At 35.3% G+C, this 63338-nt stretch overlaps 1 protein-coding gene across 1 annotated transcript; it reads right to left on the minus strand.

Annotated features, from left to right (window-relative positions):
- Positions 1-21807: 21807 nt before the first annotated feature.
- Positions 21808-60676, minus strand: LOC104156520 (protocadherin-11 X-linked-like). The gene is made up of 3 exons (XM_009705914.1): positions 60097-60676; positions 29021-31507; positions 21808-22638 (listed from the first exon to the last, which is right to left on the minus strand). Exons 1-3 carry the CDS (start codon positions 60634-60636, stop codon positions 22633-22635), a joined length of 3033 nt encoding a protein of 1010 aa, XP_009704216.1. The 5' UTR covers positions 60637-60676; the 3' UTR covers positions 21808-22632.
- Positions 60677-63338: the final 2662 nt, after the last annotated feature.

Below are 63338 nucleotides of genomic sequence, written 5' to 3' on the forward strand. Positions count from 1 at the left end.
TCATGCTATCAGGAGTTGATGAACTTCATTAAATAAAAACAAAGATGAAGGTAAATCTATCCAGCTGCCACAGTGTACATCTTATAAATACGTGGACTGTGTCTATTCATCTTTATTTCATAAGCAGGTAGAGAAAGACAGAATTTAGAGAACATCACTCAGCTGAGATTGAACCCTTTAGATTTATCTTAGTTATGAAAATTTGACAGATACTTGCAATTATTGTCAGAGTGTAAGACAGGAAATGCAAGTGATGGACCTCTGTGAATGAAGACTCAGACTTTTATCTGGCATCTTTCAGAGTCGAATGGCCAAATTTTGCATTACTGCTTCACGTGCATTTCTATTATCTGTGGGAATATGAAATATTTAGAAAGTGGGAAAGCAAACAGATTCAGAGTCGGTTCTTTTTCATTGCTATTTCATTCTAAATAATGGTGGACTTCAACAAATACCAAGCCTAAACATTTGTGGGGCAAAAATAAGTTCCACTCAATACATTCAACAGGATTTGAGCATGATTTACTATTATCACGTCTCAAAATTCTGTCTCCTTTTTTTTGAAATGGAGTTTATCATAGGTTCTTCAAGCCGTAAAATTAAAACTTATCCTTACTTTCTTTGTCAGATTTTTTTTTTTCCCCTACTCTGTTCAGCAAAGAAGCCCCAGCTGCCTCTGCCTGGTATAAAAGGCTGTTACATAGCAAATACCTTTCACAGTTCCTTGGACTTTGTTTTCAAATTAGAATTAAGTATCATATTCAAATTTTTTATACTTCAGCTATATTTTACATACCAAATAACTTGCTACATTTGTGTTTTTACACATTTGTCTACAGTTTAAAGAAAGAAAATCGTTTTTAATGCCCACAAGTTGTCAAATCAGCATTTGTTTTCTTTTTAATTACTTTCATTACCGCAACAGGAATGAAGAATCCTGGCATACAACCACATGAAGTAGTACGTAAGCTTGGAGTATGTCAGAAGAGTATCAGAAATATTTGTGGAAACTGCTTTTGCATTTTACTAAACTTAGGCTACTCAATTGCCTAAATGTATAAAATACTGAATTGGATTTATTTCTTATGGCTCTCTATTTTGACTGACATAAAAGGAAAACTATACCAGAGAAATTCCTTATCATGAGTATGAATGAGAGTTAAGAGAATTAGAAGAATTAAGAGGCTTCTAGCCAGATAGCAAAAAGTTGGTACATTTGATCCTGTTAGAAAGGCGAGAGGAATGCATATAATTAACCATTACTGAACTCATTAATGTTATAATCTTTTAAAGCTTAAAAATTTCAGAAAATATCTATTTGATTGGAATCTTACATTGACCAATGAAACCGAGCAAAGTGTTTAACAAAAGCCTCTTCCTGATGATAAATTAGAGTAATCGTGAAATGAAGGTACCCTTTTAAAAGTAATTTCATTGCTAAAAAAAGTTGTTACCATTGAGCAGTTAATTTGCATGAGAAATTCCAGCTCTAAGGACAAAAACTAACAACATGACATAACAACAAGAACAAAATAACACAGATGAGATGACAATACTCTTCCATGTTATTGTGAGATAAATTAGGCCTAGTCAGCAATGTGCCTCAGCATATGGCTGACCTCACCTAGCTTTCATTGTGGTTAAACTAATATGCCCTTTTACTGTGCTTTTAGCTCCAGACAGCTTCTGTGTATAAGTTAATTCAAGCAAGAAACATTTAGCAACAAAGAGAAGGCCTCTGATTTGGCTTCTAGAAGGTTGTGTCAAAGGGCTTGCACTCGGAAACAGTTTCACATTCTCTAGCTTACCCTTTCTCAGGATTCATTTGTATGGCATTTAAGGATAGTACAATTTTAAACAGGCTCTTTCTAGTCCAATCCAGGTTAGCCTAATCACTATTCAAACAAAACTTTAAAGAATACAGAACTGCAGGATTCTCCAAGTTCTTGCTTTGTAGACACTTAGACGCGGAGTGCTATAATATGGAAATGAGGGATTACAGATCTGTCAGAAGCAGAATGTAAGCGAAGCAGCGTCCACTGTAACGGAAACCTTCAAACTTTGTAAACTTCATTTATCTCGCTGGGTGGAACTTCAGGAAGTATGTAACAACAACAGGTAAGGGCAATAAGGTTGTTTGTACAACAAGTTAACACCTAGTCCAAATCTCCTAAGAAGGATTTTAATACGTTTTTTCATGCTCTTTTCTTCCAGAGAGGGGTAAAGCTGAATATAATGAATTACCAGTAGAGCTCTACGAACAAGAAGTTAAATCAGTCATATTTCCAAAGCTTATAACCTTTTCTTTCCAGGGAGATAAAGTCTGTTTTGAATGTCTGTACCAGAAAACACCCTGCAGAAAGATGTCTTGCCCATTCTCCAGTGACCATTACTTCTTCCAAGTAAACCAAAACAGAGATCCTCAGTGAAATCTGTCATCTACTGGAGCATCATTTACACTATACAGTTGATTAAGATGATTCTCTTTAGGCATAGTGAATGGGTACGTATCTAATCCAGTCTCAGATCCTTTCTAGGTTTTGCTCTTAGTTTCCCTATAATTGTTAATGGGTCCCATCTGCTGGTAAAACTCTCCTACTAAATACCAACACTCATCAACCAATGTTCCTCTCTTTAAGAGGTTCCATCACATGCTGCTAGGCTGGGTTTACAGGGTTGTATTAACCATTGTACAACATAAAAAAAAAAATATCCTTAAAAGAAAATTTTAAAGATGTTTTACTTGGGGAGATTTTTTTTTTTTTAAAAATGAGATTCCTACACAGTACACACTGAGTTCTCTGGAGTGGTTCATTATACTAATTTTGTTAAAAGGGTAATTTTTTTTAAACTGTGAATTGTTGAAGGACAATTAAAGAAAATTGTTTCAACTTAATAAAATCTTTTTGCTGGCCACCTAAGAATACTCAGTTTTCTGCAGTGATATAGTTCCTTTAAATAATAGATAACAAGTAAGGTTAGTCCCTATTACATGGAACAAGTGGTCAGTAATTCGCAATAGTAATTACTCTGAAATTTTTTTTCAAAACGTTTGCAGTGTCATTGATATGGAAATATAGCTAATGGACATTGAAGACTTAAGCCAGAACATCTGTTCTAAATGTAGTCAGCCTAATACCAATGGTTTCCAAATGGTGAGTTCCTATGTCATCTGAACTAAGAAAATCTTTGAATGTTTTTATGAGACTGTAGGGATTCACACTATTCTAAATAAACTGTCCCTAGGTTCTACTGTGAATAGGTTGGTCAACCTTCATGATAAAAAAATTTTTTTCACAAAATTTTTGGATGAGACTGAACAGATAGTGCTACAAGTGAATGTTGCCTTATGTTTGCCTACACCATTGCACATAAACAGATTAACTGGCCAGTACAAGTTTCTTCCTGCATCCCACTGTCCAGTTCAAGCACGACCTTACATTTAGGCCTCCAAAGTGAAAAGAGACACAGGACAGTGTACAGCAACATACTATTTCAGGAATACAACACAGAAGTTCTCTTTAAAAACAGATCAAGAAATCTCATATTTAAAACTCTCTCATCACCCACAGTACCTAAATCTTGCTCTCACATTTTTCCAGTATATATAATAACGGGCAATGTCTTGAGTGAATCCTTGCTCTTTTTGTTTGCTTGAGCAACATTTTATTTTAGTTAAATTTAAGATTTCCCACAAAGCGTTCATTAGATCCTATCTGTCCTTTCTTGGGATGACTGGTGACGGTGACCAACAGAATTTAGCAACACACTAATCATCTGTCTTTATCATTCAAATGTATATACTCTGTAATATCCACTGTGGAAGTGGAAGACAACTTTTTTTTTTCCTTCCACTGCTTCCTAGTAACCTCCCTTTCATGAAAAGGGTGTTCATATCATCATTCCTATGCTGACAATTCCCTCCCTCTCCAGGTAGCAAGATAATTGATCCACTACACTCTACTTGGATCAATCCACTGTCCTAGTCCTATCAAACTAGAAAGCTCTTATTTAAACTTAGATTTATCCAGTCCTAATTTACCCTGTCGGTAAGAAAGAAACCCCAGTAAATAGATGTGAATAGCAATGCATTAACAAAGAGAAGCCTTGATTTTAATGGCTCTGAGCATAGGCCTTCTTTACTCTTGAGTGTTGAAATTCTCCTAATTATTTAAACTTCTTTTTCCTGCAGACATCAGTAAACATCAGTGAAATAAATGTGTACACACACATCTCTCCAATGACTCAAAATCAAAGTAATTTCTGCTTCAAATTTGAGAATGAAACTACAGTTTAATTTAATACAATGCTAAGTTCATCTTAATGTAATGCTTCTTTATACAGACACACAGAGAATTATCTGATTTGATATAATGTCATAAATGGTATAATTCTCAGTGTACGCCATACCAGTTTGGCATGTGGCTAAAGATGGATCTCTAAACTGCAGAGAACACTGAAAAATTACGTACTTTAAAATAAATCAATATGATATTAGATAAAAGAGTGACAGTAATGGTGTCATCTGTAACTCCAACCATTTCAATGACACTTGCATTCACAGTTAACCTCTCCATTTCATACTGGCTATCTCCATAATGATAACCTGGAATGAAAACCAGATAAATGGAGTTTTGTAAAGCTTTCTGCGTTGATCTTACTCTGGTTCCCCAGAAGTCAATGGTTATGCTTCTGTACTGAAAGTGGAGTTAGCCTGCATAGATTTGAAAAGCCCATCTTAAGCATGTACAGAAGTAAGAACTTCTGCAGAATAGGAATGACCTCATACTCTACCAGTGACGCTCAGCAGCTTCAGCTCCTGAGCAAATACAGTCTCCTCGGAATTCACTGTAAATTATGAGTACTCATTCACTACGACGATCAAGTTCCAGTGCTTTGAGTCACCAGAAGTAGGTAATAGAGTGAGCTAAAAGCAGATAATGACCCTTGATCCAGAACTTCAACAACTTACTAAATACTTCTATTACTGTATCCACTTTTTGCAGTACTTAAGATCATGCAAAGATGCTTGGTTTCATATAAAACTCCAAACAAATAATTTCCTATAAAGCAACAGAAACCTTTTGCCACTGAACAAAGAAATAAAATTTAAGATGTCAAAGTACAGTGAAGGACAGGTGATTCTAAAATTTTAACCTACAAAATTTTGTAGCTAAAATTAATACAGCAAAATAGGATGGAAGAAACCACGAGCAAAGACTACCACACTGATTTCAAGGCATGTGAAGAAACACACACAAAAAACAATCTAGAGAAGGGCACTGGGGGGAAAAAAAGAGATATCCCTGTAACTATCTAATAATGAAAGAAAACTGGACATAATGAAAATGAACCTCCATTAATACAATTTTCCAAAAGAGCTTTTCTTTTTTTGTATTATATTTCAACTCATACATCAAAGTGAGTGAGAACTCAACTGACCAGTTTGTTGCTAAACAGCTGCAGATTGCTTCTGAATGAAGAAAATTGTGTGGGACTGCATTACATTTTTAAAGGTTAGCAAGACACCTGATGCTCCGATATTGTTTGTTCTCATTTCATAGGGCTTTTTCTTTTGAGGTTTCATCCTCTTGTAGTTTTCTTACAGTGCAAAACTGTGAACAAATATAATGTGATACGATGTACAGTATTGCAAAGATGGCTTTATAGAATATAATTCTACTTCTTCATTATTATATTTCTTTCTTGGCCTTTTATTCATACAATAAAAGCATGTTATTTCTCCAAACTAGAAGAAAGCAAATGAGATGAAGCATCAAATAATAACTGTACCTTTGATTTTCCATTAAAATAAATTCAAGATGTGGCCTTGAAGAAATAAAAATTAGTCAGACAGTAACCAGTAACAATAGAAGTTCTTTTTTAAGGTTTACCAAAATGCAGCCATCAGAAGTAATTTTTTGGTCAAATTATCTTAATAGAAACTAGATTAATGTATAGTTTGGGCTTTTTTTTTCCCTTCTCCTTAAATCTTGCATGTGAATAACCAGACTACTCAGTAAAGTTGAGGTTTGAAGTCTCTCCAGTCTGAAAACATATCACAGTGTAAGAGCGGCTTCACCATACCACAATATCACATGTAAATTCTGACATGATGGGACCTGCACTTATGCTGAAAATATAGTTCAGCTGTCAGATGATAATTAGACTTCGAAATCCTTCTGGATATCACAATAAATGTGTTAGTTAATATCACATGGGGTGGCAGTTTATGAGATTTGGGATGTTTATCTCTGGCAACAGTAAAAGAGCAATGAACTATTTTGATAAAAGGCAGAATTGTATTACAATTGAATTTAATTTCAGTTTTCCACATTATAAGGTTCTTTTCACCCTGCACAGTACTCCTTCCAAAGGAAGGATAAAGCAAAAACTGCTTAACACACATCAAAATTCCTGGACTTTACCAAAAGCTGTGCAAAAAACCAAGTTTCTTCTGCTTCAAAAATTTCTGTGACATTTTAGGAGTTTCTAGATTTAATTTGGATAAAATCCTCCCCCTCAAAGTGTCCACTTCCCATCCTCCTATCACCCTACTTCCAACTTTGGCTCCTACACTTTTGCATGAAGATGTAACTGTGCTTCTCCATCTTCCAAAGGCTTCTGGAATACAATGTTCTCCATTTATGACCCATCACAGAATTATTATACCGACAAATTATTATTCTTCGTCTAGTTTTTCCAAAAGCAGCCCTGGTGACATAATCCAAAAGGAATTTGAACTCTTTAAAACCATTAACTCAATTTAGGCTTTGATAGTAGTAGTTATATGGCAAAATAGCTAGTGTTTTCTGAAAACAAGTTCTCTGTTGGACTGCTCCCAAAATGTTTTGCTGCAATAGCAGTATAGGAGTACAGCTCAAGAAGACGCTGACTTCTCTTACAACATGACACGAACTTTATCTTGGAATGATGTGCTACCAAAGAGACTTTCTAAACTGACCAATGCCTTGTTGACTGAGCTCAATAGTGTCTACTGTCAGAATGTAAAATGAACGGCATTTTCTCCAAAGGTTAGATGCTATCGTAGGAAACAAAAACATGCATGTTGACACCTGTGAACTTTGCAAACAAGAAAGTGATTACACTATCCACACTGCCTGAAGACAACATTTCTCATCAGGCATGGTTTTTGGATTACTAGAATGTACCAAGATCTACCGCAGGTTGCCTACTGGCAATATGGAGTCATGTGCTGACATACTAAATACATGTTCTCCAAAATCCTTGTTCGTTCTTTGTTTGTAAATATACTGGTAATAAATTATATGCCCAAATAAACAAACAGAATGAATGCACTTGAATCTTTATCAGCTTATGGCAAAGAGTAAAGGAGGTGAATCAGACTGATGGAAATATACATAGAAAAATGATGCAAATAAGAGAAATTACTTCGAATGTAAGAAATATGATTATTATAACATAGTATGTAAAATGTTTATTCTACAAAAATAAGGAAAAATATCTGAGAACCTCATTTCTCTTTACATAGTAAAATTTACTAATATTTCCAACAAATTCTAACAACATACATGGAATAAGAATCCTAACATTAGAGTCATCAGAGGTGAAAATACCTGAGTACAATACTTCTACTCACCTTGAAAACTCCTCTCTGCGTTATTTACCATTTAATTACCTCAGCTCTTTCTAAGAGCATGTATGTCTATAGTACTGAAGGTTGTATCTTCAAAATGTTCTCAGCTTTGTGAGCCCTAGCTTTTAAAATTATTTTTGTATTAATTTCAGAAATCATCTTACTCAGCTTTAGCTATCTAAAATCTCAGTGTTCATATAGTTTCCTCCTACAATACATAGAGGAAAGATAGTTACAGAGATTAACTCATTCCAGCTTATGCTAGGTATTTGAGATAGCTACAGCAGATGATTCTCTAGATGTGTCTCTCTTCCTTCACCTCCTGCAGAAGAAATTAGTTCCAACCTAAATCCTTCATAAAACAGCATTTCTGCTACATTTATAGTCATTCAAAACAGAAACTATTATCGTTTGGAAGAAATCACTATGAGATTCTGATGTCTGTCTTCAACATCAAGCATTACATAATACAAAGTGAATACTAAGGCTGTAAGCACTTTGCTTATTCTCACTCCCCAAGCTTGCGCTTCAGCCCACTCACCGTTTAACTATCTAGGCCTGATGCAACATATTTATTGATCCAGTATGTCAGCCAATCTGTTCTAAATTTGCAAAAGAGAGTTAAGTAACCCAAAGATAGCAAAAAGAAAAATAAAATATTACCTCATCTGTTTTCAGCATTTCTCCTACTAAAATATGTACCAAATGTTCACTTGTATCAGTCTAAGAGATTTAGTATGATCATTGCCTCAGTGAGATCATACCTACACCTGAATATGGCCCATATACTTTACATAAACACCATAGTGTACAACCAATGCAGCTGGGAATTAGAACTCTGTCTTTCATTAAGAAAACTCCAGTCATCCTCAAGAACATTCCAAATGACAGGGCTATGAAACTGAGTTTTCTTTGATTTTTCTCTGTCATATACTTAGTAAAGAAGTGGTTTTCCATTTCCACCATGTGGTTTTGGATATTCTCTCAAAATTTTATTACAATATGTCCTATTGCTTCACCTTTCCTTCCCACTAACCTCTTCCAGTTACAGCTGGTGCAGTGCTGACCTGTAAGGTTTTGCAGTTTGCATTTGTCTCTAATTCAATCTTTATTGGTTGATCCAGCTGTAACCATTTAAGCTGGATCAACCAGTCTCTCCCTTTCAAAAACAAAATTGCTGTTAAGCTTTTCTGACCTTTTTTCTTTTTGTTCCAGTCTCCAGCCATAGTATGGCTAAGGCAAAAACAGTTACAACAAAGAAAATCCACACAAAGCCTACAACCACACACAAGTCGTGGAACAGAAAGTGCATAAGACAACCTTCCACAATCCCTGTGGAAGATTACAATACATTCACTTGTGAATTCCCATCACATCACATTTTTTTGACCAGTAGTGGAACATCCTGTTCTAACTCCTCACTCCCAGTCCTGAATACCACCCTTAACAAAGTCAGTATCAGATGCGCTGTACTGCCAGACAAAACCAGGAATAAACAGAAACCAACTAAACAATTAACAACAGAATAATAACCCTCCTTGATCATCAAAAAAAAAACTGATGACAGTCATGAACTATTATATGAAATTAGCATATGGCAACTTTTGCTTCACTGTACCCAATCTGATTTCTTCACTCATGGAACCTCATGCTTCTGAGGTGTACAAATTAAAAGTGACTAGTCAGATACTTTTTACTCTGGCAATAATTCCCAATAAATAATTACATTGAAACCTGTCCAACTACTACACAACTCCTTTGGAATAACAGGTTATACAGATTTACCCATAAGGTTGTGACATCCATTGGTAAATTCTGATTTATTAATAGAATATTCTGTATTTGAATATGAAAGAACTGAGGCTAATTTTTAAATTATTTTTTGGATCAGATGAGAAGTGACTACATTTAAGGTTCACATTTCAGCACACAGAGTACTAAACTAAATACCTCCATTATATATAGATCTACATTCTTGACTCGCAGTCTTTAAACCTGTCTGACGGAAAATAAAGAATAAGTGGCATTTTTCATCAGGATTTTATCTTGATAAAAAGTCCTTTTTGCAGATATATTTGATATTCATTATGTTCCTGTAACAGCCTCTGCATCTCAAATGTTATCAAACCCTGGCAGAATCTTTTCATCTTAATAACACAAAAGTAGACTTTGTGTTCTCAACCATATTTTGTTCAGATTACCAATAGGAAAGATTTGATTGACATAGGGAAAGGAAAAACAGTTATAATTAAATCTGAGGATTTTTATTTGGGCTGGTTTCACAAGGAGAAAAGGTTATCTATCTGTTATGTCATGCATCAGACTTTTTCTGGCCATTAGTTTCTATATAGACCATTGGACTATTATTTTCAGGATTAAGTGTAGGTAGCCTCCAAGTTCTGCATTTGTGGCTTTGATGAATACCTTCAGTTGATCAAGCAGCCAGATTCTGTCTTTCACTTCATTTTCAAAGGGGTCAACACTGAACAAGTTATTCATCCCCCCAAAATAAAACTGACACGTGTTTGACATCACTTCAACCATCCACAAGGGATTTCAGGTATATGTATAGTGTCCAGTAAAAAGAAAAAAATATTTCATAGGCTACTGCATAAGATATTCTGTACTTGGGAAAAACCCTCAAGCATAAAAGCAAAAAAAATTGTTTACATTTGCAACTATTCAAGGTGTCATGTCAGAGTTACCTTCTAGGTTATCTCTATGCTTCAAAATCTTCTTGACCTTTCAAACAAACTTTTATTGAGACATATTTGCAAGCAAGAACTACATCCTTTCCCATGTTTGTGAAAGTTTTCTTCAAGGGAATTTCACTTCACCTCTTCTCCTGATCCATGTAGTAACTCCACTCAGAGGAGTGGATTACATGATTACATGAGCCATCAGTTATGTGTAAATACCAGGATTTGCAGAACTTGATAAATTATGTCACATGTTACTTAATTTCTCTACCTATGACTATGAAATTCAGTAAATACTGCAAAGTTCAGTAGTCATAGTAGGTGGTCACTATCCAGTGGACAGTATACCTAGGAGTTATTTTCCCTGCACAGGTTTCACAAATAGAGTTTTCATTTAATTTATGAGAAAGTCTTGAAATTAACTGAGTCATGTCGATAGTATATTTCTTACCACAATGTAAAGAGTCGACTCAATTTCTCTTTTTTGGCTTTTGCACTTTTGCATTTTGAAATTTTTACTCGAGAGACTAAATTCTGGTTGTGACAACTATCTCTTCATGGAATATACTTTCAGAGACCTGTACACTGTTGCTTATTTGCTTCACTTTTCTATGCAGGTAAATGGGAAAAAATAAGTCATTACAGAGTATAAATACCTTACGAATATACAGCTAGAAACTAAGTCAATATTGAGCTAGGCTACACATTTTTCTACTGAGATAAAGCCTGCTAAACAATCCTAGTTGTCCTCTGAAGAAAATCTCCTTTGAGGATCTCCAGATACTATGAAGTGCTGTGCAGATTTCTCCATTCCTCCACCTCCATCCATGCTATGACCTTCTTTTCATCTGGTATGGAAGATATTGTAAGGAGACCATGCTGGACTAACATAGCCAAGGAAATATAAAAAGAATATAAAAACAACTTTCAATTTACTCCTTCCCTTGCTTTTCCCTGACCAGCTCCTCAATAGATTTGGGTGTTGAGAGTCATTTAGCCCTGAGTTTTAGCATTTTGTCTTTCTTTCATTTTAGATATATGGTTGTAGTTCACAAATGCAGTTTTATGAATGAAATTCAATTTGAATCATATTTAAATGGAAAATGTAACAAAACATATCCTGTAAGTATTGGTGGGAAATCTATTTCAGGGTTTTTGAGGAAAATATCGTACTCTTTCATCAGAAATTTTCAACACTAGTTCTGGAGTTTTAATGAAAAGAAATAAGAGAAAATAGCATATTATAAAGAAACAAGCATTTTTGCTTAATCTAAGTGACAAGAGATGTCTGAAAAACATTGAGTTAGAGACAGGAATTCAACTGCAGAAGCATAAAAAATTATCTACAGTCACAAAAAAGGCACCAACAATGTGAATTATACCCTGCAAAAGATCATAAAATAATATTTGGTTTAGTCAGCTTTGCATTTTTTCCTATTTAAATATAAATTAAATACATCTAATATAAGTCTAAAATTTAATACTTTCCTTCCCTTTCAAAATATAAATATGCTTAATCCTAAAGGGACTTTATATGACATAGGGAAGAGTCTTAACATAGAACACACTAAGTTTCTTTGGAGCATTCTCTACTATGCTGCTGAGAAAGAACAAATCCTTAAAACTTTTGGTGTGTAGAAATGGATTGTGCATGCTGATTCTGTTTGTGGTACATGCACAGAGTTCGCTCAAGTAGTGAAGCTCCAAAGGGGCTTTGTTTTTACCATGATAAAATTTTAGATTCTCCCATCTATCTCAAGAAGAACGATGTTCTTCATGAGTAAGATTATTGCAATTCATTTTGTGAAATTCCACAGTTATCATATCCTCATGTGAATTTAATAAAGCTTAGCCTTAGCTGCTCTTGAACAGCAGCCAAGCACTTGATTTGTTCTATTTCATTTTATTCATTTATATGCATCTTGCTACCATCTGGAATCATAAAAACAAACAGTTCAAGCAGTTAATGTGTTAAAAAAGGGGCAATGAAATAATGAAATATTCTCTTCCAAGCCCCCCCCCCAGCTCCCCACTCCATTTACTCTGTTTCTTTCATATCCATTTCAGAACCTGTGTTGCCATTTCCTAATTCCAAAAAGACTTTCTGTAAGAGGATTGTCAGGACAGATGTTGGAAACCCTTACAACAACTGAGCACGTGCTGTCTTATCCATGTTCAGTGTTTCAAAGCCAAAATACTTTAGCTAATAAATTATGCTTGGTAGCTGAAAGCAAACAGATAATTGCACCATTGTATATCTTCGTATACAAAAAACATCAAAAGGATATTTTTGTCTCCAATTACATTTTCCTTTTTTAATTGCTATTGACAGAATTAGTCTGCTTTCAATCTCCAACCTTGATGATAAGTTTTGAAAAGGTTTGATTCACTCATTACTTTGTGAATGAAACAATCACGACTTTGTCAACTTATCAGTGTTTTCACAAGTAGAACTAGATGGAATCCAAATGAAAACTCACAACGTACTTATAAAATAAATACATATGTTGAAGAGCCATACAAGTGAGCAGAAAACAGTGTTCTTTTGGGCTTTACCCTGAAAATGCATATGAATAGATATACTTAAAACATTTACAACTATAAGTAAACTGAATTCATTTGGATATTTATGCATATAAGTAGTGGATCCATAAAAACAATTAAGATTCTGATTTCCATTGAGACACCTACATATACTTGAGGATCCAGAAATACTAAACATTTCTACTGACATAGGAATGTATTAATTTCAGAGAATTCTGAGAGGATCCCAGAGTATTCTCAGAGGATCCCAGAAACAGGCTGAATAGCAAAAAGTACTTTCTTGTAAGTATTGACATGGCAAAGAGTCAAATTCTCCCAAATACGCTTGGTTTTCAGTGTTAGTTTAAGATTCCTTTGTGCGAATATTCACAGACTCCGTATCAGCAATAACATGGAGTGACACAAAAGAAACAGTGTGATGATGCTATATACTACTGTACACATTAAAACAGAAAGAGTCTAAAAGACATGAAGACTGCAAAAGACATGAAGACATGTTTGGCAAAGCATGTGAGACAGCTGAAGGTGGTTCAATATCTAGAAGTGAGGAGGAAGATAGAGACACAGAACAAATGAGACTGAGTAAGAACTTATCCTGCAGCTTCCTCACACGAAGCAGTTCAGTTTTCTCATTCAAAATGAAACAATTTTCAAGATAGGAAGGAAGGAATGAAGAAAGAAAGATCACCTGAACATGTGAGGGCCTCACTAGAGCTGACTGAAAATTTTCACCTTATCCCATCATGACTTTTTCAACTGGCAAGTCAGGGAACAAGTTTCTTGTTTGAGAGCTCACAATACAATCAGTCTAAGTACAATTGAGCATATATGCTGTCTGGGATAAAGTGTCCAAGAAATAAAGAGGTATGACTGAAAGAATACGAATGACTGATCTGCTTTAGTGACTTCTGTTCAAAACAGACTTTGCTGGATTTTCTCTAAGGCCCCAGAAAAGGTTTCACAGGTATTTAAATACTTCATATCAATCTGTAAAGTATATACATGCTCTTTCAATAGAAATTAAACATAACAAGGGAAATTCCAATTAAGACAAGGAAAAAAATTTCAACATGGGCATAACCAAATAGGAACTAGTGTTTCAGAAAGGTTTTGGAATCTCCACCCTTAGAGATACTCAGAAGTTGACTAAACAAGGTTCAGAGCAAACTGATCTAAATTACCCTTGTTTTGAGCACTGTGATTGGACTAGGTGACTTCCACAGGTCCCTCAACCTCAATTACTCTATGATTCCATGACCTGCAATCTTTAAGAACTCCATACATATAGATATACAAATAGATATATATTCTGTGACCCACCAACATATCCTAAATAGTTATATTGTCAGAGGAGATTTATACATTTGATAATAATTCCTTTGGTTATTATAACACTGTTTTTATCAAATACCAAACTGACACAATGTCAAGTGCAAGAACTTATGTATGTCTGGACTGTTAAACAAAAAACACACCATAGTTTCAATATATTAATATACAAATAGGAAAACATATAAATAAGACAATCCTAAACCCTCTATTAGAGACCAGAAAACAAGAATCTCAGGGTGTTAGACCATAAAAGTATTCTTTTAAACCATGAAAGAACAAAGATAATACTGATGAACAGCATATGAAGTAACTTGAGTTAGGAAGCTGGCCAAGGGAATAACACACAGAAGTGGTCTTACAATGAAGCTGATGAAGAAAGGGAATTGGATCAGCAAAGATCACTTATCAGGTATTCCTTCACAACTTTGGCCATACAATGGCCAAAAATGTTACTACTTTCTTAAAAAGTATTCATCACATACTTAGAATTTATTATATTTGAGCTATTAAGTTTGAAGGAATCCTCAAGCCTAATGTTTTCAAAATGACTAGGTTTGATGATTGCTCCATATGTAAGTAAACACCAATCTGGTTATCCATGTTTTTCAGTCAGTCACAATGTCATTTCACCAGATAAAAATAAAGATCTACTTTGGGCAATTAAAAATTGCATTCAGTCATGTTTCTAAACAGCAAGAAATATCTCAGAATAGTTCCTTATAGAGAAAATCAGAATTTGAAAAGTATTAGAAAATTACCTTGTGTCTATATCTATGTATAAGCTTCAACAGCCCTATAATGTATAAGAGTTAAAAAGGTAAATATTTAGACTGAAAAATAAAGATCCACATAGAAGCTATTATCTTACTTCAATATGTCTAATGGGATATACTTCTGAAAAGTATTACATATCTGTATTTGGAAGAGTAGCTTACTGATATTTTGAGGGAGGAAAAAAGGATTTTCCTGTAGGATTTTTGGTAAATCCATTGTTCCCACTCAGTTCTAAAAAATATTATAGATCAAGCTGACTCAGCATGGACTGTAGAACAGCGAACACAACAATGCTGATCACTGCTGCTAATAACAGTATCAGACGTACCTTTACAAGTGGCAGCAGCTCTTAGTTGCAGCTCTCACCAAGTTCTGAGTTTAATACGAGCTGGGAAACATTTCTCCTATAAATTGTAGTGGTTTTGACTTCTAACTTTGAAATCAATAGCAATCAAAATCTCAGTAGGCCATAGAAGTTACTGCCTCCTTTCTGCTAAGCTTGAGAACATAATCCAATGTTTTCCTCCTCTCTTGAAGTTTTGCTTACAAATATACTTATTCAAAACAGAAAATCACTTTCCCAGCTTCAGTTTGATTCATTGGTATGTTTGCTACAGATAGTTTCAGGTTAACACCCCCAAAACCAGATGCTTTTGAAAACAGAAGATAGAAGATAGAAAATGCTTATGCTTTCACAGTGCATAATTCTAAATATCTATACCTATATGTTTATGCAATTATAATAACAGGGTACTTGCAAGCAAAAGTACTTGCTTTTTTATTTTTTAAACGTATTTCAAGAAATAAAATGCAACAATGCTAGAAAACAGTTTATTGTTATACAAAACCTATAATTTTACCTTAGGTAAGTTTAAAAATAGAAAAAAGGCAAATCATACTGTAAACTTCTTGTACCATCCCTAAGAATTGAAATAGCTTCATCCAGTTAAAATAGCAATGAAAACTGTACCATATGTACCATTTTCAAAGTCTAAGATGCACTTCTTTTTTACTTCCGATTCAAAATGCATTAGTTTTCAAAGGGAGGGAAACAAAACTTCTAACAATCAATAAAAATCAGTTAACAATACAATTAAGACATCTTACCTTAAATTGTGATAAACCTGATACGAATGAGACTTTTTAACTCAGATCTGAACACATATCCATGTGTTCATATGCATTCAAAGTTAACAGGCAACATTCTGCTACTTTTATTCATAATAAAAAATCCACACTAATCCAAATGATAAAGTCTGTCAAAAGTGACTCAAAACTACATCTGCAAAGATCTCTGATGTGGCACTTCAGATTTTGATAGAGCTATCTCACCACAATAAAAATTATACACTAACAAGATCTTCCTTTTCTCTCATCCCTTCCTATCCCTAATACCGCCCGCGTCCTGCACATGATCATGACCTTGTCTATGCAGACCCTGGCAACTTTGGTTGATAATTGTAAAATATGTACAGCACTGAATAGCTGAGGTACAGGTATTTTTCATTTAACTGGAGGGCAAGAATGAATATTACTGTTGTACTCTATTAGTTTCTTTCAAATACTTTAAGATGGTTTCTTGTATCTTAGCAATTAAGACTGTATAAGTCACCTTACCAACAAACTGATTTGATAATATAGAATAATTTGAGTGTTCATTCCTCCTCAAAAATAAATCCACCGTACCAAACGTAAGCCAAAATATCCTCTTAACTTCAATCAGACCTGCTAGCACAACTGCACCAGTGGCATGCTCCCAAATAGATGGAAATTTTGGTATACCATATAATGACATAACATAATTCTCTAAAATTAACAAAATACTCAGCTTTATTCTTATTTTACAAGCAGCTATTTTATAAATTCCACTTCCGCCAACAAATATTGAGCTGTTATTTTGTATTTAATTGCAATTAATTAATATTTTTAAATGTAAAATATTTAAATTGCCATTTAATACAAAATAACAGTTATAGAGCTTGTGACACTATTGGGTGAGAACAAGAGAATTTTTTTCTGTCCCTGAATTGCTTCTCCCCATAAAGTATGTCTAAGTCATGGAAAGTATGTGTTTTCCTGAATATTTCCAATTACTCAAATACCCTAAAAGTTCAAAGGAAAGGAGGTTCCAAATTCCATTCACCTGTTTGAAGTACTTCTGTCCGTGGGTCATTTGCGAAACACATGTGCACTCATGTCTCGATAAGACCAGAATTTGTCCCCTGTTGTTTTCTTTGAAATAGAAATGGAAGTGAAGGGGAAGGGAAAGGAGAGAGAGAGAGGGGCAGAAAGACAGACAGAATCAGCCCATCGATGGTTTAGATACAGATCTAGGAAAAGTATATTTGTGGGGGAAAGTCTATGATTGAAGTCTTTCAGATCCGTATTAGTATCAGCATGTCTGTATGCCTGCAACTTGTTTGCTATTGATGCACAGAGATAAAAGGGACGTTTTTGTACCACCTAGACAAGAAAAAGGAGGAAATTCTTTTGAGGAAAGGTCTTAGATTCAAATTTCATGTCAGCCTCTGGTGATCATATCAAGAACAAAGTCAAACAACATCACAGCCCAGAAGGAAACAGAGAACATAAGCAGAGGGCAGTTCATCCACCTGACAGCCATGGACATCTCTTAGCACAGAAAGGATGAAAACTACGCTGAGAAAACACACTGAAATTCAGCTCAAAACTCTTGGCTGCAATTCAGCGATGAGAAATCAAACCTCATATCTTTGACATTATCATTCAGTTTTTATTGGAAATAAGTTGTTTGAGCTTTAATGAACACCTTCCATGGAAACAAAAAACATACTAAATACAAATGAATAAAATCTATTTAAAAGATTGCAGAAAGTCAGTAGTACCCCTGAAAAGTTCCTGATAACACACTTAATATCCATCTGTATGGATATAAATAAGTAACAATTTGATTTACATGTGTCTATGAAATAAGCAGAGGCTCACAATTTGGAGGAAATACAGAAATGTCATTTTCATGACATTTTCAGTGGCAAGATTTAAGAGAATGAGCCTGTATAATAGAAAAAAAAGTATTTTAGAATAGTGAGAGTCAGTGTTGGAATTAGTAAAAGTGAAATAGAAAAAGAAATGAAATTCAAAACCATACTTATCATATTGTATCCTAACCTCTAAATTATCAAGAGTCATTTTCTAATATAGTTAGAACCCACTACATTCTCAGAAGGGAAGAAAAACCTTTGCAAATCTCAATATAACGTAGTAAAGTGAAAACCTTAGCGTTTGTCTGTCTTTCATAGTACATTGTGTACTGCGATAGGCACGTATCTAGAGTTATATTCTATGTAACATACACTGCCTATAAACTTTGCTAATTGAACATACGACAAATGTGTCAATACACCCTTATGCTCTTTCTTTACAAACACATGCACACAAATTACATACATACACAGATATATATATATGCATTATCTCTCTCTCTCTCTAGCTCTAAGTATTGTATAAACACTCACACATACATGTAAACATCATTAGAAGACGTGTAACTCTTGGAATTACTGCTTAGATCAGATTTTTTTTAAGAAAATGTAGACAAAGGTATGAGGTTTTGAAAGAAGCATATTTCTTTAGATAGGTTACTAGTAAGCTTTACGGTATTTTACATGTCGTAAAGTTATTTTAATAACTATAGATCCTAATCACTGTAAAAATATCAGTATATGTATAGATTTGATGGTGTGCACGCATTAAGCAAACAGACCAGAGGTGTATTTAAAAACAGTGCTTCTCCAGAAGGTATACAAATATAATTGTCAAACAAAATTTATTTTAGAAATAGATAAATAAGATATAAAAGGAACAGTGCTCGGTAATTCAATATGAAAGAAAAAATATCTATTAAAAATATTTGTTAAAAAGATTTTACAAATAATAGTTAAGCCAGGATATACCATAAATATATGTTTTATGGTAAAATGGGAAATTACTGAAAATGTGTAAAAAAAAAACCCCACAGCATTACAGTTTATGTTAAAAAAAAAAATTCTATTTACATCACAAAACAGCTTTGTTCCTGACAGCACCCTACTGCCCTTCAGCAGTCCACCACTCGACTACATGCTGCAGATTGTGTGCCTAGCTTTTCCTTGGAGTGACTCACTTGATATCACGGCATGTTTGAGATCGAGTGGCATTGAGCTTTGGTAGACATATATCCATATGAAATCCGGGCATTAAGAATGTGACACAGGATGCAGAACAGCAAATCTGAGAGCCATCTTCGGCTGCTGGCATTGTAGGGCTAAAAGCAGCAATGTGATTAATTTGGTCTGTAAAACTGGCAACAAATAAAGAACTGTTCTTTTTGTCAAGCCACACATAGCACTGTAAATAAATCCAGACCCTAGGACTTTAACTATAGGCACGGACCTGTCTGCACTGGTGACAGGGGTGGCAATGTGCACCAGATAAAAGGATGAATCTCTTGAGAAGTTTACTGGGATGATAGTGAGTAATAATAATTACAGTCTACTGTACAATAAAATAACTTAGAAAGTATGATTGATATTCCAAAGAAAATATAATCAGTTTTCAATTTCAAAAGCAACATTTGGGCAACTCTGATTTTTGCTCTTAATTTACTGCTGTCCGAAGGTGAAAACACTTGAGAAACAGAGGTGGTTTTGACACATGTACACCTAGCTTTGACTCAGGATGCTAATACTCATTTCAAAAACCCTCCAAAACTAAATATAGAATTTTTTGACTGGCATCTACTTAGACTTCACATCACTGAGAAGTGTAAAAGTTGATATTTGGCACCCATACATATTTGGTCAGTCCACATTAGGCTTTCATGAACCCATTTAACCATCAGAAGGAAATGAGCTCTCTGAACAAGTCTTACGCCAGTCTCCAAAAGAATTACTTTTTTTAAAGTGATACTTCAACATAAAAAAAAAATCAAAACAGAGGGAACACACGAAACTGAACCACTTCAGAGATTGCTGGTTTTTCCCTTAGTGCATTTGTAGGGTTACTATATCCAGCTGTCCTGACTCATGAGAGCACTATGAGAGATTTGGACCAATTATGAAACCACTCAATGCACCTTTTATTTCATACATTTAACTTTTTAAAAGATTAAAATCATTCTAGATTCTTTTATAATTATTTATTGATAGACTAGAATTATATGATCAGTGAAATACTAGGGGAAAGGCAGACCTTCAGCTAGGTTAAAAGCAAAATAACTAGGAATCTTATGAAAAATATTTTTCTCTGCAAGTATATAACTGGCACATTTAAATTAGAAAGGTACTTGTCAAAGGTTCTCTTCGTACCCAGTGCAAGAAAGCAGGCACTTCTACAAGGCGTGCAGTCCTAAAATCAAAATAACCTGCTACAGTATATCTATGCCTTTTCACTACCAAAGAAAAAAAATCTCAGGGCAACTATATGTCCACTTGAGATGACTAAATTACATACTTGAGGTTAGATTACATTAACCTGGTCCAGTATCTCAACTCAGTATTCCCCCATTCAAAAAAAAGTTTCAATGTAAGCACTGAAATTATTTGGTGCTTTTCTTAATCAAACATTAATTTTATGTATATGAGTTTCTCATCAAGGAAATCCAAACCTAATTATCGTAAGAATAGAAACCCAAAGATTCAAAAAATGAAGAAAAATCAGATACTGAAAGTCTGTGAAATCTTACTATCTTCCTGACAAACAACTCTACTAGGTCAAAAGGTTATCACTCTTAACAACTATCTTTCAGTGCTTCCCATCACCCACATACGAAGCACCTAAGCAAACAACTGTAACTGTAATAGGCAGGACGAATCTTTGTTACACTAAACAATACTTCTTGAATAAATTCCTTTTTTTGTGGCACTGAGTCAGTAAATATCATTACTGTACATCTAACCACTGAAAGTGTTGGGTTTTTAGTTTGAAGCATAAATGCTGCAAGGGTATGATAAATAGGAATAGTAACACTGTCTTACAGATACATAAACTTCCCAAGAAAATTATTTCATTAGTGGAAATGAAAAATTTTCTGTAACAGTCACAGTCATAATTATGTAATACAATATGCTAAATTACAATACGTACTCCATTATTAATAGAATTTATTTTACAGATCAAATAGCCAAATACACATTTTTAAAGGAGCCAGATAGCACATGTGGAGGAAACTATAGGCAACAGTCATGGTAGACATTCTGCAGTCCAAGAACTGAGGCAACGTGATTATTAAGTACAAGTCTATAAATATCTTTACATCAAACATACAGTAATGTGTAAGAATTCCATGTTGTAGTTTAATTCATGAATCATTAATAACTTTTTCTTTAAAAGAAAGTTATATATACTGTATACATCCCAGTTAAAAGCAGTGTCTGTATTTCATTTTATTCTAGCAAACTAATATTACATGTCTTCATATAAGTGCAGAAAACAGGGTTCTTTATACTCCTTTGCTTCCTAAGAGATTTTGCATTTTATATGAAATTCTAATAGTATAGATGATACATATTAAGCATTACTCCCTAAAATGTGAGGCAATATACAAGAACTTGCAACCAACTTGCAAATGAAGCTATGATATTCAAATTTTATTTTTTAAATGAGCCGTGCTAAATAGTAGATTACAATGTAAAAAAAAAAATCTAAATTAAAAAAAAACCCTTCATTACATAGAGAAATAATTTGGAAAAAAATCAACAGTAGGTCATTTTTTCCCCATGTGCTGGTTAGCAGTGAAGAAATAAGTATGCTATTTCCTATTTTATCACACTGAAAACCAAGTCACTGGATTTATGACTTTTTTTTAAATGAAAGTACTTCAAAAGTTTAAATGTATGGCACCTGTTACACAGACATTATCTAGACTTCAGCAAGCAAAATGTAAATTAAATTTTATTTTTAAAAGTTAAGTGAAAACTTTCCAGTTATTTAAACGATCATTTATTACAAAATGTTGTGGATAAGAAAGCAAGAAGTACTCATTTTTCACTACTACTATTGTGCCTATAAAATGAGAAAGCAGTGATTTGATCAATTCTATTTATGATCCATAGCAGCAATATCATCATTAAAAATATTATGGAATAGATATAAATAACACTTAATTCTTAACATGTATAATGGTACTGTAAGTGACAACGATTCATTGTTTTTCTTTTAAATGCAGGGAGTATAAAGAACTTTACATTCTCTTTGTAATGTATGAATAAAATTTATTGCTCCCTTTTAATATATTTATAGAAACAAAATTTCTAATTTTTTCAACTAAAATAAATACGGAAAAAATCTGGGACAAGAAGATGATTACAAGCAAAATAGATTTACCATAATCACCAACTGTGAAGAAGGATGGGTCACATTACTTTTTTCTTAGCAAAACTACGTTATAGAACACTATAGCACAATGTACTAAAATTTCTTTGTCTTTTCTTTTTAAAAAAATTCTTGCCCTTGATACCTTTCAGTAGGGCAGCTTGAACAGTTCATCGTCACTTCCAAACCCCTCTGGAGATCAGACGATAATTTTCTTCGGCAATCAGAGACAGGACAAAGGGCTTTCTCGTGCTATTTCCTTGTTTTCATGTTTGCTGGCTTAACATCATTGTGTACACGTACGACTTCAGTATATAACATCAGATGCGATGACGTTCAGAGCTGGCAAACAGAGAAACAGCATGAGAAAAGCCCTTTCCTGCATAATTTTTCCCATATATTGTAAAGTTTGTTTCCAAAGTTCTACTCTGTCTATCACTGTATGGCTTGAGAAGTACTGAACTATCGTCGTTCTAAGCAACCAACCATTTTTGACGTGTGTGTGTTTTCAGGTTTCTATACACAAGTAAAGATCTACACACAACTATACAAACATAGCAAAAATGCTGAAACAGAAGGAGACACAGAAATGGCTTCTACGTATGTTATTCTAGGTTTCTTACTTTTTTTTTTTGTTTTATCAGCTTGAAACCCCAAGTGCTGTTGCAAGATTATAGCTATCAGAAGACTACCATACTACCTAGAACATGTTCTACAGGGTTTTAGCAAACTTTATTCGAGAACATCGTTCCTAAGAGCATAAAATATTTTGATTTGAAGAGTTATTTTGCATCTTTAATCTGTATTTATCATCAACACAGTTAGAGTCCTAAAAATTCACAGAAATTAAGACATTCTGATCAATTATTTCACAGGAAAGAAAGCACTATCAATACCACAGTCACCAAGGCATGAGCCACGCACTGGTCAGGAAATTGCTATCAACTGCAGATTATTGAGTGCAATACCTTCTGGGAGAAAATAGGAAAAGAAAGAAGTGTGAAAATTAAACTGTTTTCAAATCAGACTTCATTGTTGGCAATGGTTTATAGCTACAGGTCATTGAAAAAACCAAAGTTGGGTCATGAGGAGAAAAGAGTAAACTTTTCATTTATCCCACTGAAAAACAAAGGTGAAATATACTTAATGTTTAGGAAAATTTATGCTGCTACTACCCCAATGCAAGCTGCTGTGGAGAGAGGGTTACATAACATTCTAGCTTGCACAAAAATCACCCAGATATTAATGCTGGAACTTCATCTGCCAACTTCAGTACAAACTCAGTCAACAAGTTCTTACTGAAAAAAAAAAAAAGAAAAAAGCTTTTGTTTTCTCTGAATTAGTTTTTACTTGAGTGTCATATTAAAAATCTTTCATTTTCTTCCTCACACAAAACATTAATTTCTTTTGTCTTTTCTTCCCATTTGTGCTCCGTTTTCCTCTTTTACTATGAGGCTAGAGGGGCACTTTGCAGATATCTTCCCCCATGCTTTTCTGGTGAAAGATATACACTAAAAGAACAATTCTGAAGAAGCTTTTCTTCAAAGTATTCCACAGAGGAAAAGCATTTTCTTGACCAGCTTTACTTCAGTAGTACTGCACATTTAAGTAACTGCTCACTAACTTCCGAGTCACAGACTTTCAATTATCCTTCAGTTAGAAATCTTTTCTCCAGATGTGAATTTCAGGTTTTTTTCTGAAATATATATACATGGCAGCATATCAGATCTACTAGCAAAATTACCAGCCAGAAAATTAAGAGAAAACAACAAGAATATTTAGAATCTTAGTAATAAATTTTGAAATGGCTTTCAGGAAGGGCTTATACAAACAGCTATTCAGCAGATATTTGGAAGGAAATGTTCTTGAGTGTAATTTACTCTGATTCTGTCAATGCAAAGTACCGGTGTTACCTCTATACCCTTTTACATATCAGAAGCATCAGCACTGCCTACTGATGATTACAGCATACTAGATTAAACTCACTAGTCTCACTGTTATTAAACAAAACAATAGATCCTGCTGCTAAAGATTTACAAAACAGGTGAGCTTTCAGAGCTCTTAGTTTCAAGAACAGTACAATATTCTTTCAAGTCACATCCTAAGCACACTGTTCTCATAGTGAGTGGGAAGCTATAATGACATTTCACCACATTTCAAATCAGAATAAGAAAACCAAATACACCATATCTGTAAGAAGTTCTAAGCAGTCACTAATAGACTCATAGCACTGAGACAGCGGGGCCTCAAAATGCAATGTATTTTAAATAAGGTCTACTTCCCATTCAGATTTCTGTAAGGAATATAACGTCTATCTCCAATCAATTTCTAACAAGTTCAGCAGAGATCACTCTGTCCTCTGAAATTTCTATTCATAAGTATGGATATGTTCACAGGTGATAGAATCCTGGCAACTAAAATCTTCGAATGAAGATCTGCTTTAGTAAATATGAGAAAAATCAATCTGTATGCCTGTCCAACCCCTCTACAACTTCCCAAAGATGATGTAGTGTACTAGCAGTGGGGCTAAATTAACATACAGACCAGAGTCCACTGTGAAGCAGGGAGAGCCACCAAAAAGCATGAAATCATGGGTTCAGAGCATGATTGCACCTTCCAGCTCTATCAGTGGAAGAGGCACTGCTTTCACAAACACTCACACTTCGTCAATAACATAAAGTCAGAAAAAAACTTGTTCTTAAGCTAAACTTAAAAATGACAATAAAAAAAGGTCACAAGATCCCTCCAGAGTGACCAGGTGTTTATTTGCAAAGATTTCTACTGTTCCTATAGTATGCATTATACTATTTTCAAATGAAAAGAATATCTGGAATAGCATTAATTAAAAGAAAGGGACAAGAAGAAGGAGAATGCACGAGAAGTTCTAATGAATCTTTGTGGCAGTAGCTTCTTTGAACCCAGCTGCCACAGATAACATTGTACTCTATGATTATGCATGTTTTGAACAGACAGGTCGGTACCTAGACAAGCATTTGAATGGTCTGAATGTTGTTTAAAGTATTTGAGCAAAAATTTCAGATTTTAAAATTGTGTTACATACTAAATGAAAACTAGACTGGAAAAAATTCTCCTTTCTTTTCATCATTCCAATGCAAATGCAAAAAGAAGATTTGTGTCAGTATGGAATACTTCACATAGTCTGCTCTCACTAAGGTAAATGTCAAAAGCAATTGAGCTTTTACAAAGCTTGCAGACAGATAAACTTTAAAGGTGCTGCACGTTTTTCTACCAAAGAAATGCACCTTTCTACGAGGCCCGTGACTAGCAAAACAGTGAAAATCTGATGACACTGAAAGTCAGTTTGATTTTATGAGCCTCCAAATATCCTAGTTTGAAAAAACTTTCTTATCACTTGGTAAAACTTCTTTAAAAGAATTCTCTCTACTACATTCCAAAAGAAAGCACGCTATTCTGAAGGTCTACTGTCCCTAGTATTTATTAATTCCTACTGTGTAACTTCAAAATAATATTAATAATCTCTCTCCCTTGCCCTTTCTCACACAGAAGTACAGCAGAAGCTTGAGTTGTCTCTTACAGGACATGACATTAGGACCATACTTTTCCCTCTTCATCTGCTGTAGTTCATGATTCAGTGTGTCCTCAGCTGCTTCAGGACTTTCTGATTCCTTTTCCATAAAAATTTCAGCTGTTGCACTGCTGTATTTATCTGCCCACATAACCATCAAAGAGATATTTTGGAGTTTTAGCAGAAAAATCTTTCCATCTTCTCTTGCATGCTTTTTGAGTACAACAGTTACGACAACTTTCTGCCATTTTATAGATTAGTTAGACAAATTTAGCAGTAAAGCAAAGACATAATTTCCTTTCTTTAAAGACCTGAATCAATACCATTCAGACATGCACAAAATTTAGAGCTTCAGAAGAAAACATAGATTTTTAGCTTTAACTCAGTATTATTTCAAATATCCAAGCAGAAAGTCTTGCATGGACAAAACTAAGAACAGTTGAGATGTGTGGCCTATTAATACCAGCACCCATTAGAAACTGAAGAGATACATTCACAGTGGATGTAATATTTTTCAGTTTCCTTCAGAGAGCTTTTGTAAAAGGGATACATTACAGTAATTGTTAGTGATAAAGTAAAATATTTTTTCTCACATTACACATCTTATTTTTATTTTTCAAACTAGCACATCTCCTTTTTTAACTGAACCTGCTATCCTTCAGTTCTCCCTGCTGTCCTACAGTTTTCTGAACATTCAGAGAGTATACGACACAAATGCACCATTAATCACAAACATCCTGTTGGTCTCAGAGGCTGGAGGATGGCAGGACAGCATGACATCTGAAGCACTGTGGCAGAAGATTATTTTTGTTTGTTTCGTTTCTTCACTGGTTAACAGTGACAACTCTAAGTTAGTCTGTCCTGAGTCACCTTCTGTAGCCCCACAGGAGATATACAGACTACAATACACAAAACCAGGTTAGAAGACTGACTTTTAAAAGATCTGTTGAGGTTTAAGTAGTACTTTGCTTGCTTTTACTTATCATGAAATACAATTCTGTCTTTGAGATCATGGTCCAACACAAAGGATTTAACTTTAATGGCCTTTCTTGCCCAATTTATGTAAATAAATGCATCAATGAAATTACTTATATTTTATTTAAATAAGTAATAAAATGTGAAATCACTTGTTTAAAGGTAAATGTTGTTTTCAAATTAGCATAAAGGACCACTGACAGTGAGTAGTTATACTTTCTCCAACAATATGATCACTTTCATACAGAAAAATATCCCTAAAAGAAGGATAGCTGTAGATTTAACAAAATCAATACAAATAGTAACATTAATCTCTTTTTGATATACTCAGTGCATCATATTAATACACTTTCAGGTACAGCTATATGAAGATAAGCTAATATCAGGTAATGAGTCTTTAAAAAAAAAAAACAAACAAACCACACAAACCAAACCCAGTTCTATTCTACTTTTCCAGATAGGAAGCCCCTGTCATTGACCTTTAAGGTACAGATAAAAGAAAATGCTCTTTTTCGCAATCAACTTCTGCAGAAGAGAATTGCTTTCCATTCTATTTTAAAAGCCTGTTCTGATGGAAGAACAATGTTAGTAAAAACCTAGAGAGTCACGAGCTTGCTTTCTTTGTTAGCAGCATTACTGCATGACAAAGTGTATTTGAGCAGACAATGGAAGAACCTTTTTGGCTCAGAGGAACTACACCAGAACTCAATTGAAAAATCACTTAGATCAGGCCTACAGAAATGCTGAAAACAGCACCACCCTCCTCAGAGTTATGAGAGTTCAAACAGATGAACAAATTAGCAAAAAGCTTTTCTAATGTGTAATTTAAATTAACATATTCAAATACTTTTAATAGAAAAATACTCAAATCTCAAAAAGCTATACATTTTTCAGTGCTGTCATGTCTTAGAAATAAGAAATTCTTTTTTTTTTCCATTCAATTTTTCTGTTAATGCACTTCAGAAAGAGACCAAAGTTTTATAAAACATAGTGATATAGATTAGCACACAGATTTGTGTTGGTAAGGGGAATAAAATAAACAACCCATCTTGCAATTTTCAAAAATATATGATTATTTTGAATGAGCAACATTTTTTAGCCACATTTTGTTATCACCATAGAGTTAATAAAACAAAGCCACAGAAAAAAATTCAAAAGCTCAGCTAGAGCAAAAAATCTAATACTTAGTCACGCTGAGAACTTGTTCCTGAGCAATAGTGTTAACGTATATTATCAATAATATAATAAAGTCACCTGAAATATTTATTTCTTTAATGATTAATTCCTTGACCAATTAAAGTTTAATTAGAAAACTATTTTCACTGAAAACTTTCTGAAATTTGTGAAGAAAGAGAAGGAAACAGACAAACAACAAAGCTTTATTATTACTGAAAATGTCCAGAATATGGATTATATCCAGAATAAGGTTCAATTTCCAGTTACTTAAAGCCTTTCCGTAGTGTCCTGAAGAATAAAAGGTACTTTGGTTCTCAATTTATTTTTAATTTTAAGCTGAGAATTCTTTAGACATTTCGCTTGTTGCACTGAAATTCTGAGAAGCTAATATCTGGTTTATCAGGCAAAGCAGCAAATAAATGAGAGCAGTTATACTGATGTTTCTAATTTTCCCCCAACTTCGCCTGTCGACTGTGTCATTCCACCAGATTCAAGTAGCCCAGTATGCTTCTAGTCTGAAAATGGCACTGAAACTCTCAGAGAAAAATCCTTGCCTGCTTTTGAGAGACCTTGAAGTAAAGCTACGCCCAAATGAAGGCTGCAATTCCAGACTCCATTAATATTAAGAACCACTTATCAGATCCTGTAAAGCTTTATTGCTTTCCACCTGGCATAGATGACTTCAGCTCTTGAGCACACAACACTACAGAGGACAGTGCCATAACCACTTTCTGCCTTACAGAGCTGCACTAGCTACCGCAGTACGACGGGAAGTGCCATGCTGCCATCTGCAGTCAGGACTACCCACCAATGTAATAATTCACTGCTCAATTTCCTTACAGACAACAGTAATTTGCTTTTAATTTTCTCCCTTAACACTGATGAATCCCAAATTGTTTACTTTTCAATGCCTTGATCAAACATAACCTTTCAAACTTTTAATCCCTGCAGTACTTAGAGCTAGAGTTATAGAAAAGGCAAAGTAAGAAGGGAAGGAGAAAGGGAGCACCTTAAAATTTCCATTACCTGTCTGGTGTGTATGGGGCCTGGGGTCTTGAAGCCTCCTTGACAGCTGCATTCAGAAACACTGTAAGGGTCCGAGCTGCTTGATGAGCACTTGGAAAGTGAGTCGCAGCCCACCACAAAGGTGTTATCTAGAGGCAGTTCCTGAATGACATGGTGCTTCTTGGGGGGTACAGGAGTCTCAGGTTTAATTTGAAAGGTAGGCTGCGGAGAAGCAGACTTGTAGTGCTTTGCTAAATCTGGGCTATCAGGCTTAAATGTGGTTGGTGTGGTGGCCCAATTATATTTTCCCATAGTCTGTTCTTCTAGCTCTACAGGAATGTCTAAAGTGCCATTTATGTGCTCATGGCTAGGATCATCAGGTTTAGATTCTTCAATAGTCACAAAGTTGAGGAGGAGACTTTTTGGAGAGCGCTTCTTCTTCTTCTTCTTCTTCTTGATCTGCCTGTTCTCTTGGTTTGGGGAAACCCATTCACCACTCTGCTTGTTTTTTTGGACAACCTTGTGCCTAGGAGTCTGGCGGCACCGTACTAAAGCAGTAACAAAAATTACCAGAATAACTGTCATAGTGCCTGCAATAATGGCAATAATGATCTTGACATAATCATTGGTTTGTGGGGTTATCTCGCCATCCCCAACATTCTGGCCAACTGGAGTTTCCACATTCCTGCGCACCAGTTCTTGTACGTAGGAACTGTTGGTGACTGTCTCATTCACAAACAAATGCACAAGAGCTATAGTATAAAGAGACTCCGGCTGTCCTAGGTCATTGACTTTTATCACCAGCCTGTGCAAGCCATGATCTGATGTAATTACCTTCTCTTTCAAAGTAACATTGCCTGTTAATTGGTCAATTGTAAACAAGCCCCTTGAGTTCCCACCTATGATGCTATAGCGGAGCTCTGCATTCATTCCTGTGTCATTATCAACTGCAAAGACTTTAGTAACTACAGACCCTGGACTGGCTGACGTTGGAACCAACTCATATGAATAATTAGATGAAGGAATAACAAAAACAGGCCTGTTGTCATTTACATCAACAACATTGATGGTCACTTTGGCAGTCGAGGAACGCTGCAGTCTTCCTCCATCCACAGCTTTCACCTGGAAAGTATATGACCCCTGCTGTTCCCTATCAAAAGTAATATTAGGTCTTATCACACCAGTAAGTGGGTCTATAATGAAATTATCTCTACCATTTAATATAGAGAGAGTGACCGCAGCATTCTCTCCCGAATCAGCATCCGTAACTGTGATAAGCCCCACTGTGCCATACATGGGTAAGTTTTCTGGCACATAGAAATTATATTCATTATGTGTGAAAGCAGGGCTGTTATCATTCTGGTCCAGTACTGACACTGTCACAGTAGCATTGGTCTGCAAGGGTGGCATCCCATTATCCTTAGCTAGCACAGTGAAGGAGTACCTGTCTTGCTTTTCTCTGTCCAGCTTTCTCACTGCTGTCAGAATGCCTGTACGGCGGTCAAGGTTGAAAATAGGGGGTGCATCAGAACCCAGGATATAGCTGATCTCAGCGTTGCGCCCACTGTCAGCATCCGTAGCACTTATCTTCGTTAGCTGAGTACCAGGAGCATTATTTTCAGGGATGGAAAGACCTATGATAGGCTGTGTAAAAACTGGGGCATTGTCATTTTCATCTTTAATTTTGATCAGCAGCATTGCAGACTGGTTTAAGGGAGGTTTCCCTGAATCTGAAGCCACTATTTTAATGGCATATTCCCGTGTGGCTTCATAATCTAGAAATGTGGCTGTCTCCAGCAGAAACTGATTATCAAACACTGGTTTTAGCCTAAAAGGGACATCATGATCTGTAAAACATGTAACTTTTCCGTTCATATCAGCATCCTTGTCCATTACTGTTATCAAAGCAATTTTTGTATTAAGGGGAGCCTTCTCAGACAAAAGCACTGTCCCGTTCACTGGATTGATGATATATCTCGTGTCTATTGATGGGACATTGTCATTAATATCTGTGACATTAACAGTCACTGTTGCTCTTGATGGAGTTGAACTGCCATCACTTGCCAAAACAGTTAACTTGTGTACAGGAGATTCCTCCCTGTCTAGTGGTTCTTTTACAGTGATGAGGCCAGTGGTGTTATCAATGGCAAACAGCCTTTTGGCCAAACTGGAGATCTGATTGCTGAAATAGAAGTGGATTTGTGCATTTGAACCCAGGTCTGCATCAGTGGCATGGAGCTGAGAAACCGAGGTGCCCACTGGAGCATTTTCTGGAACACTAACTTCAATGTCATTCTCTTTGAAGACTGGGCGATTATCATTCACATCGGTCACTGTGACTTGCAGGATGGCAGTGCTAGATCTTGGAGGGCTTCCGCCATCTTCAACTTTAATTTTCATCACATAGGTATCCTTCTGCTCCCTATCCAGGATCTGTTGGACAATCAGTTGAGGCCACTTATCTCCCTCAGGTGTCTCAATTATATCAAGACCAAATACATTTTGACCCTACAAGACACAGAAAGAACACGTTATAGCATGACAGTATATTTAAATAGAAAAACATCTCATTAATGTTCTGAAATTGTCATGGAACATATTTTTATATATACTGTATATAGGAATATATATTTACCTTTATTTTGCAATACCTGATTTTGCTTTAAGCTCCAAGGCCTTAACAAAGCTTCAGAGCAAACATGGGAAGAAACAGACACTTTAGAAAAACAGCAGGGGTGGGAGGGTGGAGTTGGAGGGGGCGGTGGTATGCATTTTTGGGGTTTTTTTTAACCAGTTTCTCGGTTTCTACAGAAAAGTTAAGTTCCCAGACAGATGTAATTTTGTTTCTCTATTGTATGAGTGAGTGGAGTTAAGAGGAATGAAGCCAAAGTTCAGCCACATCCAAAGGCAAGACAGTATGCATACACTGGACAACCTAAACCAATATTCAATTTCAAGGAACACAAGAATGACAAAGGGACTGTTTTTCTGCTCGTAGAGCAACTCTGGGCATGATCTGAAACCATTAGCATTTAAAAAAAACCCAACACCATCATTGAAAAGGGGCTTACAACATAATTCAGATGTTCAATGGTACAGACAAACCAAAGTCATGACAGTTTATTAGAAACATACTTTAAAACTCATTAAAACTATTCCTTTCTTCATCATTATATATTTTATATTTGAAGTGAAAATTACAATCCCAGTGAGCAAAGAAGATCTATTTTCATTTCAAAAAAAATCACAGAAGTATGAGATCAATTCAAAAACAATTGATTTTTTTCATGGGGTTTTTTGAACTCCTAACACCCCTGGAATTGCAAAGAAATGCTACATATATTGCACAAACATAGCTTCTTTTAAAACACTATTGCTGACAAAGTAGTCTGCTAAAATATTGGAATCTAGAACTAGATTCCCTCTTCTGTAGTCTCTTCAGACAAGCAGGGATTAAGAATATCACAATTATCCTCTTATCTCTTCTTGCATCTCTCACCCTTCAGAGAAAGAATGATGTAAAGGCAGTTTTCCAGCCGTAAGTTCCATAAGGGCAGAGCTAGAATGCAGATCACTAAAGCTGAATATATAGGGTGACCAGAAAAAGGTGGCATCGATGAAGATGCTGACTAATTAGGATTTTCTTTTTGTGTGTCATACTTGTAGTAACGAACAATTGTGTCCAGCCTGGTTCTTTCTCTGTTTATTGTGCTTGCCTTTCACCTTTACTCATGTAATTGTATGTGTGTTCTAAACTGGTTTGAGACACTTCAGACCAAAGGGCAAGAAAATGTTCCCAGTGTGCAAGGTTCCTTATTTCTCATTACTCGTAAAAGATTTGTATTCACTGTGTATTTCTACCCACCGTTAAGTGAATGCCTTTATAGGTCTGCTTCTGAGTAAGGTTGTACTCTTTCATTGATTTGTTTTCTCAAAGCCAGAATTTGACCCTACATAAGTAACCATCTATTTCACAAAAAAGAACTATTCATCCACATTTCAAAAATTACTGTGCCACTTGCGCAGTATTTATGACAATATTAAGTTGCAACTAGGGACAGTCTAAAGTGAACTGGAACACATTTTGAAACAATAACACACATACAGCTTTGGCTTCTTTAGCAGAAGGCATATAAAAATACAAGTCTTGCTCATCATTTCTAAATCAAGATATACATTTTGAACCAATTATGCTAAATTTTAGAATGGTAATTCTATGCTGATCTCTTCATGAAGGCGGAGTGCGAGTTTCCTCTTCATCTTCAATCTGGCTAGCAGTTATTTGCAATAAATTTCATGATTCTGAGAAACGATGAATTATATATTCTACACTTTAACATAGATTTCCAGAAAAAAAAAAAAGTAACAGAAGTTAGCGGGGAAAAACACCTGTCAGCTATCTTTTACTTCTTTATTTGTACACAAGTTGACAGATGGGCACTGATTATTCTGTCATTAGATCCCACAACTACAACAAACATTTCACATAGACTTTGAATGCATGCAGCTATACATATGCATACCCATTTCTGGTTTTCTTTAAGTATCAAGTATGAGAAATATATTTTTCATTATAGCATACGAGTTTGATATAAAATACAGAGCTTCAGTTCCTCATCACTAGCAGTAAACTACTAGAGAAACAGAAGAATGCAAAGATCTCTCCCAAGTTAATTATTAACACTTGAGTAATTTTCTGTGGAAAAATATTATCCAAGAGTATTTGTTGCTATTCATTACAGGTTTATACATTTTTTCAACCACCAAAAAAAAAAGCTAGAGAAAATTATACTTTCTCCTAATTCAAGTAAGTCTGTTTCATATTGTTTAAGGGATAAGGTTAGGGGTGACATTACGCTGCATTTTAACAAATGCATTTTCTAAGAACAGACAGTTCTCCCATTCTGAACACTCAAAAAACCGATGAAACATTCAAGAAACATATTTTTAAGATTATAAATATCTAATTCTCTCCCTTATGAGCAAAGAAATTGAGCGTTAAAAATCCTGAGAAAACAGGAAGAAAAACCTTCAGGATTAAATTCCTGATGTTGAAGTAAATAGCTCTGTCATCCCTAAAACCTCAGCGAAGTGAAAATTTCCATTAGGGTCAGACTGTTATTTGGACTGAACTGTACCTCAGTCACCACATTATCCCAAGAACTGAAGGTTTCGTTCACACTAGGAAGGGTATGAATCAATCGCAAAAGCATAATAGATAATTAACATTTACATAGCACCTTTTGCCATTAAAACGACTGACTGGTAAAAGTAACCTGGGACATTATCGTCTCCACCACTACAGAAAGATGGGAGTGAGAAAAGAAACAGGTTGACTTTTTTAATCTAAGACAACAGTTTAAGCAACGTAACCTAACTATTTGAAGTAAAACTAGATTATGCCCATCTCGGAGCCAGGATTAGCTTTAAGAGGGTCTGGCTCTGATCACAAGATTCTTTATCAGGGCAATAAACAACTATGTCACATTATTCTATTTGCATAACATCCTTTTCAGTGGATTCATGCACACGGTAGTCTATGAAATAATGAAACTAGTATTCTTGTTGAACACTCCCTATTGTATATTTACCTGGTCGTTTGTAATGGATCCAAATGTCCTTTTCGGAGCTGTTTTGGGCTGCCATGTAAATAAAAAATTAGAGAGTTTTTTTAAAATTGTAACATTTAGGTAGATTAAAAAATACATAATCAATGACACATGGACACTTAATGTGATAGGCTAGAAGAGCTTCTAGCATTATGGACAGGACTGCATGTGACAAAGCGCACCTCAAGTCTACACATAACTTTGCCTCTAGACATATACATTGTAGTATCACAGTGTTTCATGGGGTATTGACTACCTGGACATTGTCAAAAGGAATGGGAAAAAAGACCAGCTTCTGGTTAATGCTTGTAACAGTGGCACAGTCTGTTGTGTTCAAAACATCTAATGAACTTACATTTGCAGACCAGTAAGTTGTTAGAACGTAGTAATTTCTCAAAGAAACAGAGAAGGGAAAGAATATTGTGCTAAATAACCATGTAAGAACAACTGCTTGTGATACAAAGTACTCTGAAATGAAGTCAGTCTATTAGCAATTATTTCTTAAAAGATGACAAACTACATAATTGTATGTAACAAATATACATTGTTAACTGACAAAGAGTAGATCAACACTGTCCTCAATCTTCATTCAAGCAGAGTATTCTGACCCTTTAGAGAAAGACACAGGAGCAAAGAGAGCTCATTGTTTTGTGTCTACAGCTTTGCCCTATACTTATTGTCAATACTTATCTTCATACATTGTGAATGACAAACACATTATAGGATGTATGTCTTTAGTTCAACTGAATCTTAAACAAAAGTCAAGGGCTAGACAACATGCATATAATAATTTTTTACTGATGTTCTACAGTAACTCATTTCAACAAGTATTGCAACAAACTAAAAGTACACATTTATTTCATGTCAACAATCCTCTTAAAATCAGCTAGTTTTATTATTTCTAAAAATCTTACTCTGCCTGAAATCTAAAATAAACAGATTTAGAGTGACTAAATTCTAGCAGGCCAAATACAGCCAGTATAGGGAAATAAAGTGAACAAAATGTTAAAAAGACAGAAAAAGTGAAGGAAAAAAGATAAAAATATCAGCTTCCCATTAGAAAGTAATTCACTAATCATTAAAGAAATTACTTAATAATAAAACCTTTGGTTGAAACGTAATCTTGTGTCCAAAGGTCCCTACAATCTTTACAGAAAGACCAGAAAATAATGCATGTTTGCAAACTGCTAGTTACTTCAGATGTAGCAACACAAAACACCTTCGCAGGTCTCCTGCAAAATTACGAGATAGGCCCCAGCCACTGATTCCTTGTCTGTTTTTGCTAAGACATATGGAACTGCTCTATAACTGTAGTGTTATATTAACAAAGAAAAGTGTGTAGTAGCACAATTTCAATTCCTAATGCAGAAAAGTGGACAACAGTGACAGAGTGTATTGCATTTTTAATAAAAGCTGAAAATTAAATTTGCATTTTTCTTTCAAAGGTTTTAGATGGGAAAATGTGGATTCCCAAAGCCAAGCTAAAGCCTTAAACACAAAACATACTATATGATAGGCAATAACGGATACAAGTTCCTATAATAGGTGCATATTAGCACACTCAGATCTACAATATTGTAAGTGTTATAGCTCTAATGAAGGGGTCTTGTCTGCTCTTACACAGTATGCAGTTCATATGTTCATGCATTCTAGAATAAAATTTTTTGGACAGCTGTCCTGCTTAAAGACTGCACAGTCACTACCCTCATCACATCACACAGCTTACAACCCGAAGTTGCTTGAAATATGTTATTAATACTGAGGGTTACCTCATGGACTGAGTGACAGTACCTTAAAGAGGAAAATAAACATACAAAGGTAAGAAATTTTTAAAATGCAAAACTCGGCAGATGCAAAGTTGCTTACATATTTGAAACACTAGCTCTTTGTCAAGACAACTACAGGCTTTTGATTTGTAGGCTAAGATTCCTGAGTTTTGTTCATTTTATGGTTTTCTGTCAGTATCACACGCTGTTTCACATGGTTTCCTTTGAAGCAAGCCAAAGCTTAGCTCTGAATAAACTGAACTTACAGGTTCAAATCCACAGTAGAAGTAGGATTTGGAAGCTTCCGATCTTGCATGAACCTAAAGTGAATTTTGTGCATTCAGAATTCTAATTAGTTTTATGTCTTCTTAAAAGTTACGGACATCATTTCTTATTAGCAATGTCTATACCACAGCTTGCTATTTTTCCACCGCCAATCATAAAATAGCTTCTATAAATGTAAAGCCTTGCCAAAGATTTCCTCTTCATACATACAACCACACACAGAAAATCTTACTCATCCTATGAAGCAGACAAAGCAAAATGCAGTAGATGGGATCAACAGAACACAAGGATAACAATGAATCATTTCATGCAGGAAAGGAACAGTAAAAAGTATAATACAGAATGAAGCAGCAGACAATCAATGCATTTAATACTGATTTTCCAAAGAAGAAGGAAAAAAGGCTAGGAGGTATACCTAAACACAAAATTACTTCCTTGGAAATCTGAATATAATATTACTACAAAAAGACCAAAACAGTTCTAACAATTACATTGCTTGAGCCTCCTTAATCCTTTTGGATGATTTGTTCCTTTCAATCTCGTCATATTCTGAATATTGTCAACTTTATTTTCTAAGACAGACAGATATAAGATAGAAAAAATTCTCTAAGACGGAATATTTTTGCATCCTCCTCAATTCTTAGCATTCAATTCTCAGAACATATTTATTAGATCATCTTTACCTCCATTAAGGAGAAACAATTAGAGATAGTGAATACTACATTTTTAATATGCTTACTTTTTTGCTGCCCTAATTTCTCCAGTCTATGCTTAAAGCATGTCTGAAACTCCATACCTAAAATATGTTATTTTTTATCTATAGGCTTTACAAGGGAGTGAACATGGAGAGCTTGGAAGTAGCAATACACACACTTAACATTTTCAAGACCGCACCAGGTTTCAAGAGTAACTCTCTTCCCATATTACATCTTCAGTCTGAAATGCTGTTTCATGCCTTTTTTTTTATGAAAGCTATCTTACCTTTTGAACCATGAATTACAATTAAAAAAAGCAAAACAAAACCCCCAAAATTTTAATAAAAATTCACTTTACATACCTCTACAAACTAGGGTAGGAGTAGTGGTGAATCAATATTACTGCATTAACATGATATAAAATTATGAAGTTAATTGCTTAGGAAAGAATGGCAGTAGGAACTGGGCTGTCACTTGACTAGTCTCGCACAATGTACTGTAGACATACAATTAGGTATTTCAGCAAAATATGCAGCTGCACCACAAAACTTTGTGGAATTTATCCTCATAATACTCCTGCTATAGAAATAGTCGTACCACTACCTAAGGAAGGGAATTTGAAGTTCAGAGACATTTTATCAGTTGTCCACGGTCTGTAGCTTGTCTGAAAGAGCCAGCCACTTCTGAATTACAAATCATGTTTTAAACTAAACTTTAGAACTTTAAACTTTAGACACTAAACTTTAGAATTTTAAACTTTAAATAAAAGTTCTTTCACTTGGAGACACACTTCCCAAAAAAGAAAGGTCAATAGCTGCAGGTAAGGCAATTAGGAAAGTAACCTTCCCTCTTAATCTTCTCTATTACAGTTCAGAAATATTCACAGACATCCTATTGAACAGGAAACTACATTTTCAACACACCTGAAGTTGTTCAGATTTAGTATTAAATATGTTTGAGCTTTGCTCTGAATTCCCTTGTTTCCACAGCTAGATAAAGCTCCAGATACCTGACTTGTCCTTCAATATGTTCTCTGTCTTTGAAGTCACACTATAGATATATAATGAAGAAAAAAGTTAGGATTTACATTAGACAACAATATAGTGCAAATATTAAAATTGACTTGTTGAATATATATGTGTGACAATTACATATTTGCTTGATTTCCTAGTTGAGAACAGCAACAGGAACAGAACCAAGCATCTCTAAAAAAGAGAAATAAATGAGTACATGTTTTAGTGATGTTATTCTCTAATGCGTCACTGTGCTTTTGGAGGTAATAGCTAACAGTTCCATATTGCTGGTAAGAACAGCGCCTAAATCACAACCTCATTTTGCTTCAACAGTCATGCAAGGTATCTTAGGCTCCTAATCGCACATTTCAGAGGTCTCGGATGAATGGTAACTGGGTGTTGGAGCAGTGTGAACCTGTAATGCTCTCCTATTCACTACCTGCTCTATAATCAGATCAGTATTCAGGGAGAAGGAGATTAAAACTGACAGCTACTTGTACACAAGAAAATAGAAGCAACTTCGACTTTTCTGAAAGTTCCTTTACCCTAAAGCAGAGACTGTACAGTATCCTCAGCTTCCAGTAATTTCAGTGGGAACTGGGGCTGACTGACACATATGGATTTGGCACGTGACAAATGGAAAAACAACAAATAAAATAGAGAGAAAACATTTGTCCTTTGTTGGAGTACAAATATTTGCAAGCCAACGTTCATTAATGTATTGTTGTTATCTCATTCCCTCTTATACACACTCACACAAAATTTCAGCTAAGGTGCATGATTTCTTTAAATACTTGGCATCTTCGTTAAGGTAAACCCATATCCTAACCTTCGATGCTGTGGTTTTTCCAAGAAGTTATTTAGCAAGATTATCTTATTTGATCTGAGGCCCTTTTAAACTAAAGTTCAGCTGTGAGTAAAACCACTGTATCTTCCCTTTATGTTTAAACTTTCAGGAAAAAAATGTTGACAAAACTTTCATCTGACTGGTGTGAGTATCTCACACACACACCTCCTTCTCTTCAGGGATCCTGGCATCCAGAAACACAAAGAAAAGAAACGAGTAAGATAACTTGTTCTCTGGATTTACATCACAAGGACATTCTTTCACATGCAGAGACCTTACTTTAACATGCATGTATGACTGCTTTATGAATTTTGACATTAAAAAAATACACAGCCTTAACACAGAAAAAATCACAAATCACGTCGGTAAAAATATAACAGAATGAGGAAAAACAACACTAATACAATAGAGTTCACTTTTTTCATTTTGAGTATTAAAAAATACACAGCCTTAACACAGAAAATTCACAATTCACGTGGGTAAAAATATAACAGAATGAGGAAAAACAACACTAATACAATAGAGTTCACTTTTTTCATTTTGAGTAGACTTCCCCCAGCTTTCACAAGCGGGCTTTAGGAATTGTAAGCCTGTCACAAATATGGCTGAAAGGAACATGACAGTAAGCCTTTCTCAAGACCTCCATCTTTGCAAGGTTTTGTACAATTCAAAAGAAGAGAAAGTTTGTGCGGGACATTTAACTACCACAGGATAATTTTTGCTTTTGAAAGAAATAAAGCTATGCTTTTCCAAAAAATGAAAACTTATCCTTTTTGTATTATTCTGAGAAAACAACAGTTGAGCTACCATATTAAACTGTAAAGCTATGTGATGTATGCAAGTGCAAGATGCCACTTCACTACACATCAGAAGATAATAAATAATACTGCAATTTCAGAGTAACAAATCAGACACAGTTGCTGAGAAGATGTACAGAGTGACAGTAAGGACTAAAAACAGTTCCAGAGAGACTGAATTTTAAAACTCATTAAATAAAAGTCTTTTTACCACGTTGATCACAGAATGTAGGGGATAAAACAGAAATGTATTTTCTGGTGCTAGATTTATCAGGCAGACAACTTGTCTTCTTCCGCCTCCAGCATTACTGACTCCTATTTATCTGAATCCGTAGAACAAAGCTAGATAAAAGGAAGAAATATTTCCTTATTGTAAGGTAGTAACTCAACTCCGAAAACCAATTTTGAAAAGAAATCTGATGCTACCTGTGTGCATTCAAAGTTCTAGTATCTAAACTGTCATGACTTTCTGGTTAACAGGTTATATTCCTAATAACAGCTTCCCTTTGAGTTGTTTGGGATCAAAAAAAAAAAATCTTAAAAGCATATTTGATATGTACTTTTAAAAGCAGTTATACTCAAGAATATATTCCTTTCTTAAAAATAAAATTCCAATTTTACTCTGATTGAATACACTTGTACTATTTCTTGGACTTAAAATCAGCAATTAAATTGATACAATAGATTTGCAAGAAAGAAAATAAAATTAAGAATATTAGAATGGCATGTTTACAGGGGAAACACCACTCATCATTCCGTTCTATGTTTTCTGTCTAGGTTTTGTTCACTTTTTATACTCTCTAGTAACAGTTCAGTCTTGAATATACACTACAAATTTTGGCTAATAGGCAGAGGTTTTCCCTCCAATAGGAAAAAAATGAAAAAAAAAAAAACATAGAACACAATAAGTGTACATTTAAGCATGAAGAACACCAGCTTCAGAAGGTAAATATAATATCCATCTCCTGTTGCAAAGATCTAGATTAGTCCCACCAGGTGACATATCCTCCAATAAGTTGTAAACTATCTATCCTCTGAGGCTGAGACAAGCTCTCCCACAATTCACAGCAAAAACTGCATAGAGTGGTTAATCTTAGTAGTAAAGTGAACGATGGCCTGTATCTCCACAGGACAGCTAACACCGGAATAAACAAAATAGAGAGAGTGTTATTTAGCAATACGACTGACTTCACACAAACTGTACTATTTCAGAAAAAGCAAATTAAGCAAAGATAGTTGAAACCATTTCTACCCAGTAATGACTTGTGTAATCCAAGTCAGAGAAAAAGCAAGCTTTCCCACGTCTGGATCCACTCTAAGTTCCTTCCTGAGGTTAATTTAATCACTGTACTAAAACAAATGTTGCCAAATAACAGCACACATACTGTTTGCGGTACAATAAAACTTAGCAATACTCACAAAAACTGAACCTGCAGCCTCTTCCTTAGTGGAAAATATCAACAGTGCACGACAAATTTTGGGCAACCAACATGATTTTGACCACTAAAGTGTTATTATGGCAAACAAGAACGGAGAACTTGCCCTAGATTCTTCGTAACTACTCCACTATGATAATAACCTCAGGTTAAAGAACCATCACAACTCCTACAGAATTAATCTTGCTTTGAGACACCTGCTAATACAGGCAGCATCTCTCAGCCACATACAGGTTAGAACTAGGAAAACAGTTGTAAGAAAGAACCCTCCGGGGATGATACCATGCTCTGAATAATTCAATGCAAAGTTTAGCGTTCATATTCTAAAACCATTATGAAAACAACTGAATCTAACAAACCAAAACTATTAAAAGAAATCAACCTAAAATCCAGCAAAAACATGTTAGCTTATGTCCACCTACTGAGAAATTGACCATCAGCATACAAAACAAAACACTTCTCAAACACTAACTTAAATACTCCTTAAACAATTTTTAACTTACACACAAAGACTTAGCCTATACTTTGATTTTTACACTTACTTAATTCCTATTTCTTTATTTTAAAGGGTTTAATGTATTGTTAGGATTGTTCCATACTAAGTTATTAAGCTACAAACAAGATTTCTTGTATTTATGAAGCAGTGAGTTAAATGAACAGTTGATTTTGAATTCAAAATTTTTGTTAGGCACACTACTATTTTTAAAACATGCCTAGCACATTCTGCCAAGTACTACATCCATCATTAGACATCAAATTCACAGATACTGAAATAAGACAAAACAAGTACTCTCCGAGAAAGGACTGAGTCAATTTGTTCATAGAAAACTACAGGATTGCTCACTGCAACAAAATAATTTTCAGTTGCTACATGGATTCACAATTAAGAGCGCTATCTCAAAATCCTAAGGTGACACTATAAAGCTAGTTGCTAAATTTGTTACGCATTCTACCTAGAGTCAAAACTCTACTTCCACCCTCAACTAACTTTACTGTTACCGAAAGCAGAGTCCTACTATGGATATACGTGGAAGAACCTATCGTAACATGTAAAATTAAATGAAATCTGATTTGAAATTCAGCATTATGGCTTTTAATAAAACAGCAAGTTAGACTAAATTAATGAAAGCAAGTATGACAGCTGAAATGACAGAGCTTCCAAGAGGGTTAAACATTATTAAAGTTTTTCCTTATTATGCTCTTAGGTACAATCTGATTAGTTCCAACAGCTGCCCAGCAGGAAAAGCCAGCCAATCGTTTCATAGTAATATGCATATTAATGTATCTCTTCAGTTTTCAGTGATTTCAGAGCCAGGTAGCACTGTATAGCACTATAGCATGAGCTTGTATCTTTTGATTTATAGCAATACAGAATATTTCAAATGCAAACCATGTCAGAAATTCCTGATCATCACAATGCAAGTTGCTAACTTAAAACCTTTTCTGATAGAAAAATTTGTTCCATCCATGAGTATACAAAGAAGAGAAATAATAGGGGGGGGGGGGAGAGGATCCACTGTGCGTAACAATTACATTAGTCAAGTCTTTGTCAGAAGCAGAGTAACAACAATTTTCTTTGTTACCCCACTCATGAAAGTCAGTAGCCTGTAGCATATGCTATGCTGTGACAAATACGTAGTTGAACTTCAAACCAATATTCAAAATAGTTTCTGAAAGACTTCACTCCTGTTTATAAGAACTTTCGTAATATTACTTGAGCATTACAACTGCAGCGAGGAGACTGGTGGTTTTACTGTTTCCTCTAGCCCTATGAATGCTAGATACGATTTCTGTGAGCACACAACTCCCCCTTACTTATTGTGAAAGGTTTCAAGCCTGGGATTGAGATTTTTCAATCAAATGGAACACCGAATTATACACTCTTACACAAAATAAAGTTATTACCAAAGCTAATCACTAATACAGAAGCATCTAAACCCCCCAGACTTTAATTCCACAAAGGTAAATTCACTTCTTAAAGAGTCTTGGCTGTTCTTCCAGTACCTTAACATAGGAAAACATAGGAGAAAACCTTATGCCTTGGGTAGTACAAAGCTTTCCGCCACTGAGTAGGAGAATAAACTCTGCTTATATCTCTGGCCTTTACTTCTCAGCTCAAACATATATAAATTTAAAATATGAACCAAATTAATTTTATTTCTACTTAATCTAATACAATGGGCATGCTTATTTGTGAAAAATATATTTGCACAGTTTCTGATCTCCTCCAACAGCCTATGAAAAACTACACACATTTTTAAGTAAAATAATAACGTGTAATTCCTTCGTCACTGTATCCAAAACACATTTCAAAGACAGGGCTGTTCTCATAGTATAAGAATGTCACCAGTAGACCGATGTAAATAGAAGCTAAAATAAGTACTCGTCACATGATGTAATTTCTAAAACTTTCCCCGTATTCCAAATGCTCATATTTTACAGTTTATAATTTTTACAAAACAGGTTCAAAATTTAACTGGAGAAACTGCACATATGAAAAAATATCCTGATAAGAATATCAGAACCACCACTTCTGGGCAAGAAATCTGTGAGCCTCAAATTGGCGAAACCTCAGGAATAGCTTGGGAAAATATGCTTGTGCTCCTCTTACAATCTCTCCTACGTATCTGATATCCGGTGTTAGAGACAGGATACAAGATCAGATGAAACTCATTTTCACCCAGCAAGGCCATTCTCAGGTTAAAATGAGTATCATTCACATCACTTAGCTGTAAGGAAACTGAGGCACGGAAGGCGGAAGTGACTCATTCACAACTACTCTGCAGGCCAGTAACAAAACCGCAATGAACTAAATCTCACAGTTCTGTAACCCTCAAAGATCACATCAGAGTACAGAACGTACGTGTTACAGAAAACAATGCAAAAGCACAAATAATGCTGGTTTAGACACCATTACAACATGAGAACAGGATTTCAAGTCAATTGTACTCTTTTAGAAAACTGCCTAGGCAGTTTGAAAGACATCACTGTTTCTCATACAACACTGCTCTAAATAACAACATTTCTTATTCAGATTGCTCATTTATTCTCTCCAAAATTAGCAGAAAGAACGATGATAAAAATTATCTTTTATAGAAGTCAAACATTGTAAATAATCATCCTGCGAGCCATATACCATAGTAGTAGAAGACAGACCATGGGAATGGTTCGTGTCCTTTCTTTTTTTTTTTATTCACTCTTTGAACAACGTTTATTTTTCCCTTCATTATGATTGAAATGCACGCACTTTTGCCTTCTAGGATCCCATCTTCACAAGCAACCTTGAAAGCAAAAACCACCACAGAAACAAAATAGATTCTATTGCTGTCCATGCTGTCTACTATTGCTGTCATTTTTTAGTACTTAGAGGAAACAACTGGGCTGGCAAAGATAACTATTTGAGACTTTGAAAACATAGACAAGGAAAGACTGAAAAGACAGAAGTCCAGCTAAGATTCGTATGCGAAGGTGTACAGCAAAGGTCATAACATCTTAACACAATGCACCTCAGAATCTGAATAATAAAAAAATAAAAACATCAGAAGCAGATATAAAAACACATACTAACAATTTTTTTTCTTTAGCTTTGTCAAAGGTCCAGTTAGGTAATTAAATTAATTGCCAAAAACTCCAGATGATGCTGGCAGTTGAAGGTTTAAATTATTCAAACGTCAATTTTTTATGAGTAGGAGGCAACTACTGGACTACTTCAGAAGTTAAAAACCCATAAAATTAATGTAACATCTCATGGAGAACTACGTAATCTGTAAACTTCGAGGAACTGATTCATGTTCTAATATTTTACAAGCATAGCAAGTATCTTGGATATTCATCTTGGATGAATATTTCATTTATGTGTAACAATAAAGGTGTGCAACACTGATGGAAAACATGAAAGTTCTATCGCTCTTTTATGGTCTGTTTGTAAGACTGACTTTCAAATCATTGTATTCACACTTTGTGTTGGCTTTCCATACTAAGGTCAATTCACCAATGGAAAATACTAATATATAACTGCCAAAAAACATGATAAACAGGATGGGTAACAAAACAGAAGCTACTACTGTGTTTATACCTTTAAATGTGCTACAACAAATTGCTTTGAAAAGTCCCTAAAGGAAATGAGGGTGAAAATTTTAAGGCTGGGGTTAAAATGAAGAGGAAGAAGTAACTCAAAGTGAAAATGCCATATAATATCTCATTCTGAAAAGCACAGAGGAACATCCTGACACAAAAGAAAAAGAAAAAAAAACACACACACAGAAAATGTCAATTTGCTTGATAAAGCAAACAGAAAAAATGACAACTATTTGACTTTGAAACATCAGCAATAACCAAAGCAATAATACACACCACATTCAAAGAGCCAGCAATTATAGCACAATGTGAGAAAAATGTATTTCAATACTGACAGCTGATGACTCAGAATTCATTCCTTTTACCAATGTTTCTTTTTGTTTCTTTAAAATTGTCTGAAATGCTCTTTGCTACATGTCCCAGCTTCAAAAGCTCTACGGGACATCAGTGTTCAGACCAATTATATTCCTGGGCTAGAGAATATAAATTACTTTGTAATAAACCTTTCTTTCAGGAATAAAAATAACCATACTAATGCAGTCAAGCACCACGATCCACGGTTGACACTCAATTTAAATGTATTCTTTGATAGCTAAAAGAATATAATTTTGGACTTACCTTTTTCTCCTCTCTGTACTTCCTCTTAAAAGGAAGAAAAATATTACATACAGGGTGCTCGGGGGAAAAACTGCTAGGATTACTTAATCTCTATCACTAACAACCAATATTAGAAAGCTAAAAGCAAAATTAAGATTAAGAATACACTATTATCGCAAAAACTTCTTTAATATTTTAATTGTGTATTTTATGACAACTAACACCAGGAAAAACTGAAACTACCTCTCCTGTTTTCAAAACATATCTTAAAATTTGGAAATCTTTATCCCTCTCAAAAATGGAGGTCATAGAAAAGTGAATTGGACAAAGGAAGAAATCCACAAGTTCTGTGAATATTATCAATCACCTTTATTTTTTCTTTTCTCTACTGAGCATTTTGAAAATACAGTAATTTTTTTGATCGCCTCACGTGTATATGTGAAAAAGAAAGCTATTCATTCATAACTTAGTATTTTTAATAATAATAGGAACAATTTTAGGATTTCCATGCAGTCTACTGGAAAATGGAAAAGTTTCTCATGATCCAAAATATGAGTAAAATATATATAGTTGCATCCATTACAATAACTAAAAGCAGCAGAAAAAAAAAAAATTCTCACAAAATTATTCTGAAACTAGAATTACTATGGATCCAAGTAAAGATCTTTTACAAGTGAAAGTAAAGAACTTTTACACTCCATGCAGCAATACAGAGTACAATTAGTTAATTTTCTTCCAGTACTTGTGATAATTATTTTTAATTTGGTCAAAAAATTAATGGCCTTTAAATGTAATACATTTCATGCTTGGATGGGGATAGCTCTGGCTGCCTTTAGTAATAAGGTTCTTATTTAGCAATAAACAAGTTTAGTGACAAACCTTTTAACTAAGAACATTACCAAAAAAATTTAAAATCCTGCTGGATACATTGGTGAAGACTACTACATCAAGCAGAAAACTAAAGTCAGTTTCACTAATACAGTTAATAAATAAATGATCTGAAATTCAGAAACCTATGTCAGGTCAATCTTTAAAGACAAAATAGAGGCCAAAGAGAAACACCTTTGTTCTCAGATAGTGACACTGAATTGAGGTTCAACAAGAACAAGTGTGAGTCCTACATTTTGGCCACAAAACCCCCATGCAGCATTACAGGCTGGGAGTGTTGGTCAACAGCAGGCTCAACATGAGCCAGCAGTGTGCCCAGGTAGCCAAGAAGGCCAACAGCATCCTGGCCTGCATCAGAAACAGTGTGGCCAGCAGGACCAGGGCAGTGATCGTCCCTCTGCGCTCAGCACTGGTGAGGCCACGCCTTGAGTACTGTGTCCAGTTTTGGGCCCCTCACTACAAGAAAGACCTTGAGGTGCTGGAGCAAGTCCAGAGAAGGGCAACGAAGGTGGTGAAGGGTCTGGAGGGTAAGTCTTATGAGGAGCGGCTGAGGGAACTGGGGTTGTTTAGCCTGGAGAAGAGGAGGCTGAGGGGAGACCTGATCGCTCTCAACAACAACCTGAGAGGAGGCTGTAGTGAGAGGGAGGTCAGCCTCTTCTCCCAAGCAACTAGTGACAGGACAAGAGGGCATAGTCTGAAACTGCACCAGGGGAAGTTCAGGCTAGAAATGAGTAGGGATTTCTTCACAGAAAGGGTCATTAGGCATTGGAATGGGCTGCCCAGGGAAGTGGTGGAGTCACCATCCCTGGAGGTGTTTAAGAAAAGACTGGACGTGGTACTTAGTGTCATGGTGGTGTTGGGGCAAAGACTGGACTCGATGATCCAGGAGGTCTCTTTCAACCAAATCGATTCTGTGATTTTGTGAATATATAAAAATAATGTACCCGCACAATGGCGGTAAACTCTTAGGATATATTTTGAAAAGCCTCCTACCTCTTTCCTTTGTGACATACAAAAATATGAAGTCTTTAAAATACCGTAGATGTTGAGACAGTAGTAAAGATTATGGGTGCAGTATGACTTGTCCTAAGAGCACTGTCAGCAACCTGCCAGAATAAGAAATGTCCCATATATAACATTGCTAAATATCTATACAGTCTAAACCACAATTATTTCTTCTACTCCATCTGAGGAAAGATTCCCAGAAGAGGTAATTTGTTAGCACTGTTCTCACCTATCAGATCTGAGGAAAGATAACAGCCAGAAACCTGAAGGTCACATTTGATTTCTAAGTATTTTGGGGCGCCCTGATCTATGTAAAACAGGTAGGACAGATGAATTTTCAACAGCACAGGGAAGACAGACACTAAGACATCAGGTGATTTATCACAGAGTCTAGAACAGGCTTATACACAACTCATTGGATGGCTGCAAGATCAGTGTATGTCCTGCTAGCTATATTTGGTAGGAAACAACTGCTACCTTGTTGGAATGACACACAGGTCAGGGAATATTATGGAAGTATAAAAACAACAGCAAAGGGGAACATGTGATGAAATCTGAGGCCCCTAAAATTCTTGCAAGTTGTCTGAAAATCATCATCAAGTCATGAAAACTTAGCAGAGATCTGCTGAATTCCTCACTCTCCTCCATCTTTGCACTTTTCATTACACTGTAAGGCATCAAGAGCATCTTAATATATTAGGAAAGCATGCAGTGATGTCCTCCTCTTCACCTGAGTACTTCTCGTTTCTATATACAGTTCAATTCTATATACAGGGGTTAATTTCTATATACAATTTTCAAAATTGTTCTGATTTTTAAAACTGTATATATGGGTTAAACAATGATCAGGAGCTGCATTTATAATTGATAAAAGCATTTACTCCTCAAAAGCACTGATAAATTTATTTCATTTCAGACTGTGAAGGTATGAATTTTTTCAAAGACTGAATTTCAATGTTAGATTGTTGCGAGGAAAGCTCATGATAGCTGTAAAAATAAAAATTTAGACTTTTTACTTAAATATTTTTAAATACAGCCCCCAAGAACAAAGTGAAATATGTTGAGACACAGTGCACATTTCTGCTATCCTAACTCAAATTAATTTTCCAAATAGTCACATACTTATGCGCAAGAAATCTACTTGCAACTGTAACAACAGCATACTTGGTAGCTCTATACAACTAAAACTGTTGCCTTCCTGCTTGCATCTTGTAGAAAGGAGAAAATAGTCAAACCAAATAAAAATAATAGCTTATTACCCTCTGAAACTGCGAAGGATTTTATGGCAAGCATAACACATAGAAAAGTTCAAGACTCAAGGCAGCTTCTACTGAAATCAAATGAAGTCTTGATCAAGTGACCAGTAAAACTCAATCATGGCTTCAGTTTTCACTTAGAAAGAACTTCCTAGAGAATTTTATTGTTTATCTGCACTTATAAAATGTTTAGCCAATAATTTTTGCAATTAACTGGTACAAAAACTCTAATCTTCAATGATCCTTCAGCACTTTTTGAAATATTTTTAACTGCCTACATTCACACGCTTCATAAACCCTCACAAGCCTCAAATTCAAATTTAAGTCAGACTTATTTTGAGCTAGTAATACTGATTTGTTTCCTCCAAGTAGCTCATAAGATAAAGCTATCCAAAACCAAATAAGCACATTAAAAAACCAAAACAACAAAACAACCCAAAAAAAACCACAAAATTGTCCTCCAGGTAACCATCACCAGCATCTAAACCTACAGAGAAGGGCAAAAAGAAGTTTTGATTATACTGTTGCTTATGTGAAACCTCCAAAGACCTTCAGAAAGTTCAGTTACCAAGCAAGCTTATTTTAAAAGTTGTAACACACAAATGACATATGGAAAACACTGCCATACATTTTACACCTGTAGTCAACTCTGATATTGCTGACAATAAAAATCTTTACAGGTTGCCAAAATTTCTGAAGTATTCATAAAAAACCAAAATTAAGTCAAGTTTGGAAAAATCAGTTGAACATAATATATGAGTTAACTGATTTTGAACATATTCAATACTTTTCTGCAAATCTGCCTCAAAGGTGCATTATATTGCCATTGTATAGTTAACAAAAATTTACCATTCACATGAGGATACTTCAGTGTAACTGCTTAAGAATACAACACACTTTTTCTAAATTTGCTCAACATTTCTTATTTGCAGTTATCATGCATATATGCAAACCAAACTATAACTTTACCGAGATACATGGGGGTTTTGTTAGTGCTTTTATTGTGGATTACAGTTGAGAGCATTATACATTGTGTAATTTGCGATTTCTTCCCATAAAAATGAAACTGAAGATTTTAGTCAATGTATTTTGGGAAAATATTAATTTCTAAGTGTTGTCTATGTACTTGGTTTCTAGAGCACTATGTACACAAATCCTTCATCTATTATGCTCAGAAAGCATCACCAGAACTGCGTTAACTAGCACACTGATCTGTCTGGACATCAGCAAAAGATAATATTCATATAAGATAGATGAAGTGAAGATCTCCATTTGACAGATTTGTGCCTTCCAGCTAGGGTCTATCATCCTTCCCACACAGAGACATGCTAAGTTATCTATTATTGTTTCATGACAGCTAGTGTGAAAATTAGAGCTTTGAATGCAAAAAGATACTCCAACTTGTCCCTCACTCTAACTCACTGAACTTACCATGCCTGGAAGGAAGACATTCTCCTCTAGTCTTCAGTCAATCCCTCAAAGGGATGTCAGGATAACGGAACCTGACAGTTTTACAGTAATAATGCCATAAACCGCCCTAAAGGAGCCTTGTATCAACCAACAAGAAGCAATTACCTTGACTCTTGACTCACTACCACCAGTCAGTAGTAGAGTTTTATCTACTTAGAAACACTAATTTACAGCTGTAAGAATGCAAATTAGGTATTTTCCCCTTTAATAATCAGACCCGGTAACTTTTTCAAAGGAGTGTTCATAGATGACCACTTCTCTGGTCATATCTCTCTAGACAAATTACTACTGAGTAATATTTTTATTCTACTATGAAAACTTCTCATAAGCATCATATACTTTGATATTTCAGATAGTAAGAAAAATGGGTAAATGGGGGGGAAGGGAGCTTTATAAGGTGGATCATAAAATATAACTACATCATAAAATAATGAAAATAGTTTTATGATGCAAAGATGATATAAAAAGATTTTGAGGTAAGGGACCTATGTAAAGAGATATTTTTTTTTTAATTCCTTATGTTCCGAAAGTTAAGTAATAGGAAAACAGTGAGAAGCAATAGATGTCCAAGGATAGTGACAAACCTAAGGGACAACAATTCTACCTACAAATATTTATAATTTCTCCCTCAGTCCACCTTACAAGTTGTCCTGTAATTACAACTACAAAATAAGATCAAAATGAAAGTTATTTATCCCTTTCATATATTTGCAGGGGAGCTTTTCAAGATTTTAGGATGTCATTTAGCACTCTCAAGCATCCCTCAAGTTTCTGTATCTCATTTTATAGCTTATTTCAGCTCATGTCATATTATCCACGACCCCAAAATTACCTGACCTAGACAAGGGAAAAGGTGGTAGGGAGCCAATTACTTTTCACCTAAACTGAAAGCTGGGTAAATCCTCTATTCCATTCTGTTTGAACTATTCCTCATTACTTCAACGTATCTTTTATATCATAAGGAAACTGATAACAAGAAAATTCTGCACATCTTTGATATTAGGATTTATCTAACATTAAGAACTTCTAAAATTTGCAATACTAACAGATTTTTCCCCTCTCTTCTCTCAAGAGCAACATAAGGGGTTACTAAATATATCCTGTCCCAAGTCATTTAATGTGTTCTTTAAAGCATTTATCAAATACTTGCTGTGCACACCTAACTCTTCATTGGATAGGCTCTCTACAGGTTTCTTTTGTGGAAAGGTACTGGGGTAAAAGTTGTGCAGGGTAAGTTAGGTTCATATACATGTAAAAACAAGACAGAAATGCAAGGGGAGGGGACTGTTGCATAAAACAAGTTCAGAAACAAAGCTATTATCAGGCCTAATTGTACATATCAGGCAAAAGCCTGAGTGAAAGGAAAATCATTGACTTCTGAAAATACATTTGCTTCTCAAGAACTGATTTCTAGAGTAAAGGACACTTACTTATGAAGTTAACTCTAAAACTGTTGTGTCAAAGTTATTACTTCACCTGAAACCAAGTTGATCTCAGGTTTCTGGAACAAAAAGGCTCTTTTCCCAATCAGAACTTTACAGAGTCAGCATCTGAAACTCTACACAGCGTTACTAAGGACAACGTTAACTAAGCCACATAATCAGCGGGAAGTGTTATGTATTTGAGAATAGCTTTAGACTCTGTCTTTCAAAGAACTGAGCCTTTTTACTAATGCCTGAACTTCCCTAGAGCTGAAGACTTTCAAATCTAGCTCAGCTGTGCAGCACACAACTACTTCACGAGTACAATAAAACAAACAGAATAAAAAAAATCCTAAATTACTCAGAAGGTAGGTGCATCAAGATTTCACAGAAACCCACAATGGCACTTCAGCCTCTACAAATGTATATTAAAGGAAATAAGCTAAGTTTTATGAATATCTATTTGTGAGGTTGGCCATCTCAGCAAGTAGTATTTGTAAATCTTCAAGGAACTGCCGAAATTCTTGTCACTTCAGGTGGTAATTATTCACGTCTCAGTGGAAGACACAAGCAGAGGGAACCACCCATGTGAAAAAAATGAAGCTGTGTTATAACATTAAACAAATACACTGATCTTCTAGCAGTAACAGAGAAAGGGAAAGATGTTTCAGTTCTGACCTATTCCCCACTGCCACTGTGGGCTTAGGAAAAAAAGTACTCAGCATCATTCAAAAGACAGCCTGCCTGTCCTAGAAAACCTCTCACTTCCAAAGGGCAGCTAAAAGTTACCTTAGAAAGACAACATGTCCAGCTCTCCATATTTATTAAATTACAGGCACTAAAGGGTGACCTTAGAGTTTGACTGGAGTGCAACTCCAGAGCAAAAAAAATTCCTAAACCTATTTTTGAGCTCCCTAAATCTATTATCTTCCCCATCTATGCTGGCACATGAAATGGGAAAGACGCCATTACTGTTCCACAAATATATGAAGTATAATCCATATGAGCCGTTGCAATAAAGATGAAAGTTAACCCATCCTGCAAAGTTATGCTGAATGAAATCTCTATGGTAATTCAATTAAGGAACTGTGGGGTAAGAAAAATCAAGCCATGCCCCCACCCAAGCAGAAACTCAAAATCTTAGTCTAAGCTACTTGTCCGTGGGAGGGGAAAAAAAAACAAACACACAACCAAAACAAAACACCAACCCTCAAATGCATTTTTAACATGCATCTTATTTTCACCTTGTATATAAGCACTGTCAAATCTAGGATTTGTTTTAAAAGAACCATTATCTCTCAGTTTTAGGTTCAAATACCCAAGTACTATTGTTACCTGGGACACCAATATGCATGTAATCAATTTTTGTTTTAGTGTCAGTGAATCCTGACATATCACTGACCAAGTAGTCTTTCTTCAATGACAAGAAATAAATACTGCAAAGTTACTGTCATTGCCTTATCAGGAAGTGAAGAAAATTCCTATCTGAATCATGTATTTTCCCTAGTATAAGTCTGTAAAATTCTTGGGATCTTGAATAGCCATCTTTTACAATTCAGTCATATGTCCCTTACACAATTACTAGAAAGAGTTACTAATAAAAAAGAAATTAGTGCAAATACACTGTGCTACTAGTGGGTTACCATAAATTTACAAGGGATTTTTGACAACAGGAGATTAATGATGTTGGAATTTACCTAATCTTATTAGTGTCTAACTGCAATATTCAGTAAGACCTGACAATATTAATAAATGTCTGTTTACATGTAGAAAAAGCTCCATCTTGGCAGTTTTTTCACAGAAGTCAGATGTTGACAACAACCACCTCAGGCTGTGACCTACTTAAAGGGCCAACATACCACTTCATTGTCCTCTCATGCTGCTGAAGCCTACAGAAAAGAATCATCCACATTAATTTCAGTATGATTAGCTGTGGGATGCTCCCTCATTCAAACACCATTTGAGAGTAAAAATGAGAGTTGCTACTTCAGCTTCCACTTAAAGGAGCGAAAGCATAAAAAAAAAGGACAGAAATGAGAGGTTCAAGCAACTGATGCCTGAGAAAGTGAAGATGGTCTGGTGTATACCTGTGTTAAGAAAATGTAAGTCAGTGTCACAGTGCACTGAGTTTGCAGGGATATTAACTGTGCTTTCTTCCTTTTGACGTGCTGAACCACTCATAGTATTGGCACAACATTAAAACACAAACAGGCCATAGAAAGGTTTTGTCTGTCCTCCTCCACTGTTGGTGGTTTTGACTATCAAATTTGTATCACTGCTTACAATATGACTATCAACAGCAACTTCATTAATCTGACTTTCTGGTTCTGATTTAACTTCAAATCTAGCCTCTCTCTGTAATTTTGATTTAACTACCTTCCTAGCTTTCATTTTACATAAAACACATCTCCTTCCATTCTTGATTTTCACAAACAGTGATATTAGTTAATTGATCCAGAACTACTGTGAGGCTCAGAAATAACCTAGTTGCAAGAGCAGGCTTGAAGTATGACGAAGATTTGTGATCTCCATCTTGCACAGGTCATGGAATTGATAAACTGTATCAGAAAGACATCTCAAGAGATGATCTACTGTAGCAAGAGGTAACTCTCCTCACTAGCAGCAAGACTGACGTGTTGTGAGACTGAGTAAGAATCTATTTTGTCAGATTATAGACGTATGAACTGACAGCTACAAAAAGATTATTATATTATTCTAGAAGAAATGCACCAGCTGCTTCTGATAAGTAAATACAGCAGAATTACTGTAATAGGTAAGAGTAATAGAACTATAACAGTAACACCAAACTAATTTCTCCCTAAACTGCAACAGATTAAAGCAACAACCTATTAGCACACAGGATTAGCTCACAGAAGAAAATCCTCTGCTCCTGTAAGAGCAGGGTTATGCTTTTACTTTAGTTCACTGCTAACTGGGTATTGTTGTACCTATGCAACATTTAGCGTATATGGTATACCAAGTTGACAAGAAATGCTAAGCGATCAATAAAAATAATTTCATTTAAAACATGCACTTAAATGAATCCTTTAAGTGACTCCCCTTTACAGTGTTCTGAGCTGGAATTCTATTCAAAACCTGCTCTGAAACAGCTCTTCTTTTTAACACCTAACAGAATAAAGGAATGTTTCACACTAAAATCTTCATAGTCAGAGGCCTGTGACATCTGTAAATTCTAAGCGTATTAACCAGGTTACACTAAATAGTAGCTTACCTTGAACTTAGATATAAATGTGCTGAAATAGCTTAATCAACAACAGCATGCAATCATTTTTAACAGTGTGGTGGTATTTCCAGATACAATGTACATTTTACATTAGTATGCAAAGCAACGTGAACGCCCTGGAGAGGTGAACCTGTAGGCCTAGCTGCCTACTGGGGTTAAACCAGAACATTAGTATTTGTAGATTCATCCTCAATCAGAAATCACTGCTTATTAACATTTCAGTTTAAAATTTGCTCTTGTATCCTGCTGTTTTAATATACTACTTCTTTCATGAATGTCCATCTCTCTTTTTCCCTGTCGTTCCCAGTTTATACTTTAAATAGTTTTCTCAACTGAGGCAAAGTAATTGGTTTTGCATCTGGTCATTTCTTCCTTTGAACTACTTCACTGTCTTAGCTGCCCCTTCTATTACCTCCTACTATTGGCATTATGCCATCTTTCTGCCCACTCTACACTTGGAGCTATTTCTCATTCTAAATGCTTTTTCTTTTATTTTTAAATCATAACTAATTGAGTTTTCCCTCTCTAGCCTTATTCATAGTAAGCACTGTTTACCATTTGCCATTTAGACCCTTAACATCATCCTATCCATGGTCAGCTTTGGACACCTCAGCAGAGAGACATAGTCTTTTATAACACCATGCACAACAATTTCTTTGGGCAACAGCAAGATGTCTTGCATTACTTCCTTGGAAACCCTCTTTGCTATGGCGGGGGGAACAAACAAACAAAACCACCAAAAAACAATCCAACAAACTTCATATAATGTTAAAGCATCACTACTTGTAAATAAATCAATATTTGTAAACTTCTACCAGAGCAATTCTTGGTCAACTACCAGTGCTATTACACTGGTTGAGTGGGAGATATTTGCAAATTGTTACAACTCATTTTCTAAATAAGGAAATAGTCAGTACAATTCAAAAGCTATCCAAAAGATGTGTTTGGATCTCCCTCAAAAAAGAAACCAACAAACAAAAAAAACCACCACAAACACACACACACCAAAACCCAAACAACACACACCAAAACACCCCACTGCTCTCCCCAGAAAGTCTCTTAGAACTTGTCCTCCGCATAGCTCCTAGCAAATCTTACAAGAAGAAATGTAGAGGTTATGTAAAACTTGGCTTTATAGAGTTCATGCATTTCAGACAGTGTACAGTTGAATCACAGACACCTGGAAAGTTTTGAGGTTGCAGTACCATTAATCAGTTACATATAAAGAAGTTATTTTCAATTGAGGTACATTTTGAGAAAATGCAGGCAGGTAAAAAGTACCTGAGTGCTAACTGGTGTGGTAATTAAAATGCTCTCTTGTATTAAATATATCAAATCCTGTGTTATGAAGTTTCCAAGTAATGCTGAACCCAAAATATAAGAATATCTTTTTTTATGATATTTTGTTTTCTTCTATTTTAAAAGGATTTTTAGAAAGAGGTAGGAGACTAAAACAACATGAAAGGCTGTCACATAGTTAAAAGACTTTGTCATTAATTATCTACTTTGCAAAAGAAACCGAATACAACAATTACATGTAACCTTTTCCCCATACTCCGAGAGGGGCAGTAAGGTAAGTGTAACAAAGTGAGAAAATACTCTAACACAGGAATGTTACCTTCCCAATGAGATACAGAGTTGCTGAAAAGGCGTTAAAAACCTATAAACTATTCAGCTGAGTTTGCAGTGAGAAGTTTATTCTCTCATAGAAATTGTTATGGGAAAAATCTCTTTATCTTCTGGCAAAATAGGCCCAGCTTCCTACAGACAACAAGCATGTTTCAGCTAAACTTTTTTAAAAGGGAAATATAACTGAAGAACTTTCTCTTCATTGCACAGCTTGTCAATTTGCTATTACTTTCTCTAAAATATAGAGCAACATATTTCACTGTTGCGGCACACATACTAAAGCATCAGCCTTCATTCTTCTACAAAGTAACTTGTGTATCTTATGGTCTCCTACTCCTCTGCCATCCTCCAAGTATGCTGCCCTGCCCATCACCATCTTATCTGATGCTTCCCAAAATCCCCCACAACACTGTCAGATCAGCCCTGCTAGACTCATTCCTTTCAGAAGGCACGACAGCTGCCTGTGCTGCAGTTTTCCCACTTTTCTGTATGCTAGTTATAAAAGGACGGAAAAGGTCAACACATATATCAGAAGCCAGAAGACATTATCTTCAGAGCATACCCCAAAAAACAGCGTAGGATAACGCACACAAGAGCAGCACTTTGGGAGAAAAGGCAAGAAACATCATCTTTGTTTGCCTGTCACCCTCCCTCCTGATATTTCAGTGTTACCCAGGAGAGAATTCTCAGGCACCACCACTCTTTTCTTCCTTCTTCATTTCCCTATTGTTCCTCAGTGATGGATAGATCTTTGTATAGTCTACATTCCCTGCCTGCTCACCAGAATCCTTCATTTCTACTACTTTTTTCTCCCTCTTCTTACATGATCACTTTTGGTATTAACATTGTAAAAACCACCAATGGAATAACATCTGGATGTTACTATGGTAAACAGTGTCTGGCTGTCATAAACTGCTTCTTGGTTTTACAGATACTTTCCAAGGTATGTGAAATTTCTGTGGCAGTGGATCCGTAACTCAAATAACACCTGACCAACAGGCACGAAAGAGAAAAATGCAATTAATTCCTTTAGGAAATCTGTCTACAGGTCTGGGATTTTACAAATTATTTTCGTTGTGGCACATCTAGCACAAGAATTCAGAACTTTCAGTCCTTGCCAGTCTGTGTTCATCATCATCATCACCTTTCTTTCCCTTATGTGGCAAAAGCAGTTTTTCAGAGACACTTGAATAAACATGTAACCGGTTTTCTTTTTATTTTTGTTTTTTTCCCCTAATTATTTTTTGAAGTTATTCACACATCCCTTGGTGAAACCTGGCTCTCTGGCAGACCATCTCATCTCACATTAGATCTTTAGACAAAGCCTTACACCCTGTGCTACTTTTGGTACAGAGCTGCAGCTTGTATTTCAGATGAGCTCCCACTTGTGCGATACAAATATGGTATCATTCTGCTGATCTGTCACATTCTGCTTCTGACACACAGTCCAAAAATAAACCCACAAAACAAGACCGCTATTGTGGTGATCTGAATGGTTGCTCACTCAATCCCAGGGATTCCTGATTTTGCCATTTTGTATTTTTTTCCTTTTCCTAGAATAACAGCACATTTCTCTCAGGTATATTAACTAACATTTCTCTATTCAGATTGTGTATTATTTTGCAACATTTTGTAGTCCTGGCTTTATTATTTTCTGCTCCTACTGCTATTTATTTAATATACTTTTATTCATTCCCCACATTCTCATTTAAATGCCAAATAAAGATGACTGCATCCTATTGGATGCTTCTGGTTAGCTATCAAAAAAAAGAAAAACTAGAAAACAACCCACACATGTACATCTGTCTGCTCTCAGTATAACCTAGGAATTAAAAAAAAATTTAAAGAGCTTACTACAAAGACCTCAAACTTCATAGTAAGTTCTTAAAAAAATTTAAATTCCTAGGCTACACTGAGAACAGACAGACATATGTGGGCTTTTTTTTTTTTTTGGTAGCTAACCAGAAGACTCCAGTGGGATGCGGTTTTATGAAAGATTTTTGTGTCTTTGTCACTAGTTAGTACCCACACTGCCACAATTACTTCAGGTTGTAAGCAATTTAAAAGAGCTAAAATAAGGCAGTATTTTATTTTTAATAAATTGCTAGTAAGTACTTGTATCGGTTAATATTAGCTATCACGTCAATCAAGCAATATATTGGTCTACACAGTCTATATTCCTCCAGTCAGTAATGAGGGTGTCAGACTGGTTGCTGAGTAGTCAAATTACCCAATTGTTCCCTATTCAAAATCAAGGGAAATAAAGACATTTTCAGCTTCCCCCAGTTTTAGGCTAAGTTCTTTTCTTGTTCTAAACTCTCTACTTCAGTAAACTCAGATGAAAGTAATCCTTTACTTAGCCATCACATACTCTTACACACCACATGTTTACGTGTTATTCTTTTGTTCTCTAACTGCAGCTCTCCTGCTATTTGCTAGAAAGAGTGAAAGCAGCAAGAATATGAAATATCTGCTCTTACAAGGCCATTGGCACCACTATCCTTGCATTCATGCATATCTTGGACTTTCTTCTGTCCAGATATTTCACCTGACCAAACATTACAAAGCTGCTTTGACAAATGGACTCTTTCATGCTGTAATAGCTCATCAGTATACAGATGAGCATCACATCACATAAGCTTCTGAGCTAAGTTCTGTTGCTCAAATCTAACAGTCATGCAAGAGGTAGACATAAACCCAGTGCAAAATATTGTTGCACTTGGTGCTGTCATGTTGGTGGCAATAAGAACACACCTTTAATGGTCTAAGACGACTGTTAGCCAAAGTGTACACCAGCATTCAAAGTTTGTAGAGTTCATGAAGACACGCATGCTTCACCATACTGCTACACAGACAGACACACAGTTTTCCACAAAGTGAAGATACAATGCACTAGAATGTACTCAAGAGTATAGATTAACATTACATTTCAAGACAGATACCTGCAGTGCACCACTACTATGATATACAGCTTCATATTTCTAATGGGTTGATGAGGACTGGCAACATTTGTGGGAAGACGGTAACACAGACAGTAATGTAGAAAGATGGAAGAAACCCACCTTAAGGAGTTCATAATGTTGAATACCATTCACACCAATGTCCGGATCGATGGCAGATGGGACAGAATAGCGAGAATTAATTGCCGTGTTTTCAGGGATAGAGATGTTAATAACTGTTGAGGGAAACAGTGGGGCATTGTCATTTATATCCTCTATTAGGAATCTGATCTTGACCAGTCTGAAAACTTCATCAGGCAAAACAGCAACCTCCACCTCATAAAAGCAGCGATTCTCACTAAAGATGCCAGAGCACAGCTTCTCTCGGTCTATGCGGTTTGCAGTTGTGAATATCTCACCAGTGTTCTCCTCCACCCGTACTAATGGTACATCCCCAGTCTTATAGACAAGCTTGAATTGTAGCGGTGAGGAAAGGGGCACATCTGGGTCCAGTGTTAGGTTAAGATCCTTGAGCAAATTGCCAATGAGGACATTTTCAGGCAGTTCTTCCCGCACGGTATAATTCTTCTCCTGTGCGCCAGATTGAAATACAATACAGGCTAATAAGACTGCCAAGAGGTAGGTTCCAGACAGCAAGTCCATCTCCAGAATGACTAACGAGTATTTGTGTAGAACACCAAGAGTAGCTGGAAAAGGGAAAAGAAACAAAAAAAATCTTTAAAATTTGCAGAATATTGTGTTTTTAAAGTGATGGAGACATGAAAGGAGTACTTTTCCTATGGCAAACAACCTGAACTGTTTGAAAATCCTATTAGTAAAGTGATATTTGACTTAATAATCCTTCATAAAATGTATAAAATTTCTTGCACAATTTTTCACTTAAAACTGTTTACTAAAAACTGAGGTAAGAGTCTTATAACTGGATCAGAGTGAACGAACAAATAAATACCAAAATTCCTATTTCCAGCATGAGATACTCCTTTGCTCCTTAAGAAAACCTCTTCCTTTGAACCCTCTACCACATTGTCCTCAATTTTTTCTGTTTCCAAAGAAAAAAAGTAGGCAAGAAGTTAGCAAGCAACCACCTGCTGAGAAACAGATCTTTTTATACCTCTTGCTTAGAAATGGGAAATCACAAACACTTGTCTTAATTTTTCCCCCAAGTTTTGCACTGAAAAAAATATGTAGTATTTGTTAACAGCAAAGAAATCTGACTGTTTTTAAAATGGAATTTAATCTGGCAAGAAAATGTTATCTAGATGGAGTCTGGTGAACTTCAGCTAACAATGGGTAGAAATCCAACATAGAGACACTAATACAGCAGTCCCTTTCTTTAAGATGACAAGATCTGATTTGATCTTTGGAAGTAAACATAAATACTAGTACTCAATTCACTGAAATTTGGATTGTGTGTCTAAAGAGCAGCGCACAAATTCTAACTCAGAAGGACAGTCACGAAATATTGAAAGTTTTCAATGTAGAACTAAAGCTAAAAGATTTTTTCTGGCAGGAAGGGTAAACTTGTAACCCTATTAGCTCCCCAATTGCCCACCATTTTATCAGATAATCTCTATTTGGATACTTGTCATTAATTTCTAAGACAGCTGAGATTTCTTTTGCGTTCTTCGATTCTAGGAGGGGCAGAAAAAAAGAAGAGCTAGAATATGCAGCAAAAATCTCCCTTCTGGTATGTGACAACCTTTAATACATCTCCTGGAGAATAAAATTATATGACCTTTCTTACATTTCAAATCTGGTCATGTCTGCTCATATATGAGCTAAGTGCTCTGAGATACCACTACCTTTACAGTGAGATACAGATTTGTTCTGGTCTGAAGAAAACAAAATTCTGTACTTTTCAACCTGGTTTCTGAATAGCAATATATTCTCCTCTCAAGGTTGTTAACACCCTCAAGAAAGATGGAAGTAGAATGGGATGACTTACAGGTACATGCAGATATCTATGTACCTATAGCCTTTAGCTGAGAAGTTTTAGAGAAAAAGCACACTCTCGACCTCCATGTATAGAATATGCTGCTTTGTCTAATCTTTGCATAATTCTGTCCTTCCAGAATTTAACATAATCTGGGATAGTATTTCTGTAAGGTAGATGTTCAAGAATTCCATCTAAAATGATTTTTTTAGTTAATGAAATTTTAGCTTCCACTAGCTTAGCATCCATTTCAAATATACCTGTACTAACTCTTATATATTCCTTTCATTGTGCAGGTAAAAATGTAAATTTTTTTCCTACCTTTTCTGATTTTATTCTCCCTGTCATAGCATAGATTGATTTAGTCCTGCAGATCAAGTTGCAGTTGTTGAAGAAATTACTGAAGCCAGTAATTGTCTTCACCCATTAGTTACTGCCTTTCAGCAGCACCACTTTCAGGGTAATTTAAAGTAAAACATTTGACTTTGCAGTGAAACAGATTAGGAACAATTAATATTGCTATTCCATTTAAACTCTGCAACCTGCTTTTGATTGGGAGTAAGTAACAGATAAAGAACATTCCAACTAGATCCGTAAGGTGTATCTTTCCACATCAGCATGATTTAACTGTAAAGCATTTTCTGGCTTTATGATTATACAAAAGGAACAACAAGAAATAAAAACCCAATCCTGCAAGTCTTCACTTATAAAAAAAGGCATTGCTCACTGGAGTAATTCAATTAACCTGAATGAGATTGCTGACATGGGCGAGAACTGGATATGTGGTTTATGCAGCATAGTAACCACATCACCTGTGGCATTTTAGTAATTCACTGACTTATTTGCAGTACTTCAGTAATTTCGTATAAGGCACAATACAACACTAAACAGGCACTCAGGAGTGAAGAAACAGTGTACTATAAACAGCATTTTTATAAATCCAGTATACTACTAAACACTAAATACATAAATAAGGAAGTCATCAGCAGATGTTGATTATTATTAATAGTAACATTACAGTAGCAGCATGAGTTTAATGAAAGAACTGTGGTGATATTGTACAAAGACGTTAGTTTGACTATTACGATTTTATTTATTAACTGTCTCATATTCCTGTAAATACATCGCCAGCAATTGTCACCCCACTAAAGTAATTGCCCTTGTACATTCAACCTGCAGAAAGCTCTTATTTCAGGAAAGTGCACTTTTATATCCACTACTATTAAAAGAAATATATTTATATTGTTTCCATGCAAAACACCAATAAAAATGTATGGGTTACAATGAAAAGTTGATGTTTAAATGTTCCCCCAAAAACAAAATTTCAGAACGGTAGCATGTTCCATGCATACTGGAAAGCACTATTCTGCCACTTTTTTTTCTCTACTAGAAGTTAAATTGAAAAACAACA

This window comes from Cariama cristata, unplaced genomic scaffold, assembly GCF_000690535.1.
Source record: "Cariama cristata isolate BGI_N322 unplaced genomic scaffold, ASM69053v1 scaffold39648, whole genome shotgun sequence".
Lineage (NCBI taxonomy): Eukaryota > Metazoa > Chordata > Aves > Cariamiformes > Cariamidae > Cariama > Cariama cristata.

Bases quoted from the DNA above. Each gene is read 5' to 3' on its own strand.
- LOC104156520 (XM_009705914.1), bottom strand. From the start codon at position 60,636: ATGGACTTGCTGTCTGGAACCTACCTCTTGGCAGTCTTATTAGCCTGT. The intron at 31,508-60,096 runs GTGGGTTTCTTC...TGTGTCTTGTAG, and splicing joins AACATTATGAACTCCTTAAG to GGTCAAAATGTATTTGGTCT.